General features: G+C 32.9%; 2 protein-coding genes across 2 annotated transcripts; both read right to left on the minus strand.

Annotated features, from left to right (window-relative positions):
• Positions 1 to 29330: 29330 nt before the first annotated feature.
• Positions 29331 to 33790, minus strand: LOC119068651 (achaete-scute complex protein T3-like). Its single transcript, XM_037172327.1, has 2 exons — positions 32697 to 33790; positions 29331 to 30477 (listed from the first exon to the last, which is right to left on the minus strand). The coding sequence occupies exon 1, from the start codon at positions 33426 to 33428 to the stop codon at positions 32706 to 32708; it is 723 nt and encodes a 240-aa protein (XP_037028222.1). The 5' UTR covers positions 33429 to 33790; the 3' UTR covers positions 29331 to 30477; positions 32697 to 32705.
• Positions 33791 to 60698: 26908 nt separating this feature from the next.
• LOC119068936 (glutamate receptor ionotropic, kainate 4-like) lies at positions 60699 to 66154 on the minus strand. Its single transcript, XM_037172800.1, has 6 exons — positions 65947 to 66154; positions 65794 to 65853; positions 62409 to 62471; positions 61833 to 62308; positions 61211 to 61764; positions 60699 to 61155 (listed from the first exon to the last, which is right to left on the minus strand). Exons 1-6 carry the CDS (start codon positions 66152 to 66154, stop codon positions 60699 to 60701), a joined length of 1818 nt encoding a protein of 605 aa, XP_037028695.1.
• Between the last annotated feature and the right edge of the window lie 5935 nt (positions 66155 to 72089).

Genomic DNA, 72089 nt, shown 5'->3' on the forward strand with positions numbered 1-72089 from the left:
TTAAAGTACGTGCTCGTCCAATATAACATGATAATCTGTATCGAACTACTGTTAACATGAGTGCTACAGTTTAGTGGAAGGCATTATTTTACCTCCCAACTAAATGGAATGGCACATTATAACACAGGATCATATAGTATTCCTTTTGCAGATGGCATGCAGTTAATAGAGTTCGAGGGTGTTCTTAGGTTTCGCGAGGGAGTAGAGATTTTCGATGGTGACTGGAGCGGCACAATTGTTATGTAGGCTGTGGTTTTTATCGAAAAGGGAATGTGACAATTGTTTGTGAACGACGGATGAAGAAGAAGAAAAATGTTTGACTAAATCATGGATCACATATCATGTCATCTGTTATCGATGATAACGATAAAGATAAAATCGACGGGGTCCGTTTGGTCTTATATTATGTAAATGTCTGTTGAAACTACTGAAGTAACAGATTTTGTATCAACTACATGGCGATACTTTCAACAAAAAATGTAGCAGACATGACATGACATGACTTGTGGTATGCTTGCGGTGTGTGAGTAATAAAAAATCCGTTATGTGCAGCAAACAAAATGAATGTATTCTAATCTATTGTGAAAATGTTTAATGTTTAGCCTGTTGCAGACGGCAACCATATGATCTTATTATCGGGTCTATTACTTCCATTTATCAAAGTATTTTTAATCGGATGATTTCAAATCTTGTACTTCAATTATTTTAACATACATTTTACTATTCAACGGACCATATTACCCAGAGCTTGTCATTATTTTTGTATTTTTGACATTGAAAAACACCGTCTCTACGTGTCTCTATAGTAGAAATAATTGTGTGGCAATATATCCATCAAAAGAACATTTCACCGTAAACAAAAACAAACTAAAATTCTTCCCATCCCATCAAACCGAATCGGGTCGAGTGTAAATTGCGAAATAAAAATCAAATCTCAAAATATTTTTCTTATAATTACAATTTTATGGATTATCAAAGTTGAACTTTGAAAAATTGTGTACAAAAAGGAGTGAAGTAATTGAAATCGATTGCATCGATAACACATTTTCAAGTTTTCTTTTAATTTCGAAATTACGCTTCGATTCTCTGAGTACAGTCGGTTGTACTTTCAATCGGTTTCCATAAATTGCAATAACACAAAATTGTTCTTAGTAATGCGGTTGGAAATTCCTTTACAAATTGATGCAGAGAACATATATGCATGTGACCTGACCATAGCTCAATCAAATTAAATTATTTAAATAATCTTTATTTTTGCGAATGTAAATAAAAATGATAAAACAAAGAACGCGAAACCAGATTACGATTTTTTTTTGCATTTATTGAAACAATTGATTTCATTCAATCAAAGTCCCTCTCTCTTGGTCTCGGTCATCGATTTATTCAATGGAATGGATTTATTGAAAAATTATATTTGACAATTCATCTTGATATTTCTATGTTTCGTTCTTTTCTGTTAGATGAAATCATATCAAACGACAGCAGAGAAAATAAAAGAAAGGACCCAATTTGATGTTTTATAACAATATATAAGTTGGCAGTGAGAGATGTATTTATATCTTAAGTATGGAAAGAGAAACGATCATCATTTTTCGGTTTTTTAGCGACATTTTTTATTATAATAGGGTGGTCTTACTGAGCAGTAGACTATATGATGCCGAAAAGCGATCGATCAACGTTTTATAATGAGATCTGTCTGATTTGAATTTTATTTGAATATTTTCCAGTTCGGTTTTTTTTTCTGCCTCCTCTTCTTCTCTTTAAAAATCAAAGTCTTTGAAGTTGGGGTGCTCTATTAAATTAAATAATATTAAATGAGATAGTAATATGTAATATTTATGATGACCGAATGATCCGAAAAAAATATGGATCTAAGGCATTTTATTATTCCAACAGAAAAGAAACCTGTTCCTCCAACTGATATGTTAATTTCAAATAATATTCTATAACGATTCGAATGCAAAATAACACACTATTCGTTTATGCGTTTTTATTATAAAAAAAGTTATAATTTCATTAAACGAAAATCATAATAGAACCCATTCATGGAACCTCAATAAACACCTCACTAAAATACCATATAAATTTGGTAAAAAATGTTAATTATTCGATTTTTGTTAAATATTCAAGAAAAAAAAACGCATACAGTGTAGTGTGATGATGGGAAATTATGGCTTAACATTTTTGTTCAGGCGGTTTCTACTTTACGAACTTTTCCATACCCACCTGTTGCAGAGAAGACTATTGTCGATTATAACAATCTTCTGCTGCATAAATATTTTATAGAAATTTGATATGACCTTATGGCTACATTTGACGCTTTTGTGCTGTTTTAATCAGATGGTTTGGTGGAAGCGAATCTTTTGAACCACAGTAATATCATTAAACAGATGAGATGTGCAATTTATTTGAAAACGAGCCATCAGAACAGTCGGAGCGTTTGCTGCGACTGAGCCCCGTACAAACCCGTATATCTATTGCGTACGTGACCCTAGTGCGTCTGTCACCCTACTTTGACCATAAGCCTATGCGCCGGTTAAAGTAGTTAAAGTAAAATTATTATGTAATGTGTACATCTTAGAAATTGCACATAGCGCAATTACGAAGCCCCGTACGACGTTCCTTTCAAATAAAACCAAAATTTCAAATAGCCCTAAAATTTTAATTTATTGAGTATAAATACACATAGGGCCTGGTATCGGCCTCAGTCCGAGGATCCAAATTTATTTTATTTTTCAACTACATTCTATTCGGCCTTTGATTACCTTCCAAATGAAACAAAAATTACGAAAAACGGATGAAATTTGCTCGAGTTATATGTAAAATACACATAGGGCCCTAGTAGCGGCCTTAGTCCGAGGACCCAAATTTAATTTTTTTTCAACAACATTCTATTCGGCCTTTGATTACCTTCCAAATGAAACAAAAATTACGAAAAACGGATGAAATTTGCTCGAGTTATATGTAAAATACACATAGGGCCCTAGTAGCGGCCTTAGTCCGAGGACCCAAATTTTTTTTTTTCAACAACATTCTATTCGGTGTTCGATTATCTTTCAAATGAAACAAAAATTACGAAAAACGGATGAAATTTACTCGAGTTGTATGTAAAATACGCATAGGGCCCTAGTAGCGGCCTTAGTCCGAGGACCCAAATTTTTTTTTTTCAACAACATTCTATTCGGTGTTCGATTATCTTTCAAATGAAACAAAAATTACGAAAAACGGATGAAATTTACTCGAGTTGTATGTAAAATACGCATAGGGCCCTAGTAGCGGCCTTAGTCCAAGGACCCAAATTTAATTTTTTTTTCAACAACATTCTATTCGGTGTTCGATTATCTTTCAAATGAAACAAAAATTACGAAAAACGGATGAAATTTACTCGAGTTATATGTAAAATACGCATAGGGCCCTAGTAGCGGCCTTAGTCCGAGGACCCAAATTTATTTTTTTTTTCAACAACATTCTATTCGGTGTTCGATTATCTTTCAAATGAAACAAAAATTACGAAAAACGGATGAAATTTACTCGAGTTGTATGTAAAATACGCATAGGGCCCTAGTAGCGGCCTTAGTCCGAGGACCCAAATTTATTTTTTTTTCAACAACATTCTATTCGGCCTTTGATTACCTTCCAAATGACACAAAATTTACGAAAAACGAATGAAATTTACTCGAGTTCAATGTAAAATACACATAGGGCCCTAGTAGTGGCCTTAGTCCAAGGACCCAAATTTAATTTTTTTTCAACAACTTTCTATTCGGCGTTCGATTACCTTCCAAATGAAACAAAAATTACGGAAAACGGATTAAATTTACTTGAGTTCTATGTAAAATACACATAGGGCCCTAGCAGCTTTTCACTTCTAAGGCCCTAACTCACGGTCCACTCACCCGATTTTAAAAAACTTTTTTTTCCTGGATTGGTATTAACAATACCTATCATTTGCCGTGTCATTTACATTTCCATCGTTTATTTTGCCATAAATATCACCAAAAGACCTTAAATCACTTAGGTGGCCCTAACTCACGAAGGGCCGACCCGAATATGCCCATCTTCGAACTTAGCCTCACTATTTTGACTATCTTTCAGGTAAAAAAAAATTTTTGAAATCGGATTTGATTTACTCAAGATATCGACGTGACGGACAGACGGACAGACGGACAGACGGACAGACGGCCCAAATTTTTATTGCGGATTCGTCATCTATGAACATAGGCAAACACTTACCGTCTGCTTCGAATTCCATCAATTACACACGGCATCGTAATCCTATAAGCCCCTTCGTACTTCGTACGGGGCTAAAAAAAAAAATGTTTCCACATAACGTTCATTACTCGGCCGAAGAATTTTTCAAATGCTTAAGAGCCATTATATAGGAAATATGATTTGTGGTTTGGTTTAGAGGATGTGTATTACACATCGAACTTAAATAAAAATTTGACAGAAAATCTATGGACGTAGTGTCACATTTTTCGTGTAAACGGAACAAATGACAGTACGACCACACATTTTCTGACAAAATTCTATTTTCTTTCTCTCGATGTATAAGAGTCAAACCACATCGAAATTTTCTGTCGTGAAGTGACAGTTTTGACATTGACATTTTCGACATCTGAAAAATTTCGTCATAACCTCAATTTAAAACGTGAACTGAACTGAACACAAAACTTGTCTTAAAATAATTAATTTTAAATAATATTACAGTATTATCGTAAATATTACAATAAGGATACGATTACACTGTAATATTATTCACAATTAATTGTTTAAAGACAAGTTTTGTGTTCAGTTAACGTTTTCAATTGAGGTTATGACAAAAACTTGCAGATGTCAATAATGACAACGTCAAAAATGTCAATGTCAAAACTGTCACTTCACGACAAAAAGTTTCGATGTGGTTTGACTCTAAACCAGTCGTTGACATCGTTGACATCTAAAACTTTGATATATAAAAATGATCTTGCAAAAATTAACTTACTCTACTCTGCCATTGTGATAAATGCAAACAATTCCTCACCGCGACTAAAATATTTACAGCTGAAGGAACTAAGCGAATTCTCTCTTTGTTGCAAAATCTTTTACTTCAATTGATCTACAAATTCACAAATCTATAACGCTTTTTGCTCATCGCTAATTTTTATAGCAGTCGTCAATAATAGATGAGATTGAGTAACCGATCAACTAAATCATTATTATGTAATTGTCGGTAACTACATTTGTTTTATATATTGCAAATATCCCAATGAAAGAATTTTGACGTTTTCAACACTTTTCATCAAAATTTCTTTAGTCGTAACATGCCACAGGATCATTTCTTTCCTTATTTGTTCAATTTCTAAGCAATTCAATTCAATTTACTACTTCAGTTGAAAAATTCAAGTTCAGGAAAAAAATAACCTCAGGCCATATTATCGAGAATTTTGTCAGGTTTTGACATATTTCGGCAATAATGGGAATCCTATTATATGGCCTTTTGGAAACATTGCACACTAATACAACTTGAATACTTTCATAAAGCGAATTCACAGCTACAGCAATCTACTACCTCAATGTCATAATTTTTTCACTCAAATCAAAGATGACGGTCCCTACAATTTATACAAACTTTCCGAAAAAAGGCGAAATACAATGCCGAAATGATCGACAAATTTGATAAACTATAAATGTTACAAAATTTCCAACAAATTTACCATACCAGCACAAACAATGCAAACGATCGTGTCATTTTTTTTTGACGGACAACATTGTGTTACCACGCCAAATTTAACATAATATTCACACACTTTACATGTTTGAATTTTTTTTTTCTTATTTTTTCTTGTTTGATGTCACTGAAGTATACATTTCAATTTTTGAGTCAAGAGCAATGCGCAGAAGATCCCCCGTCAAACGCTGAAAAATGAAAAAGCACCGACACGCGATGTTTATTATGTTGTTTTAAATTATCTTTTAAACGATATACCCCAATGGTGGAGATATTTTTATTAGCTAGATCCCTGCTGTGTTATCTCTTTTATTCAAGATGAAAAGGATCCATGAACAATCGGCATTATAGGCACAAACAAACAAAAATTTACGTGCGATCGCAATAATTCTTAATAATTCGTATATTTCGCAGGCTCAAGAAATAAAAGAAAAAAAAATAGCGTGGTACGGATTGTTGTTTTTTTCTTATTCATCTGAAATATATTTTCAATTGATATTGATATATTGTTTGGTTAAGGGCGTTCCATTGCATCTCCTTCATTAAGGGCGAATTTGTATCATTTTTTATGGGTTTGACCTATTTGTATCAATAGTATCGGTAAAATTTGTTATACGTTTCTTCAAGTTAAATAATGATTAAGAATAAATAAATTTTGTGAACCTGTCGAATTTGGTAAGGTGCGCATTTTGTTGCTTTTTTTTCTCTATGGAAATAAATTAATCTCAATGATCTGTGTGTATCTTCACTTCACGTTGAAATAAAATATCTCTCACCTAAACGAGGGATGATTCCGAGAAGTGTTAAGCAGGCGATACAAATTTTTAACAAGAATGTTGATAAATTTATGGAGTATCTTTATTATGAGCATTAAAAAATAGAATAGAAAAATGGACGAAATTAAAAAATATATCAAACCGAGTGGGTCAATATATTCATTATAGTTTTAAAGGGTTGTTATAATGTAGTTATTGCTTCGGTCGAATCGTATTTACGGGCTGTAATTTTACAGTTAGTCTTTTTTATATCAAAAGTGGATGCCGATTAGAAAAGATTTTCATGTTATATCATAACAAAGGTTACATAAATTGTAGTGATAATTGGCTCACATTCGAAAAATATGGTTTCGAAATAAACCATTGATTGAATTGTCTATCAAATCGAGCCCTTGCAATCTTAACCTAATAAAAATAAAAAAGCCTTACGAACAAAATCTTATACTACATGAGTTTTAACATTAGTTATTCGTTTACCGAGGGGAGAAAATAGAATATAGGAAATTCAAACAGGGGCGAAATTTCACTCGAGTTTAATATATATGTCACGGTGTGCCTGAACCAAATTTAAACAAAATTTTTTGCACCTATGATCTTTATTCTTATTTCACTTTTTTGTGTCATAACAAACATCTTTTGTTCGAGGGGTAGGGTGGCGCAGCGGGCGCTTTTCGAAAAAATTGGTAAAACGTCATCTGAAGTCCATTATTTGACCATTTCCAGCACTTTTAATAACTGTTGTGGGCTAAATGACTTATTATATAAATTTTGGTAAGTTATCTGATCATTGAAAGTGATCAAGATTAAATCGCCGTACACTTATTGACAAGAGTTGACTATTACATTATGTAGTCGACTTTCGCATTATGTATATTGACTTTCGCTTTGCGTATTCTTTCTTTTCCCCCGCTCAAACACATAACTTGCATTTTTTTTTTAATTTCGAGGGCGAAAGTATTAACTTTCGATGTTGGTATCAAAAAATAGTTATTTGTGTATCTGTTTTGGACAATTGTTTTTAGGCAATTTCGCGAGTTGTAGCCCGAACGGAGTACATGCGAAAGTGCCTAAAATCAATCGTCCAAAACAGATACTCAAAAAATTTTCATGTAAGGGGTCGAAAACCAGAGAAAAATCACAAAACTCCTTCATTTTCGGCCCCGACACATGAAAAATATAGTACACCGGCAACTCTGATCTTCTGATCTTTTATAATGACTACATAGTAGTGTTGCATCCGTAGGTCACTCTTGGAAAATCTGTGCTACTGCTTGCTTCAGATGCTATCCACTTACCCATTCTAAATTCGCTATACAAATTCGTACACAAAGTGTCTGAAAACCAATCCAATTTGTCAAATGTCAGTGGGTATATCACCATCTTAAAAACAAATATGCTGCAGATGACCGATAAAAATGTAATTCCGATGTCTTCATCAAGTTCGAAAAAACCTTGTTTCATTGTATCATAGCACAGACTCGAGACGTCCCAGCGTTTAATAATGTTCTCGTTTAAAGAGTGCACGCGATCGTGTAAAATAAAAGCAGTTAAATTTCACCGAAGAAGTGATGATTTTGCACGTATCCACTTTTAATTACATTTGACTTTGATTCAACATAAAGCGCAGTGTATGCCTACACACATATTGGTTGGCAATGGTTTTTTTTACAATACCGAAAAGAAGTATATTTTCTTCAGGTGATGTTCTTTGCATAATAATCAACACCGATACCTTAACGACGTGAGTAGTATACTATTGATATACCATTTATGTGTACATGAATAAAGATTTAACTTTAGCTTGCTTACGGTTCCACCAAGAGCCTTTTCTGCAAAATCACTCTGCTAAGAAAAAAACAAAAACATTAATTGGGCACTGAAGTTAATTATTTTGAATCTAATTCTTCGTGTTTCGTCCCAATTCAAAATTAATTTACGAAAGAACGTTTCGATATGGCCGGACTGGATATTATTTTTGTTGGCATACCTTTTCTCTTTCATGTGTCGTTTTAAATGAATAAACAAACTATTATTGATGGTGTTAATTGATGTACGACCGTTTACCACGCAACATAATCTCTAACAGTAAATACTGAGAATTAATTTGTTTTCAATTTGGAAATGGCTTAATAAGTGATTGAATGACCAGTGTATTTAATAATCTATTGGCCCATTTCCACACAGCACATTCTTTAATTCTAAATGGAGGATTAAACATTTACAGATGTTAGAAAGACGCCATGAGGTACAATACTTGTCTGAACACATACGCGACTTTATATTAAAAATTTTGTTTTTATACGAACATGGATAATGAAATGGTAATTCCTAAACTCTGTGTGTGGTCCATCGTCCATATATCAACACGAATTTCTATAATCAGATGCATCGGATATGCAATGTTTTTATAGTACATCCACTGCGTGCATATATTGATGGTATCGCATATTGTTTTATTAATTTTACACGAACTAGGTGGATTAATAACTGAAAAATTGATTTACTCGTTTCTTTTCAGTTGAGTTTGTTTCTTCAAAGTTTTTAAAATCTCAAGTGAAATTCAAATTTTATGAACAAAAAAAAAATATCTAGAGGGACCTATCAAGTCAGATATTTTCGTTCTCGTCTTTCATTACTATAAAAAATATTCAAAATTAATTTCCATAAATGTTTCACAACGTCATGATTCACCATATTTTCTTGGCATATTGCATTTTTGACCGATTCGAAATTGAATATTTTTTTAACGCCCCGAAAAACACAAAATGATAATTTTTCAGTTAATTCAAAATTGATGTTCTCACCGTCAATAAAGTGCTGACATAGTTACCTGAATAAATTATATTTAGGGGTAAGAATGATGCTAAAATGTATACAGCATTTGGATCTCAAAGATCTTGTTTTTACATAAATTAGAGCTGTTTCACTAAAACTTAAGTGCCTTTCGTAAAATTCCCTTTATCATCAAAAAAAATTCTTACTTTGTCAATTTTTAATAAATAAATTAAATTGGATAACGTTGAGTCCATGGTCAACATCGACTTTGGTTCCTTTTTTTACTAGGCTTTGTAATTAAAGTTTTCTCAGTCATCATAAGTTAAGATGCTAATTAATATCTAACACTGGTCGTTTCCATTTAGCGAATTATAAGAAAAATGAAATTTCATTGTTTTCACTTCAATTCAAGACTATGTCATATTCATAGCCTATGACGATGTCAGAAGAAAATACATAGTCGTCCTAATGAAACTAAATCAATGAAATTTCATTTTTATTATAATTCACTAATTAGACATGCCCCTAAATTATTCATATGCCTTTCTGCAAGTATAAATATTGGCAACAGAAAACGAAAAACTAGGAAAAACTGAGCGTATATAGTACTACTCACTGGAAACGGAACCTTTTAAAACAAAAATACTGGAAAACATGTGAAGCGGGAAATAAATTATTCATTTTACGGTCCCGGGAAACCGACCTGTTTAACGGAAAGAGACCCATCAAAAATAGTATCTAGGCTTGGAGTATGGTTTCAAATGCAATTAGCTCATAAAATTTCTGAAATATATTGCCCCAGTTCAACATGTTCTTCTGTTGCTCACCTGCTAATTTATTGAAAACTTACATTTCGTGGGACTTTCCCGCGTTTTCCGATGTTATTTCACTGAGACAAGATGTGAAAATTTTGATTAAAAAAATCATCAGCCTCCATGACTGCCCGCTTCAATGATATGTCATAAAAAGGCCAAGATCTTATCTGCCTGTGATATCTCAATATTCTCTGCTATCACATATCGCGTTCAGTCCAAAAGAGCCGTTTGTTTAAGTTAAATTGTCAGCAAAAATATCATGTGCGATCGTATCTGTTATCGAACAATGATATTCACTTTTTTCTTCATTTCTTAGTTGATCCTGCTGTGAAATCTTTACGAAAAATCTTCTGTATTTAATCGTTTGGAAAATAAACAAAATATTGAATAATAGAACGATACCGTTTATTGGCGTACGTACACGGCCGACATGAATGTTTCTATTGAATTTGCACACAGAATAAAGAAATCTGTATTCAAACAATAAATCACAACACCACTGATTAATATTAGCGATATAATTTTCGTCCAACAAAAAAACGGTCCTAAAAATGTTGACACGAAATTGACCGCAGCAAACATCATAAATTCTCTTAACAAACTACAATAGGACCTTAGATTTCTATAAAACTATCCTTACAACATGTATAAATAAATCTGTGCTTGTTAAGCCATTTTATACCGAACAAAAAAAAGCGTTTATTTCACTGAAATTTGATCGATTGTATAGACAAAATCGGCAATATATTTTTCAGTGATTTTGCTTAGATTTCTAGTGAATTGAAAGAACGAAACACTGTTGCAAATTATTTGTTTTCTATTCAATGATTTTCTAAAGATATCTACGAAAAATTCAAATGATTATTTATAGATTTTTGTTTCCCTTTTCCATATCGATATATCCATCCAACGTTTAGCCGGTTGTATTGCTGTGTCTCACTTTCGCAAAATTTCACATGGATCTTAGACACATTTTCAAACTGCACGAATGGACTCAGGTCAGATTTTTTTTTGCTTCTAAATAAATAAATCCGTTTGATGCATACATGTGAAATTTAATATTTTCTTTGAAGATCATTTATATTATGAAAATAAATAAAGGGAAAGTGACCAATGCGTCGATAGGGTGTACCGTCTCATGTTCGGCTAGAAATGTGACGAACATATTGGGATGCATTCAAAAATGAACGAACAGTGGACCGGTCAAATCACCCTGTGCGTGCATACTTTCAAAATGAAAATAAATATTAATTTACTGGATGTGTAATCCACCTTCCCTTACGTACAGCTGCATATAAATAGGATTTCGTACAATATTTTTCTTTTTTTTTTAGAATTCGGTAGAACATGTTAAACGTACGCACATTCATTATTATGATTATTATGATTTTGAATAAACGTTCACACATGTTAAATAATTTTTTTTTCAGATTTACTAATAGCACGCTTCACAGATTATGTTCTCGGGATGATAATGAATTTTTCGGTATTATTCTCAGAATTCAATCAAATGCCAACGTATCTGTTCTGTATACAAGACACAGCTTAGTGTCTCTGAATAATAATTTAATTGATTGTGTCCGAAAGGATAGTGGGTCTGATCGAAATACAGGCAAATTGTTCAAAATCGTGTAAATGTCTTAAACATGACGCATGTAGCAGGTAATGGTGTGATATTACCATAGTAGCTAAGACAATAAAAACATTTGAACAATGTAGAATTAACATCAACAAAATGACCTTTTGGGGTCTGGTTACATTTACCCCATGGTCGTCGAGTTAAAATGATTGCTGGTGAAACTGGTTGCTTTCGATTAGATTATCTGAATAAGACAGCATCTCGAAAAGTCCTCTATCGGGAAAGCATGCATTTCTATCAATGTTGTTGCTAAAGAAAATATGCAAACGAATGTGGATTCTAGAATAGTCCATCCGCTACTCAATTAACATTATACCGACGTGTATCCCAGATTCCTTACTTACTTACTTAACAATCGTTCTTAACCCAAGAGGGTTTTGGCTGACTCCGCACAAAGTTGCCACCTTGGACGATCTTCCGGAATCAGCTTTCCAATTACGGACTCTGAAATCTTTTAGGTCCGGTTCTACGCAGTCTCTTCCATCGATTGTGTTCATGTGAACTTCTTTGGTCACCATCATTGTTTCCCCTGGTCACATGACCAGCACATAGTCTTCTAGACTTAATCACGCTAAAAATTAGCTCGATTCCGACGTTTGTCCTAACTCTACACTAATCTCCTTACTTTAACTTCTCCACAGATTGCTCTATGTCTTTTGCATTTCAAAAAGTTTTCTGGTTTGGGGGTCAAGTCCAGGTTTGGCATGCATGACGGACCTGACTAGTGTCTTATGTAGTCGATATTTCGTTGTGACATTCAGTAATTTGTTTCTGAATAGTTGTTTTAGTGCGTGGAAACTCCTATTGGCTTACGTTGTTCTCGTTTCAAGTTCTTCATCCAGATCGTTCGCAACGTTAATTACAGACCCCAAATACTGTGAAGGATTAAACCATCGAATTTATAGTCGTTCATTGTTATGCTCTGTTCAATCCCCGATCCTTGGATTGTGTCCATCACCAAGTATTTGGTTTTGTCTGTGTTAACACTTAGCCCAAATACGCTAGACGTTTTTGCAAAAAAAAAAAATTAACAGGATAAAGAATCTGAAATGTGGATGTAAACTTATGCTGGTATGTTCTAAATACCAAAAATTCATCGTACGAAGAGAAATATGGATGGAAGAATTTTCGAAAAGAATACCGTACCCAACAATCACTCTTGTTTTTATAAAAATAAAAATTAATTTTTCAATTACTCTAACCGTATTATCGTCGAATGTACATATAATTTACATCTCTTCGATTGACTCTACTTCGAAATTCAAATAATTATACGTGTGGCTCATAAGATATATGGGGGAAGTAAACCGGAATTTAGGTTTTTTTTTATCTTCAAATATTTAAACCTTCGTTTGAATTTTTTTGATATAAACAATAGTTGATTCGACAAGCTGTATAATAATTGATGAGTTTTCTAAAAAAAAATTGACTTCAGTTAAGTAACCATTACGAAAATCATTTTATTTGATTTTATGAGTTTCAATTTCCCTCAATTTCAACCAAACTTTTTTTTTCCTTCACTTTGGTCGGATCCCGGTCAATGCGATGAGGGCAAGCGAAATAATAATAAAAAAAACTACAAGAAATCAAGGAACCACGTATAATAATGCAAATTATATCATCGTTTAATGAATAGGTTTTATTGGTGGTTGGTGTTGTATCAAAGGAGCCGAAAATGAGCAAAGTAATTGCCCTATAATATTATCCAATGTATTAGCTTTCTCGTTTATATGGGTGATGTTGTTTTTATATTGAGTTGATTGGGTTTAGTTAAGTCAACGATATAGATGGGACCCGAATGTATAAAAATTTTGTGGTTTTATTATATTAACATTATAAGTCAAATGTTTCTCTCTTTTATTTCGTGAAAAAGGCATGGGCCAAACGTCATTTGGGTAAGTGTTATTAACAACAAGCAATTTACATAATTTGGAGAGTAATTGATCTAACAGTGACCGTAATGAAATGCGATCCCGGACGGGCAAAGGAATATAGATTCTTTTCCGGTTTTGATCGTTTAAAAATGTTTTTTTTAGTCCAATTGGGTAATTCGTAGAAGGTAGTCGAATAAATTATAATTACAAAAATTCAGGTATAACCAGAGGCATAAATAATTCTCAATTTTTCAGTCTTTTTTGTACCAAAATGTAACATGTACTGTCGTCGTAATTGAACAATAAATAGATCATTGAATGCGAAGAGTAGCTGAAGAATTGGCACTAATAATATTAAGGAAACTATTGTCTTCTTAATATTCCTATCGGTCCTATCTCCCCCATACGGTGTGTATTGATAGATGATGTTTTTCCTTCGGTTGGATATGTTTAAATAAACCAGACACGAGATAGAAATCATGGCAGTTTTTACCATAAATATTTTGACCAAATAAGGGTCATCTGCAAAACAGTCTCCGATCAATATTGATCAGACATACGCAGCCTTTTTCGAACAAAAAAAAAACTGTTTTTTTACGGTACTTGCACCCGAAGATTAAGAAACAGATTATCACACCAGGATAATTGCTCTTTTGTACTTAAATTATCGATGTCATTCGAGACACACATTATTTTGGTTTAGTTATTTAAAGCAGCTTACCTTCAAGGCATTGTTTTCTGCTCAAGAGATTTCAAGTGACGATAAAACAATGTAAATACATTCGATCTAGAAATGAGTTGTTGTTTTGTTCAAAAGCCTATAAGTACCTTTCGTACAGAAAGAGGTTAAAATTCGGAGTATGTTGTTCGGAAATTTAATTACATAATTCGACAAAATGTGTAATCCGATATAACATGGATTACGAATGTAAGCGCATGGGCAAATTACAAAATGCGGATCAATTTCGACGAAATGTTGTATACACAATCGGACTTTTTATCATGTTTTACTACAATTACATATATTCATTGCTTATTAGCCAGTGAAACACGCACGCAGTGTAATGGATTTTTATATAATAAAACCCTAGGGTTGTAAGATATTTTTTGGATTTCGCGTGTAGAATTTCCTATATAACTCGGCCTCGCCTCGGATCAATCATTTTCACAATAAATCTCGACTTTTCAACTTAATAAGTATAACTGACCGTCTGACCGCCCAATCGCTCACTGCGACCAGTTCAGGTCAGATTCTCGTAGACTATAACTACACCACTCAATTACGTGCAAGCCTGGAAAACGCATTTTGTTCGTGCGAGTGTTTCAAATTATTGTCGAATTTCAATAATTCTTTTTCTTTCTACAATAATGGTAGTAAAACTCTAGAAATTGCATATTTGTGGGTGGTGTGCACATACCTCGACGCAGACAGTAACGATACAGTTTAAAGTGTGACTTACATATGCAACAATACAAAATATCTTAACCCCTGTGGATACTTTGTGGTTCTTTCATTGTTCAGTGTTGCTAATACCAAACCAATAGATAATAAATGTTATAAAATGTCCTATGGGCACTGTGGTATAGACGCAAAATAACACAATTATCTGTACAAGTCATTCATTTCTCATTAATACACATTTATGGTTAGATACAGAACTAAAATGCATTTGCAGAGAAAGAAGCAAAAAAATAGTTTGTTTTTTAAGCGAACATTTTCATTCATAAGATAATATTACCGATGTCCTTTATGCAACTAAATTTAGAGTTCATTTATTCGGATTATGCAAAATGTATGAACTCTATGCACAATTTTTGATGCATTTCTTTAAGGTTTTGAATATGAAATTACTGAAAGAATTACAACTAATTGTATTCAAATATGATGTACATACATCTCAGAATGATTGATCATTTTTTTACATAATGTTGCGATTTATTTAAATAAATTTCCTTACCACGAATTGTTATGAATGAGGTTTTGTATAGCTGATCTTTTGTATAGCTGATCATGTAAGATGCTGAACACTGAAGAAACCATTTAAGCGGTACTACTTTACTAAGACAATATAAAACAATTCGTCTTAAAAAATAATAAAATCCTCACATTCTTACTATACGGAAAATATTGTTTCTGCTTCAATTTTTCGTTTCCCTTTTTTTATGTAAAATTTACATCTTTCGAAGAGGTCACTTCCTGTCCGCACACACAACATTAAAGATGCCAAAATAAGATGTTTCTGCAGAAAGACAACAAAACAACGACTGATGGTAATTTCAATGTTCATATTTTTACCATTATGCTCACATGGAAATCCTATTATTATATGGTGACATCTTTGCAATTGAACGCATAATGTTTTCATATTGGATTTTACGGAAATGTCTTAGAAGAATGGAATATAGAATATCAGATTTATCACTGGGTAGAAGAAAGGATTAGCATTGAAAGTAGAAATAATTGTTTGTTTTGACACCATATGAGTGGAAGTTAATGCCCATCAATATTGATATTGTGTCCAGTATGAAAGGAAATTGAATTTTGTAACCCTTCTTAACATATTTCGACAAAGGGTGTGGAGGAAGCAATAGATAATATTATTTTAGAATAGCTCTCCTAACAGTGCCATCATGAGTGAAAAGAGGTGATCTGTAATAACATTTTACACTCTTAATCTTTGCATACCATCTGCGCTCTGCATATTCGCATAGGTTGATGGTATCTTCTGATTACAGTTGATCGTGAATCGTAAATTCATATTCCCTATCAGATTCACTGTAATCAGAAGATACCATCGACCAATGCAAAATTTTATTTTATTGACAACAGACCGTATTGAAATCATTTATCAGCAAACCACCAGGCAGACTATCCAATTTGACGAACCGAATGTTTTAAATAAAAAATTCATACTGTCAGCCAGCACACCATGTCCTTCGATAATAAATCTTCCTTTTCTATCAGTAAGTTGCCAATGTGCAAATCTGTGGGTGGCTTTAAGACGATCACAAAATCAATTTTTTTTAACCAAAGAAAAAACTAATATTTTTATGGGTGTGATCACTGGTAAAGATTTGAGCGCAACAATACAACATTTTTATTCATAGATCGTATTGTTTATGGCAAAAAGTGTGGTCAAAATATTGTGCCTATTTTACACATTGAACACTTAACTCAGGTATACAAAACATCTTACATGTTTTGGTTGAAAAATGTATCAATTTGACATATGAGTGTAAATAGACCGAACAACTCCATTATTTCATAGAATGGGTTCGTTTTTTTTTTGTTTACTTTATATACCGGTCCTGATGAACGTACACACATTATAAATACGTACGCTCACCGATCACTTTCCAAAAATGTAAACAATTTTCGTTTTTGTTCGATAGATTTGAATGAAATTGTATACATCCCCCACACACGTCAATTCAGCATTTTGCATGGCGGGAAGCCTTTGCATTCAATTGATTTGAAAATGGAAAATTCTTATAGAGTCATCGTCGACTCATTTTTATTTTTATTTTCAGTTTACTAACCAGCTATTATGTAAATGGAAATAAATTACTTGAATAAATAAATGAACTTTTTTCGAGCATAGAGTTCATTTGTTCGTATTCGGATGCATGCAGTTTTTCGATTTTATTATTGATTAAAATAACCCAAAGTATTTCAATTATTGTAGATCCTTTATGCATTTGGAAGAAAATATTGAAGCCATAAATTCAAGTTCCATTGAAGGTTCTTTTTTTATTCTAAGTAAGGCATGTTGGTGATGTCTTATTTCTGTCTATTTTCTAAATTGTATGCAACGATTTTTAGGACTTTTTAAGTTGCCAATTTATTTGTCTCATACGACTAACGTTTATGTTTTTGTTTCCTTCCACCTATTTTCTGAATTAACTCCTTAAAGTTTCAGGATTTAATAATTGGCTAAACATAGACATAAAGCAAAAAAAATCTTATGAATCACGTCCTTCGTTTCGATCTGGCCGCAAACTTCACACTCATTAATGCTTGGAATATAAATTACTTAAGTTAAAAAAAACTTCTTTGGGGAATTACTTTCAGATCATTCTAATTATCCGATTTTTTTTACATTTAAGGGCACATTCTGCCAATAATGGTCTGTTTTAAGACTGAAAACTCTAGTTTCAAGAAAAAATCGTAGTTTCAGGCATTAGAATGATCTTTCCTCTATTTCCCCAAAGTGTTAAAACTTTTATCTGAGGTAACTGGTCATACGAAACTATTGCAATTGGCGGATTTCTGCATTTTCAAACCCATATTCACGCTATATCGTCTCCAGCAAGTTTTATTCGCGCACCATAAAGAAACTCAGGCGTCCGCTGATAGACGATTTTACATATTCTGACAATTTACCATCAGCGAACCGCCGAGGACAACCAAAACTTTCAGGGATGGAAAGAGCCAGAAAAGCTCTGGAACAAATCCGTTATTGGCGGAGAAAAAATTTTGATAGCGGAGACAGGCCGAGGCTCTAAAGTATCAATTCAAAAAAATACCCTTAACTCGGTTGATTTATGGACGAATCGTCATGTTTCTCCGCTTCACGACAGAGACAATGTTTTTCCTCACTTTTGCAAAAAAAAATGTTTTTGCGAATTCGAATCCAGAACTTGTCTTGTGCTCGTGCTGGAAACCTCTATTTTTTCGATGAGGGAACAAGGAAGAAACTATTCATAAAGTACCTCCCGTATACTACTCCAATAAGATCCACTTTAATCCTTCGTCGACTTAACCAAGAAAATCGGTCAAAAATTACTCGAGTTATCGTGGGAACATGCGTTACGGACGTTTTTTACATTAACGTTTTATGGACATTTCAAGTGATTTTCAGTCGTAAGACCCTGACTAACAGTCAAGGGATTAATTTTTGAAGATTCAACATTTTGTAAAATTATAAAATCTAAGTTTAACATATTACGTACGCATGGATGGATCTCGTAGCGTATCCGTCACTTGAAAACAGCGTTTGTCACAGCAATGCGTATCCAAGGGTCAATTGATACAAACACGTCCAAAAAGGAGCCGAGCCAAGTTCGAAGGTATTCGAAATCATTTTTTAACGTAGTGTTCTCTAACGAAAGAAAAAAAATCGTTGTCAGAGTGATGTTTGAAATTGTTTCAAAAAATGCTTTATCATTACGTCTTTAAAATTTTTAATTTAATTCTATATCCGAGAAATGTTACCAAAATCCACATGAAAATCTCCAAAAACGCAGACAAATCTAATAAAAACCGAATAAGGGTTAAACTTAATCAAGGGTGGTCTATGATAAAAGTGAAAGGAAAAAAATCTCTATTTTATGTAGCCAGATATATATCAGATATTTATACCTCTCATTTCTCTTTTTCCACAAAATGTAGTAGCTAAATGAAAAAGGATTAAAAAATCCACAACAAAAAATGTTATGCAAGTTACACACTCAGAATGACACTGATCCGAGAAATTAGGGGCCACACACGTGATTGTGATTTGTAAATTTTGATATTTAGCCATTTACATTTGTTAGTTTACGAGTGTTTCATTAATACGGACGACAGAAAGAGATATAGAAAGGAAGAGCGATGATAGCATAAGCAATAAGCATAATGTAGATTTCTTACTACTGTTCTCCACTAATTGAATTAACACAAAAAAATCGTTTAAGAAATTAATTCAGGTTTTCAATCAAAAGTAATTTTAATTTTTATTGACTGATCAAATGAATCGCTTTCAACTTTTGTCGACCAATGTTCGATAATGGATTTATTACCATAATTATGTTATCTTAATTGCGGCAAACAAATTGATCGAAATGTGTTTCAATTATGTTAAAATTCTGATTAGAATATCTAAGTAGCTGATGGACTGGCCGGGTATATTCAATATCTACTCAATTTCTGACTTCGGTTTGTAGAATGAATATTCGTGTGTGGTGCAGGTCAAGAATTTCGGTGAATTTTGATAAAAAATATTTTTTCTCGTTTCTCTATCGGTTTGAGAAATTAAATTTCACTTAAAATAATTGAGACTTTCTTTCATTGACGTAAAGTGAAACTTATCGATTATCACATATTTCTGGTGCTAAGTTCAAAGTCGTGTAGACATGAAAAATCGTAGACAAGAATACCCAATTTAATGAAAAAAAAAAAAATCGTTAATCCGAATCTGTAGGAATAGAAATTTATTGGAAACATTTTTATCTTTATTGAACAGTTATATGGTTTAGTGTGGCACGCATCGCTGCATAAATTCGATTGAAAAATATTCATTCTTTACGCACAGGGTTAAGTATAGGTAGAGAAACGACAGTTTTTTTTTTATGGAAAGAAAAACCGAAAAACGGAAATCAAACAATATGAAATGGAACAGATCATTAGATCATTTCATTTCATTTTTTTTTCTGACCAATCCACAATTGGATGTTATAATATCTTGTCCCATCGATTAAAATTATTGGTGTCGGGGAATCTCGCACACGCGATCATAGTATGCGTCCTTTTACGACATGTAACGAAAAGTCATGACTGTGCGAGATTCACCACTTAGATGTGAATCTCGCACACCATGAATTTGTGTGGTGTGCGAGATTACCCTACCCCAAATTATTTACCTTGAAACAAATCAACAGATTCTGACTCAAGTCAATATGTATCACCCTGTGAATTTGATTTTTTTTAATTCACTTTTAAATCTTCTCAAAACTAAACTTTACCACAAAACCGCGAAGCGTGCTATATCCTTCATTTTTCAAACACTTCACAAAATATAATCAAAAATGTTCATCCATTGAAGCAATGCATGTTGGTTTTTTTTTCTCTATAAATCCAGACTTGCATACATGATGGTTTTGGGAAATTAAAGTTTTTTTTTTTTCTTCATTTCTTCATGTAATCTTTTCTTGTACACTAACCCACTGCCTATGAATAAATGTATTGAAAATGAAACAGAACTTACCATTTGAAAATACAACGACCGGTCGTTCGTACATTATAATGACGATCATAATCAGTGTTCATTTACACGTGAAATTGGTTTAATGTTCAGCTTCTTTGATAAAATTTTTAGTGGGCAGGACATTTAGGAGGACGATATAAATGCATTTTGCGGTGATGAATTACCTTGATTTCTATTTTGAAAAAATTCCAGAATTCTATGAAAGTACAATGGTAAAAAAATAGATTCCTATGAAAAGAATTGCATAACAAAAAAACGTTAGGCTGGACGCTACGGCTTTTAAGGATTTTATTATTCAAACTTTTTTTTTCTTCTTCTCTGTTGTAATCTAATCTATGTGGATGGTGCAGAACATATAAGTTATATGGTCTCATTGTTATTTTATGAATATTGATAGGTTGCCGTTTTTATAAAAATTAATTTAGTCAAGCAATGAATACTTTGTATGAAAGGTAAATGCATCATTATCTGGAGCATTATGTCTAATGTATAAAATGTGGTTTGTACATATTCTATAAAAATGCCGAATAGAATTTACTTTTTGGTTGTTGCTAAAGAACGAACCTTCGTTGTCCCCGTCGTCGTAACTATATATAATAATTACAAGCAACGCTACAACTATACTGAAGGTATTTATCTAAACCATTGTAACGATTGTATTCATATACCTATCAAGTTTGTAATTCCAGTTTTTCAGTGCATTGCAAAAGGGTTGCAACAGCAAGATGTCACTTAATGTGTATTATATTACTTGAATGGATATCCTTGCACATGGCTGAATTTAAAAATAATTCAACCACTTCATCATTCACCCGAACTCATTTCATAACTATTTTCTAGTGAAATGATTTTTTGACAACATTGAAATACATCAGAATAGAGTGCAACAATTTTTATGTTGATTTAACCCTTCATTTAAATATCATATTGCAAGTAGTTAATTTACGCGTGGCGTTCATTGATCGAACGATTTCTGAATGAAGAGAGCGAGAAAAAAAGGGTTCCTTATATTGTGCGTGAATGGAATATTTGGCCCGAACACCAGTCATATTTGATACAAATTCCAATTCATAAAAAACGTTTACGGAAATCAGTCTGCAATGATGAAATGATTGAATTAATGGATTGAACTCTTAAGTTACATTACGTTTTCTTTTTCGCTTAAAAGAAAATTAAGAACTTTACTGGTATGATGGAAGGTAAGTGCGGATTTTTTTCTTCATTCGGTTTCGTTTCAAATTTTAAATTATTTTGCCCATAAAGTAAACCATTGATCGGAAAATGTTAATCGAAAAAAAATCTTATTGGAGTAATGGTACAGTTCCAGCCGTAATGTACAATTAGACACGTTTTACAACTAATTTGTGTAATAATAATGTGAGCATATACCTACCTACCGAAAAAAACAAAACTGTATAGAGCGCAAGCAACAAGCATTTTATGAATTATTAAAATTACACGAGTGCACGCAATTCTTAGCCAAATAATTGAATATTTTTTTTTACAAATGAAATATTCCTTAAGCGCATACATACCAATCTTGTATAAGGATATAGTCATGGTAAAATTATACAAACAATTTTAAAATGTAAGCATTAAGGATAAGGAAGTAGGAGGCACTTGAATATATCATATGTCATTGTAGAGTATGCAAGTAAGATTTCGTAAACCAAATACATGGGGAAGGATATTATAATAATATTAAAAAGAGGACGTAACTACTGGATTTCGACATGTAATTTGATGTGAACTTTTTTTTTGCTTTGCTTTTCTTACAATTTTTAAACATTGTGTTCATCTGCAGTTCATAATAATAAGGAGTTAGAAAAGTAATAACATGCACATGACACGCGCTCGTTTCTTAATGAAAAGAAATGGATAAATGAACGATATTATATGCATTTTTTGACACTTAGTAAAATGTATAAAATATGATGCTACAATATACAATGCAATATGGGGTTTGGCACGAGAACATACTTTTGCATGTATAATTAAAATTCGGTAAAAGAAGTAACACAAGTAGAAGAAGTTAAGGAAAAAAAATCAACAACAAGAAATCGAAGCGGAAATATGTTTCTGGTCGAAGAACTTTTTCTTTTTACCAGAAATGTTTGTAAGATAAAATTACATTTCTCTTCTGGACACAAAAATGTTGTTATTGCAAATAAATGAGTGCCTAGTTTATACAGAACTCTAAACTTTCGTTTACATTACTATCAAAAATTGAACTCCAGATTATTAAATAATCATTTGCTTATAACATACATATAGGTGGGACTCTGTTTGATCGTATTTTTATGAATTGATTGTATTTCAAATATCAACATACACAAAAATTTCTTCATAAAAGTGTGATAAAAATAAAGATTTTGTTTGCCGTTTGTTGACATTAGCGCACGTGCGTTGATTGGTTCTTTGTATCGATGGATACAAAATTTCCGGTATATCGTTGTGAAATTATTTTATTTCTATTTTTTAGTGAGAACAGCACTTACTGTAATGTATAACTTATAATCAATTCATTGATTTAACGTAGAAGTATTTAATAAACGGAAATGATAAATAGATGAATCTTGTTGTGTTTAAAATAAAAATAAAATCAATAAAATTTACCACGATTTTTGGGGCTCTCGTAGGTAAAGAATGAAAAAAAAATTAAGTGTAAATATTGAAATTATTACTAGACCCATAATTTCATCGAAATTAATATCGTTTCTTGTTCGAATTATATTTTTTGTTAAATATACCACTTCCTGTGAATACGATGATCAAGTAAATTCAAAGGTCTGTGTGAAACGTAGGAAGACACAAGACTCGAAAAATAATTCCGTGATTTTTCACGAACCTTATTCTTTTACTCAATATAGAGACTACCAGACGTCGTAGAAAAGATAAATAGATAAACTGTTGTAGTAGATCCTGTAGGAAGCGAAGTTCAGTTGAACAACGGCTAGCCTCATAGACAACTTAGGGCACTACCGATACGATAGTAAACACGACATAATTATACATAATGAGATCGACACCTCGCGAGTGTGGCTCTATGGGACAATTACTATTTACGTTTAACTTCAAATACTACGTGTGATGCGTAGAGTGTACTTTAAGACGTACAATTTACTCATTTAATAACTTATGAGTAATTCTTCTTCCCAGACGCATAGAGGTAATTACCGCTTTTTTGTATACCTTTACCAGCACTAGTTAACATACATGCTAGTAATTCAGTGAATTGTTGAGCTTCTACATCTTTCGGTTTTAATTGCGCTGATGTTATATTTTACCAACAAAATAATATCCTCCCAACAAATAACAACATTCAACTATGCGTCATAGATGTATACAATTCAAACTGTAACAATCATAGCTAGAAAAACTATTATCTGTTCTTGTGGAAACCCCTTTTTTCAATACTAGAAAAACCGGTTCCCAAAAGACCCTAATTGCTCCCGATCAACAAATTTCACACTCGCAGTGTCATTATTATTATTATCTGTAGCACAATTCGTGTTCTGTGTAAAAGTTGTTTGGTGAATTTTTGGCATTGTTGCTTTTCGCTTTTATAACTCATAATCAACGAATTATAGTCGAACCAGCAGTGTGATGTATTTCATTTTTTCGTATCTCTTTTTTCTAGTGCCGGTTTTTGCTTCCGCACATAATGGTGAAGTCTGAAGATCAGCAGAACACTTTGTGTTATTTTTGATATGTTTTCATTGAATCTCCTACTTCTTTCGCTTCGTACTATTAGTTGTAACACATACATTTAGTTACTTATGCCACATTTAGGAAGATCTTTCGCTAATTTAAACCTAATTTAATAAGCCATACTTGTACTGCATTGTATTCCACGCTGAATTAACAAGGAATGATAATAAATATTTTGTTAAAAAAAATTGTCGATTACAGATGACATAGTCGTCCGCTGTCGGTTAAGTAGAAAATCTTTGTCAGACCTTTTTCAAAGACCTACGTAAAATATAACTCTAAAAACGAACGTACTATCCCACGTCATTCAAAATGTGCCAATGTAAGCCATAATTTGCATAGCCCCTTCTAGCGAAAATAAATCCAGAGAGACCACAAGTTTCACCGACCGACTCTTTAAATAAAAAAATTTAATTTAATTTAATTCTGTATGTACATCAAGTGAGAAGTAAAATTTGACACGTTTTCTGATTTGGGAGTTGTTGTGGTGTTTTCTGATTTGGGAATTGTTGTGGTTTGTAATTGATTCCAATAGAATTTCGTTGAACAAATGAAAATCTAGATTTTTATTTTCTAAATTTTTATTAAGCACGGGCAACAATGATGAAATGCTAAAATAAGAAATCTAGTTTTTCGTTTGCTAAGCAAATTTTGTTTGGAATCATTTACAAACCACAACAATTATCATCAGAAAACATGTCTAATTTCACCTTTCTCTCCCTGTAACAATCTGCCTTTATTTTTCAAATACTCGGCTTACCACTCAACAACCAAAACTTACTTTACAAATAAAATTTATTTATTAAAAATATTTTTTTTTCTTTTTTTCAAAATCATAGACTCACAAATCAACCGAAAAATACATCTCAATTACAACGTTTTGCAAGCAGTTGAATGCGCAAATCGCTAGCATCATATAATATTTGAATATTCAATAATTCAACAATAATATACAACTCAATTAAGTTCAATTATTAATGTCAAACAACTGAAATAAATTTGAAAAGTTAAATATGCGCGCTATCGAAAACATCTTATAATAAAGAAACAAATACTCACCATCCAACGCAGCTTAAATAATGTAAAATAACACGGTAAAAGTAATAAAAAAATCGATAAAAATCTTTCCAAGTCCAGTATAATACCAAAACGGTCTAAAGCATTTTCAAATGAGTTACATATTATAAATTTTATTTATATATATGCGGTGGCGGAACAATTCAACCATGAAAATCAGAATGCGCTTCTTATTTTAAGATTATTGATCGTAAAGTATTTTGTAACATCTTTTTGGCTTAAAGTCGATGCATAAATAAAATTATTTAAATCATTTTATACTTTACCCATGTTATAGAGAAATTGATTTGAAGCGTGAGAAAAAAAAACTGAATTGAAAATGGTTCAAATAAGTTCTCTTGAAGATAGCCAGACGTTATACGTAATGTGTGTACCAATGTTTCAACAGTCATTAATTGAACTTGTTGCTGTGGATTCAGTACTCGCAGAATATAGAAAATGTTGTTTGAACCTGAACCTCATATGAACCTGAATCAACCTGGACCCGAAATTTTAATTTCAGATCTGGTAACTTCAGGTCAGGGTCAGGTTGCAAATTTCGGTGCAAATCCTGATCCAAAACAGGTCAAGTGACAGGGCAGACTGGCTACCAAAAGGGGCATAAGCCGAAGATTTTATCAAGAGAGATGCCAATACATGAATTTTAGCTAAAAAATGAATGATGAAATCGGGGAATCGGGCTTGCCCGAATCTTATATTCAGGTGCAGCTCAACGTAAAATAAATGAGGTCGAAATAAATCTGATCAGAGCCTTGTTTAGTAATAGTTCGATCATATTTTGTCGGTTAAAAAGGCGCTAAAATTGAGATTTAGGTCAACGTGAAGTAAAAGATTACGTCAATCAAACATTCGTGACAACGTTAAACAAACGAAGTAACAGATTTGATGATTGAACCGTGATAAGGTTAGTAAATGTTCATTTAAAGGTAATATGAATTCACACAACAATAATTCAAAGTCAATTCAACAAAAAAAAAATCCGCTACAACATCATATTCCTCCTTAAGAAAAATCAAAAAAATTGACCTACCAAAAAAATTGACAAAATCTGAACACTTTGACTTATAATTAGTGGTCGGAGATTCTTACCTGAATAAACGACTTGTACAAATCCTGTTTATGATAGTAAGAATCAATCTAACCATTATTCGCCAATTCACATCGTCAATTGAATGCTTTTGTTGGCGTTAGTTACTGCCAACAATTTGATCAATTAGATCTGAGAACGCAAAAGAAGACGAAGAAAAAAGTTTAATGATAAAAATAGCTCTACTTTTAACATGATTTCGAAACAAAAAAAAAAAAATTTTTATTTAATTTTAATTGCCCATAACCATCACTTTTTAAAATCTTTTAAAAAAAATTATATCGCGTTGTCCACTCGGAAAGATCAAATACAAAATTGCCGACAAATCGGTCTTGTTTCATGATGATTTTATTCCACATAAATAAAATTGCTCCCATTGATATAACACGTTAACCAATATACCCAATCATATACGCAGGTATCATTGGAATAAACTCTTATAAATATAAGAGGCTTCGTATAGTGCGTATCAATATATGTGTAGAATATTTTGAAACTTTATTATCCGGTAAAGCTAATTTATAAATAACTCAAATACCGTATTCGTTTTGTACCACAATTATAATTTTATAAAAAAAAGAACTGATACACACAGGTCTCGAGGGTCCATCCAATTATAGAAAATATTTTAATTTATTTATTGGTTTGGCATATATTGGCATAGTAAATCAATTGAATTTCGTTATTTGTTTACATTCAATTCGACATATTTTCAATCCATTGTATTTTGGAAATGTTTTTTTTTTCTTCAAAATCGTTATTTCGGTGCGGCTGAAGCGTTATCAGTGATTGTATTGCAGATATTCTATTGTCTGCTTACTCTATTACGTGCATCGAAAGTGTAAACATTTTTTTTTACAAAATTGTGCTCAATTTTTCTGTAAAAAACGGAAGTATATTTGAGACATTTCCTGGCAATTTAATGTAAAAAAAAATTCAATCGAAAAAAAGAAGGTTTTTATGACAAAAAAATGATCCAAAAATCGCACTATTAGGATGGAATAACAATTTTTGACACGCAAGGCGGAGATTTAATCATAGGAAAAGAGGAAACAATTTTTCTAATATTATCGAGTAGAAGAAGCTCACCGAAACCTATACCCTACCCATTAGTTCATTGAGATAGGTGGTTGGAATTTCACTTCCATAAATTTAATTTTATTCCAAAAGTAAAACCGCTTCACGGCATGAAGGAATAACATATATCCAATCAACATATTTCGTAGTGGCATGCAACACATTTTAAAAAAAAATTTTGTTTACAATTATTTCCCATAATGTACCTGGCGTGAGAAATAATTCTAAATATTAGAAACACATTCGTAAAATGTACGTTACCAACATTGTCCTTTCGGTTGATTTGGAACATACGTTAAAACAATAATGTTGCGTGACACTCTTTCGATCATTCATGCGATTATTTGGAATAAACAAATTAAATTTCAGATGATGATTAACATGTGCAACGGAAATTCGATTTTGTTAGTGCAGTTATTGATGTTACCTTTCTGTAATTCTGCCTGCAATTGTAAGATCCAGATAATTAAAATGTTCTACTAAGAATTATCGAAACACAGAATCAACTTCATTATTAGAACTAAAAATATAAGATTGGTAACAGAAGGTTAAAATATAGTTGGTGCTGTGTACAAAGAGAGACCATAAAGACTGGAGCAAGTATTTTGTAAAAAAAATCGACCGATTATTCTTTCCCGTTATTGAATTTGTTAACTTTAAAACGGATTTTAATTTAGAAACAGTCAACTGACTTGAGTTTGAAATAACATAGAATTCTAATAAGCAATAAAATTAATGTCTTATACAAACTAGACGTTGTATGTAAGATGCGATGCCAGCTATAGTTGATGATGCTAGTTATAACGAAAAAGTGTCAAGGAATATATCGGAATTTAGTGTATCATGGCTTGAGTTGACTGTCTGTTTACAGGCTTCAGTAAAATATCTTCTATAGTTTTGCAATTGTAGCAGTTGTTGATAGGCTTACGAAAATTCCAATCAGAATTTTTCATATTGAGTAGCTCAATTGCATTTTTTGTTCAATTCAAGTAATAGTTTGTATGAGTTTACGGTCTGAACCACCTCAACGTAATTGTGTTTCTGGTCAGATTTTTGCCATACGAAAATTTCCGTCTAGCTACATCTTTTGCCTGAATGTATGATCATGAAGTGGTTCATAGAGTGATTGTAAAACCAATAGATAGATGTATCACACGCTTTTTGATGTAGGGTAATCGTACCAACCCTCTGACAAGAATGAGGCGTCTGGCACATGTTATTCTCTCATTCATAAGAAAAGTTTATGAATGAATGAACAACCCTACTATGTTAAAGTTCTATGTTACGTTACAATAATAAATAGTTTCGCGAGTAATCAATAATTTCGGGTATTCCACTATTCCACGTATGTGTGGCTGTCGCGATAGTCCGGTTCAGAAAGTCAAATTTTATGTGAAAGTGTTTTTTTAATTCTCAATGATTTTTCCTTCATTCGTTTCAATCTAACACTCACTCATATGTTATTCTAATGGTCCCTTGCCAATTCGTAACGATAAAAACATAGAATGTCCAATTTCGGCTACGCCGCGATCGGCAAATTTCCCACAAGAAGCACCATTACCATCATTTGCCCCATTGGTACGTAAAATGTACTATTAACATACATTTTACTATTTAAGACAAAAGTTACCACACTTTCATCACTTATATTGTCATTCCGCTTCAAAAACAAAGTTTCATGATCCGTATTGTCGTTTGTAAGCAGAAATATCACACTTACGGTTAAATTTCATCGAATATATCAGAAACGGTTCGTTTCTTTGTGTTGTTGTTTGTACATTATGCCGAACCTTTTCCCACTCGAACCGAATGAAACAATTCAAATTTAAATGTTCTTATCTATTTATTCTGCGTATTTTTATTCTGATTACATTCAAAATCATTATAATGTAACATTACGGAGCAACTACAAAATATACAAAATATATTTATGTACAATATTTGAATTTATCGCTAAGACACTGTCGGTAATGAACAAAGTTTACTTATTCGTTTTGTGGACATTGTTTTGTTGGTTTTTATTCACTTTAAAAATTCGTTCCCTTTCTTTTGATCAAACGTTAAGGCACTGGTTGAAGTATATTTGTTTAGATTTGTGTTTATGATCACATGAAATTTGAATCTATGATTAGTGTAATAAAACGATAATACAAATCCGAAAATTTTAATTATTTGACAAAAAATGGAATTTATTGAAAAAATAAATTTAATCATTTTCCCCACCCCCTGAGTTTCCCCATTATTTTCGTTTCATTAAATAACTTATGCAACCGAAACTGATTAAGCTACACGCTGTTCATTGTTCTTTCGTCTTCTACTTCATCATTCATTCATCTCTTAACAATTTACAAGAGGTAATTTATATCTTAGTTAACTAACTATTGACTAGATAACATTTTTTTTTTGTAATATAAATAAAATGGTTTGTCTTCTTTGTTTTAGTACATTTTCAGTTTATTATTTAAACTTTTTTCTCTTAAATTTCTTTTGACACAATCGCTAAGAAATAATGTGTTAACTGGTCAGGACTGGCTAGTATGGCTAGTTTTTCATTTCTTCCTGGTTCTTTTAATTATTCAAATTTTAAACTGATCAGCAAACAGTTATTTACACACAGAGATGTTCAATTACTGTTTGACGACCAATCATTATATAAATTCGTTTATTTAATTCAACTGACCACATAAAACTACTTCCAAATGCAAGTAAATAGCTAAAACACTATTTATTTTATTATCGTGAAGTAATAAGTTAGATTGACACACTCGAAGTAAGTGATTTGTACCTGAATACTAAATTATAACTATTTTACGGGAGATTAAAGATATATAAATTAGAATGTTCGTGTTTGATTTCCATTCATTTATCCAATCATTTGTTTACTGCTGGAATCACTTGTTGTTAGGCCTATGTGCAATATAATTATAGTCTTGTAATGTACAGTTGTTTCTTTTTGTTTTTGTTTGCAAATCTGTAATGAAAAAAAGAAAAAATTATTTTAGATATAAGTTGAACTCATAAATAGTGTTGGTATCAATGGAAAGGAAATAACAAAATTTTTAAATGTTAACATTATCGAAACGAAAGAAAAAAACCTAACAGTTCTTCATTTCAACGTCGATGACAACCCCGAACGATTTATTACCAAGAATTTCATATAACAAGTATGTAATTAACTTTAAATAAATTAAAATACAAAATATTTGCACAGAGATAACAAAATGTAATAAAGCAAAAAATAAAAAAAAAAAAAAAAAAATCACAAAATTTATGTGTGTAAATAAGTTGACAAGAATTAACATTTTGTGATGCATCGATTTTTCAAGTTTAACAACTTTAAAACTAAAACAAAAACCTGATTTTATTTTAATATTAAAAAATGTTGAGGAGATGAAGATGAAGAAGAAGAAAAAAATTGGTTCTTATATGCAATGTAATACTCGCATTAGCGCAAAAGGAACTACATATAAACCGATGCACAACACGGCAGTCAGACAACCACAAAAAACGAATATAAAAATTATTGTATGCACTGTTCTTGTTGATGTTGTTGTTGTCGTTGTTTGATTCGATTCAGATGGAAGAGGGAAAAGAATATAATACGAAAAGAGATCTGTGAAACTATCTCTATAAAAATTGTGTATAGCATGGTCGTGGTATATTCTAGACACAACATCTTCATATCAATGGTCTCGTGGTATAGGTTTTTTTTTTCTTCTCCAGTAATATGCCATTGACGAAGAGGTCTTCGATCACTTTATTCTTTTCTTTTAGTTTTATGTTTTTCTTGTGATTTTGATGTATCATTGGGATAGGGCAGTTATTTTCTCTTTTACATTGATGATTATAACAGACTAATGAAAGAGATATTTAGACAAGAATGTTGAGGTATTAAGACGGGTTATTCAATTGTTGGTTATCTATCAATTTACGAATAATCACGGCGAAGGTAAAAACATGTAGCAATGGAAAAATTTGTTTTGCTGGTGAGTGTGCTGCGCGAGGTATCAATTATGCCTGATTGATGTTCGATTAAAAATAATTATTTTTGATGTCTTCTGGTTTTGTTTTGTTTTTGAAATTGCGTTTAAATATTTCGTTCTGTTACAAGTTCACGTTGACGTTCACTTTAATTCCAAGTAATATTATTCGCTACATTGCAGAAATGACAAAATGTTCCGCACAAACATTATTCCCAATCCGGAGTGAATAGAGAATCTAATGATTTTTTTTTCTGTTATTTATATCTTAGAATCAAATCGTCGTCTTTTGAAAAGATTTTTTTTCCGTCATTCTTTTTTGCTTTTTTGGCTCAACGTCTTAGCATAAAAAATCATCAAAAGATGATGATGTACAGAATATATATATGAATACACACAGCTACGAAAATCTTATAAATGCTTTCATAAGGTCTCTATGATATAATAGACGCAAAATATTTAATGCACAACATAAATTTGAACATATACATAACTCAGAGTTAAAAGAGTAGAAAAAAAAATTCAATTGAATTTGGTCAGGTAAGAAATCCATGATTTCTTTAGGGGATGCCATAACACACTGAGACTTTACGGAACAGAATAAAAATAAATGAAACTAAAGACCCGATATACATAGCAGAGAGAACTGTGGAAAATGAAGAAAAAAGAAGTTTAAATGAAAATACAGAAAAGGAGACTTTTTTAAAGCAAAAAAAATATCACAGGACATTATTAGTCAGGGACAAAGTTGCACAATAGAGATTGAAAATGGAAATGACAAAAAAAAATGTTTAACAAAAGAGATTTATAAAGTGTGCCTTGTTGGAAGATATTTTTTTTCTGTAAGTTTCTCATTACTTTTTATGTAAGAACTGCCTGTGTAATACCTGTCAATATCTTACCTACCTGTGAACCAAATATTGGAAGCATTCATAAGATTTAATGAAATTTCTATTTTTCCTTATAAATCTTGGGTTCTTTAAATCAGAGGAGATGTACAATTCAAACATTTCAGTACATCTCAAAAGTCATTGAGTTTTTAATATCCGATTTTGGCATTTATCGAGTGTTTTCGGTTCGGTTAAAAAAATATTCGAAAAATCTTTGACAAAATATCCTCACAATGCAACAGAATTTCGTTCGAAATTGTCGTTATCTCACATACAATGCAAAACTACACACAGAGTAAGAAGAAAATATGAAAACTCACCATTTAATATCATTGCTGTTGCCACCATGTAATACAATCTAATAACTCTTCGTCCTCTGGATTGTATGTGTCGTAAACTTCATATTTGAATTGGGCTGGCTGCTGTACATAGGAATGACCATTCGAACCATCTGAGATGAATGAGGGTGTAGGTGAAACGGATGCTTCTGAACACGGCGGTGGAGGTATTGAATTTTGTAACGATGGACTATGTTGCATTGGACTAGCGGCATAATATGATGAACTCGACGACTGACTATGCGTACTTGTGCTACCCGTTTCCGAATCGTTTTCATCCAGTAAGTCTTTTAATCGTCGGATATATTCAACAGCCAATTTCAGTGTGTCTACTTTGCTTAACTTTTTACTGGCACCGCGACCGCCATTGGTCAATGCAGTGATAACGTCTGGCGGAATGTGTTGGCGAAGATTGGCAAATCCGTTGTTCACTTGTTTCACACGATTCCGTTCGCGGGCATTCCTTCGCTGTACGGATGCCGGCTGGGTTCCGTATGGGCCCATATGTGTGTAGCTCATTTTCGCTTTTTTGTTCAGATTTTGATCGAGCTGGGCCATAACATGTGAACGTTGTTCCGTTGCCGGTGCAATTGGTCGTTTGCCGTGATGATGCATGATCACCGGTGTTTGTTGATTTGAAACGATAACACAATTGTTCGAAACAATGTGTAAATTTTGTCCTAGTGTCATGTTACGGAGAACCGCTGTTGCCATTAGTCTTACACTTAACGAGTAGTAATATAGTTTTCAATTTGAAAATTTTTCACTTTAACCAAATGTCCTTATCGAAATATTTTATTGTTTTATAAAACAAAATTCTTAATGTCTTTCCGAAAAACAACCTTCGTCTTACAGAATTTGTTTTCAACTAAATTCTTATTTTCAAAATCGTCCAATCGAACCACTTTTTTTACTTTAAACCTTCTTTCTGGTGTATCAAACGAAGAAACAAAAACAGAATGAGAACAAAATGAAATGGAAAAAAAGAACTATTTCTTTTGGTACCACAACTGATATTGAAAAAATAAAAAAATATTCTCTGCACTCGACGGAAGCTACTGTCGTAATGAAACCCTTCGAGTTGAGCCCTTGTATTTTGTACTTTCTACCTGCGATGCTTCTGCATTATACGTTATGTTATGCTTCTTTGAGGTCCCTATCCCCTCCATAAAACAGTGCATGCCAACCTGCGATCCCCTCTCATGCATACATGGTGGATTGTTCTGCGTATATTCTTCGTATACGGCTATGCTATGATATGCTCAAAAATTCTCACACACAGGTACAATTTCAGTGTTTGGTATTAGCGATGTTATACGACTGTGCACCGATGTAGGGTCGTAAACGTGTGACCCGGTACAGCGCGTGCCATCGACGTGAGTCGCATGGCTAAAGGTGTGTATATGCAAGCTGCAATATACTATGGTAGCTTATAAGAGTGAATGAGAAGAAATTTTGTTGGTCTTTATTTTCAATAAGATTTTTGTACGGTGCTGCAGTTGCAGTTGCATTGCAGCTTGCCGAATCGACCTTATACACTATGCACTTGGCACACATGTGGAATAGAGTGGGATGGTTCTAAAGAATGTTTTTTTTACTCTTCATTTATCTTTGGCAGAACATACACACATGTGCACGCAGGACAATATCATATTGTAGATCAAATGTTTGAAGAATATTTTCCCATATAACGTAAGAAGTGGTCATCGTCTGGTTTAGTTGTCCCTTGGATATGCTGATGAATGGATAAAACGAAAGACGATTTTATTGAGAGGGAAAAAACAATTTTCATTTACGTAAATTGCGTTCGAAAAATCGTTGCACCATTTAAACATGAAGTTATGAACATTAATTCGACTGCAGGTGGAGGGTTTTTTTTTATATTAACAAACAAAGAATTTTATTTGTCAATTTTATAATGGGGTGCAATATGCATTCAGTGGAATTATTATATTTTATCTGAATATTGCTAACCACATCGAGTCTGAATAAATTCATTTCCTGAACTCACTTAACCGGAACAACGTTAGGGGTTGATGGAGTTCTTGATTTTATTAATTTCATGTCTGTTAATTTACGATATTCGTCTGTATTTCCTATTCAAATTATACAAATATTGTTATTTAATGGCATATACATACATACTAGCCAGACCGTTCCGTTCCGTAGCCTACAATCGAGGTATACCTCAATCGAATGTAGAAATTGAATCTAGCAAATTTCAAATCTCAACTTTCTTCACTAGTTTTGACCTGTCCTCGTCATCAAGGACGAATTTGCTTTTTTTAGTGATATAGAGATTTAACGATTAATTACAAAAGTTGTGCACTTCTACCGCAGTGCATCTAATTAAAACAATTCAATTTGAACAAAAATGAATGAAAAATACGTACGACAAAAAAAATGAAACGATCGACTTAGTAAGAATATTCTGACTTTCTTCTGTTTGCAACAATGCAACAAATTCCGTTTCTTTTGGCACATAAATTCCGATTCAGAGAAATTGATCGCGAACCCGAATGAACGAAATTAACTTACAAGGTTACATTGAATTGGATATTTTATAGCACACGCGTGTGACTGTTGGCATTTTTTCTTTACCGAAATACCTAAAGTGTTAAGACAAAAACAATTGAAATGCGTTTTTCCTTCATCGAAGACACAGAGAGAACGCACATACCATTATTACACATTTTTTATTATTACTGCAGTTAATAATCTTAAAATAAATGTTTGTTTGTTGTTCGTCTGCAGCCCAAGTACTGTATGTTATACACAATAAATTTCCTTATGATTTGAACTTGCTCAACAAACTTGCAAAGCGCACCCGCATTTTATTATTATGTACGTAAATAAATGTAAACAAATTGTCTAACGCTAAAAATACACATGCTTGTTTAATGTGGTCACGAGTCACGATGTACACAATTTTGTTTTGTTTTTTTTTCCACTTCGTTCAAAAGAAAGATGTAAGTCACGAAAAATCTTTTTGTTGAAAAGTTTTATACGCGACTAATGTGATACACTGACCTACCAACGAACTGAAAACATTGAGCTGTGCGTAAATTAGCGTTAAATAACTTTCTTACATTACTTTTACACTTACTGGTGCATTTTTGTTGTAACATTGCCAGCCGGCTTCTTTTTAATTGTACGAAAATATGTGGCCGAGTGGCTGTACATTTGCAAGATGCAACAGTTTGACGTGGTTAATTTATTTTTGGGAAAATGGTGAGGAAACTGCTTGGATATATTTTTGAAATGTGTCGTGTGTGTTGTTTTAAAGTTTTGAGAACCACAGTGGTAAACATAATATTATTTTCGTTCTTGATAAATCTATTGCATTATATGAGCTGAAACGCGATTTTCGATATATTCTAAAGCAGACTGAGGTTCTCAGAATCTGTAAATTTGCATTCTTTCTTTTTCGTATAACGAAAGTTGCTTGAGAAATAAGTCAGTTGGAAATCTGAAACTGTATATCACTTACACTCATAGGTCCCTGTTAATAGGGAAAATTCTCTAAATAAATTAATTTTGTTCCATTTTAACGTAAGGGCGTGCTTATCATAATTACTTGATTCTATGGTTGATTTTATTTTCGGCTCCAATTAATTACACCTATTTTTGAGAGAAGAAAAGCCGCAGTAAACTAAGCAAAACTAATCATTAAAAAGATTAGGGAAACTAAAATCATGTTTTTTTTACTCGAAAAGAAATCGAAATAATTAATTTTAAATTGGTAAGCCACCAAGCTACTGTCGGCTCCCTTATTTCGACCCCGAGACCAAAATTAACCCTTTTGCATTTCATTCTCAACAATCGAAGCGATATGTTATCAATCAAATTCACAACCCTTTTTGATTAGGAGCCGGCGACCAGTCGATTGAATCGAACGTTTTTTTTTTTGTTTCTTTTTTCTCTTGATACGTTTGCGCTACCCTTGAAATCTGTATACTCTTCAGAAGGTATTATTAAATTAATTTCAATTTAAATTAAATAGATCACATACCATAGTAAATTAGAAGAAAGTTTTTTTTTCTCTTCATTTCGATCTAAAACAAGAAGAATTTTTTTTGTAATGTTTCGGATGATCATTGGACTCACATTAAATATATGAACGATCGATTTTTCTACTCATACAATCAAAGGGCAGTAAATCAATGATTTAGTTTACGCCAGACTCGAAAAAAACTCAAGGGATGGTTTTTTACAAAGAAAATAAAAAAGGTAAAAGTCAGAGTTGTATCGTTATGCAGGTAGAGAAAATAACTTAAGGACATGAGCATTGATAATAATAAAAAAAAACGAAATTCCGAATCTGATAAGAAGTTGCCTATTTTTCCAATAAGGGTTGATGGAATGCGAAAAAATCGAGTCATTACGGACAATTCAAGCATTGGCAATTCTAATTTTAATTTCAAATTAGATACGTTGTTTCTAATAGTATTTTTTACACTATTAGATTAAACAGAGAGAAGCAAAAAGACAGACCAAAAATATTTTGTGCCCAACTCAGTCTCAAATGCTAAGAACAGAGAGGGTCTGTTCGTTCACCTACCAATATTTTACACCGACATTTGTCACAATATACTGGCACATTATTACTAAAAATTAGTTTAGACCTTCAAATACGATATATTGATGGATCAATTCGAGAATTGTGATTTTTTTTTACCTTTCCAGTTTATTCATCTATTATCGGCAACGATGACCAGGATAATCGTTGTGCTCTGGCTAACGCGGCCTTACATATCAAAATGCACGTTAAAAATAATGAAGTAAGAGATTTGTTTATGTTGAAATTATTTGCATCAAAAGAAACAATAGATTGTGTAGACTCATTTGGGGTGTATTTAGTTATGTTGTGTGATAAACTACTGTTTATCTCACTTAAAAATATATTAGTTCATCTTCCCCCAACCATATAAGGTATAAAAAGGTATCATACCAAATACAGTGAATAACAATTGTAGCAACAAAATTGTATTTAGGTAAGTATACACTCAAAAATGTCAGATTAAATGTTGATAAATATAAACAAAACCCTTTGAATGGCGTATCCGAATATTTGAGGTAGCTATGCATGCTCATAAATAAGAAAAGTTTTTTTTTGAAAGAGTTGAACCAAAAATAAAAGGACTCGAGAGTAGAAAAAAAACATTGTACTTATGCATCCATCTGAAAATTAATATTTATTCATATTTTTATGTGAATAGATTTAAACATTATCGTCGGACTCAAACACCGAAATCGCTGTTAAGGAGTAAAAGTATTCGAGTTCGTTTCAATAGTTTTACATTCAACTGGTTCCATTAATTGAGTGGGGAAAATCGTTTGTGGACGAAAATTTCGCCACGAAATACAAGATATAGAAATTTTATAGCTGATGATTCCACGAGCATATAGGGGCGGGTTCTAAATTTACTGTAGACGGTGTTTACTTACTGATTGCAGATTTTGTATAAAGAATTAATCGACGCTGCCAATAATTCAGTGGAAATTTCTTAACTAAACTCAAAACTAACCAAATGTTTCAATTATATTTTGCAAAGAAAATTGGATTATGATCGGATTTGAATAATATTTCAGTGAAAAACCGACACTATCGGTAAGTTTTCAATGCAAAATCTGCAATTTATACCCGAGTAAAGAAGTTTGTGCTTTTTATCTTTTGAGCTTGGGAATAGACAATTTTTTGTTAGGTTAGACATGGCCTATATTGTCTAAAAAACTTTTTCTAAATGTTTTTAGAATTTATTTATAGAAAATTGTAGAAATATTTCTGCAAAATTCAGCAATTTCTAACAATTTCTCCAAAAATGTACTAAAATGTGCTTTAAACTTGTAAAAATTTTTTAGAATAATTTCTAGGAAATTCAAAAAACTTTTACAAAATTCCAAAAATTTCAACAAGTTTCTAAAAATTTCAAAAATTTTCAAAGTTTGGAGAATTTTTTAGAAATTGCAGAATTTTGTAATATTTCTAGAAAATTCTATCTTTTCTCAAAATTTCTATAAAGTTTCAGCTAAAAACATATGTTTATGTCTCGTCAATAGCAAAATGTAAGTTAACCAAGACCCGATCTATTGCAAACAAAAATTTAGTTTTAAGTCATCATTTCGTTATTTCAACATCATAATGTTAGAATCAACTCATTTTTTTCGCCCAGTCATCAAATAGGATATGTGATCCTGACAAAAATGTTATTATAAAAATACGACAAGAGAAAAAGTCGGTTATTTTGAAAATTCAAATAAAAAAATCAAAGTAAAAGTAAAAAGTTTATTGTTGTACAAAAGTAGAAGAAAGTTATTTATATTTTTATCAAAATTTTTATAATGAACAATGACAATGAACCAAATGTGTATCCCTACATATATGTTAAGACTTATGCATATTATTTATTCAGATTATTTTTTTTGTCACTTAGTTTATATTCAAAGAAGGATTTTTTTTTCTATGTTTGTAACAAACATGAATATATACAGACGAGCCATTATAAATGTTCAAATTTCTATCTTAAGCCGATCCATTATTGCTATAATTCGATTTTTTGCACAAATAACATTTTTGACACTTTCAGTTTTTTTTCTGTTTCGTTTGATTGTTATGAAGACTGCAGTGCAGTTATATGTTATTACTTTTTTCATGAGAACATTTTTTTTTATTTCTGTTTTCTTTCTGAATAATATTTAATATATAAAATAATGTTCGAATTCAATTATTTCAGTTTTTCTCGTCTGTATACATTATATCATTACACACTCGAATTTGACCGATTGATAGATGTCTTTATATATTGTAAATTATTACTTCTGGTCATGAAAAGTGTTTGAAAAAAACATGTTTCATAAATAAAATTTATTTTTACGCAATATTTATGACTGTACATTGTTATAACGTTCTGCATTGCGGTAAACCAGAGGCTTTTCGATAGTGCGTTGGTTGTTTTTTTTTCGTTCGTAAATATTTTATTTATTTTTCATATTTTTTTAGATGATTTAATTTTCTCTCGGTCTCATGGTTGATTCATATTTTTTGTGTGTTTCTCGAGAACCAATCGATTTTGAGTAATTTAAAGAAAAATCTGGTTGACAAATACTTCCTGAAAACTTAATTTACATTAGGTTTGAAGTATTTGTTCTCTACAGTAATTGTCTATCCACTGTATATTTAAGACAGATTTCATATTAATGCGCCATTCGTCGTATACGACCTTTGTCATGATGTTTTTTTTAATAATATCTGTTGCTCCAAAAACGAAGGCGAGACCGAAGAAGTCAGTTCTATCCTTTGCCCAACTGAAATGTGAGGTATTTTACTTAGAATCGAGGGGTAAGGTTTTGCTGCCTCGAATAAAATTGAAGTCGATAGGAGTCGTATTGGCAAAATATGATTAGAGTTGATGAAACGTGGGTAGTGAAATAGATAGATAACAGTCATCTGATATCGAAAGCAGCAATAAAAATAAGAGTTGAGGTATAGATAACGTAGTCTTATAACAGCAAAATGATTGTTGAAACTAATGAAGTAAAAGATTTGAACTCAATTTGATGTAAATATTTAGATAGGAAGTAATAGATTCGATAAAACTGGTGAGCGTCTCAAAAATGTATTAAAAATGGACTCCTAAGTGAAAGGTCGCCTTGCTTAAATTGCATTTTAAAGCAGTTGCGAAAGTTGTTGACAAAAATCCAAAGAAAAAATTTCAACTACATAAGGCTAAATATGCTGATATTTGCTAAAAAAAACTACGGAAATTTAACAAAAGATTTTCAAAAAAATATAAAAAACTGTTTTGATAAATTTCGGAAAATCTGAGCAAATTTTGCCCAGAGCACGATACTTTGTTTAGGAAAAAAAATTGTTATTAAATGATCTTTGTTTACAATGACCGATGTCTGCAGAGTACGAATTAATTAAACGACCAACTTTTGCGGTAGTGTTTGAGAGAACTCCAAAGCGTTTTTAATTGGACCTCAAACGAAAAATGAGCTGCCACGATGTACTGTTACGTCACTGTTGACTTTAGTCTGAGTCAATTTATCAATCCATGCGACCGACACGTTATGCCATTTTTTTTCCGAAGTCATATTAATAAATTTAATTTATCAAGCATTTTTCATTTCCAATTATCGCTTAAAATTTCATTTAATTTATTTGTCCAAAAAAAATGAGTTTAAAATCGAAATAAAAAGTCATTACGGAATCAAGTTTTTTCCCCTGTGCTCTCTCATCGACGCAAAAAAAAGTGAAACATATCAATCATTATATTGGTCGCGTTCCATCATCATCGGCGATCATATATTTATATACAACAACCAAGTAAAAATAAAATTAATGAACAACACCAAAATGTTGTCCTGGGTATCAATAATACCTCTGGGCAATGGTCTCTGCATATATAATATTGTGTATTAACATTTAATGCACTTCAGTCACATCGATTTTAATGAGTGAAATTCATTATTCATTCCTAAGAAAAAATGATATTAACGCGTGCAATTTTTATCTTTCACTAAATTATCGTCATGAATGGAATGGTAACATAATAAAAAAGGTATTTTTACTACTGTTGGATCCGACCCGAACCTTACAATACACTCTATCGGTGTGCGTATGAATATGCATAATGCATATCGATGTGTAATATGCACCGAATGCACTTGAGATGATGATTTATTTTAGCTGCTTCTTGTTCTTGTTGTTTCTTAATTGCAGTCGCGCGCATTTTTTATGTTTGACGGTGAATGGTGAATAATACAATAAAATCTCTTTTATGTGATTTTTATGATCATTCCGAGAGAATGGCAAAAATCATAATATTTAACAAATAAAAAGAATATCAACATTTACACATACCGGTGAAGACAGCCAACAACAACAACAAAAAATGGCACATTAATGTATGTTAATGATCAATGTTTATTTACAGGTTCATGTTGTTAAAAAAAAATTAAAATTAAAATAAAATTTAGGGCAAGTTTTAACACGCACACACACAGACCATCCATATCATAACGATTTATTGCATTTCCATTTGAAAATTGAAAAACCAAATGCATTTTTTTTGTTACCACAGTTCAGCAACATTGTCCGCTTTGCAATTGAATTTTATCGTTTAATTAGTTAATTTTTATATTATCGCGTATTGTATATCACTGGCGAAAGAAGAGTCGTACGTATGCATAAATGTCGCACAAGACTAAAAAAAATGATATAAAAGTTTTCACAAAGAACACATCCGACACATATCTACATTTTATTTAGTTTTACAACTTCATGGCATTATGTATGTTGAGAAGCAACTGTAACCGTAAGGATAAGATCATAAAGGTTTTATCTTATGTTTTCTGTAACAAGACGATTTATTTATATATTTCATTTAGAGTTGATCCATAAACATTCGATCATTTGTTTTTATACAACAACAACAACAACAAAAAGTGTTTTATGTTTTTAGTATGAAAATGTATTTTTATTATAAAAGTCGTTTCGTTCTACACTTCCTTCAACAAAATTTTTACATTGATTTATCCGTGTGTTAACCATATCTTTCCCATATATTGATAATTAGTTTTTATTTTTATATGATACGTTATGTTGATCCAACAAAATATCGAAAACGATTTACAATCTTGTGAATTTCCAATTATATTATGTTCAAATTGATATGTGCAAGATTTGTGGTCTTGTTTTAATGGGTTGATGTTGCTGGAAATGGAAACATTGAAATGAACATACCATGGCCCATACATACTATGAAACTCGAATTAAAAAATTGATTTAAATGAAATCGATGGAGCGTCAATGGTCTCTCCTCATTCACGTTTTTTTTTCTTAAATATTTTGTTCTTAAACAATTTAAAAGTCTTTGACATAGGGCCATCTACACCAAAGGGACGAAACACAGAACGTCTCAAAACTTCTTCTAAATACCTTCACGAACACCAAACGTACAAAAAATCACTTAGCCTCAACCAACAGACTCGGTGACAGATCCTTGAAGGATTTAGGATGGTCTAAAGAATGGCGCTGCATTGAACTCGGCACATTCCGTTATCAATACCGACGACAAAAATATGCGTTCAAGCTCGGACTAATGTGAGTTTTTGTAACTAAATACATGATTTAAAAAATGAAGTAAAAAATTATGAAATCAATCTTCTGAAACTTGTTGAATCAAAAGAAGTAACAGACCCGGTAATATCAATGCTGCTCAGCTTGATGTCTTTGATCCCGAATGTTTACCTCAGGTGGTTTACAAACTGTAACAGCCAAAAATTCAAGCACTACATGTCAATCTATTACATAATATGAAAGAGACCTCAACAGACCTGATAATTTGATTACACTAGCATGAATAAGAGTGCAGTCACTTTAAATCAAAATAGAAAGCATTTTCGGAATTTCTGAATTTTTAGCAACGCTGCTGCAATGTATTGCCGATAAATATGTTAACCTGTTTCCACTCGGTAAAAGTACAAACGTTTGTCCTGCATAATGGTGCCACTCAACATTTCGATCATGTCAGATGTAGCTTGAATGAAAGAAAAACGTTCAGCTTTGTGTCAAGACTGTTTTGTGGCTGACTACGCTGTAAGCATTACTAATCATTAACTCGAAAAAGAAACAGAGATAAAAAGTGGAATGGAATGGAATGCATAAAATTTTGTCATTGTTGTAATTTGATATAAGATCTCGTCTTTTACACACAAAACATTATTTGGCACGGGGCCTGATACTAAATGGCAGATGTACTACATTTTGATAACCATATATTACAAAGCGATTTTTGAATGAACTTTTATGATGTTTGTGCTAGAAAGCTGAGGGTTTAATAATGGAAACTGTGTAATAAATTCGTCATTCACGATAATCTTTACGTTATTCATTTTCAAACGAAAAAAAAGAGTTACGAATATCGAGCCATGCACACAGGTATAAATAAATTTTATTCAGTGCCATGGCAAAATCATCTAAAGTGTAACGAAAGGTGTTTTTTTTCGGAATAAACCTTTTTCCTCTGTGGTTCTATATGGTTTGTTGTGTTTGATTTAAGAATTTTGTACCAAATATAACAGAATAGAATACAGATGCATCGTTTTCTTTCATTAAAATACAAAAAAAAAAGAAAGAAAAGAAATATTGATGATCATGTGTGCAGTTTAAACAAATTCATCTTTTGTATGTCACAATGGGGTAGGTGGTTTGCAAATACAGAAAATATGGCAAATAACAATATTCTCAATAAAATATTTTAAAAGGGTGAAATCTTTGACTATTTTTTGTCCGAAGTGGTGTGAAATTCGTATATTCTGCATTTGTGGAAAAAGGTGCTCGACATTATACATACGGAATAATATTATTTTTGCTTACATCTGCGCTATGGAATCGATTACACATTTAACAAAGTAAATAGAACTTCAAAGGTCACTTTATTTAATTTAAAAATAATACAAATATCCTATGACTGTGCCAAAATTAATGCATCAGGAGCGTGATAAATCGGGGGACGGTGATGCATCGCAAAAGTTTGATGAAATGGTCTGCCGAAAACGCAACAACATTTTATAATCTGTCGAGATGGCACCGTTTTTATTGGTATTCAATTGAACCGTGAACAGATATTTTCATTAGATGTAACATCTAGAAAGCGTTCGTTCGGCTGGCGGAAAAGTTCACTTTCTTTAAAATTAAGATTTTTGCCCGAGACGTCTCATTTATTTTTATTCTTTTACTTTCATTAATTATCTCGAGGAAACTAGACCACATGAATTTGTTGTCTATTTACCTTTCATACCTTTCTGCCAGTTTCCTACTTTTATGCCACTCAGCATCATAATATGCAAAATTTGCAAACTTAAAACGTTGTATGCAACTCGATGCAAAGTACTTTATTAGGCTCACGATGTGTATTATGACACACGGTCTGCGGCCTCGGGTCATAGTTATACATCTAGAGCCTAATAAAGTACTTTGCATCTCGACTGCATAAATAACTATTTTCTACCTGGTGCACAGAAGGGATTTTAGGGATTATCAGTACGCGATCGAATCTTCCTTGGAATTAAAATTTCCCTTCGAAATAACTTCAGTTAACATCAGATGCTAGCAGGATTACATTTCAATCTTTCGAGACCTTAGCTCAAAATCAAAATGTTATAGATGTGGGAGGTGTAACAGGGAAAGCGTCTTTTCAATCAGAAATATTAAAAAAAAAAAATTGCCTGGCAAGATTTGAAACATGGACCTCCAGTATACTCCATTGGATGATCTTGCCACTGCTACGATTCGTTTTTAATCCTAGTTTAGCTTATTTTGAAAAGTTATTACAATGAAATTAATTCCTCGTGGGATTAAAAATGGGATTAAAATAAGAATTACAAGAGGTAAAGATCTAAGTCGAATCTAACTATTTTGTCCCAGTTCAAATCCACGGGACTGACACTATTCACGCTATTCTCTTCATTTTTTAAATACTGCTATTCATAGAGTGTCCAGCCCGTGTTTAAATCTGGAATTAAAAATATGATCCAAATTGACCCCAAAAAATTTAATTTAATTTTTTTTAAATCTAAACGTTCAAACAAAATTTTAAATCATAAATCCTAAAATAGGCACTGGTTCGAGCTATTTATTTTATTTATTCTTGTTTATAGACCAATTAACAGGCCAGGCCCAATAATGAATGTCTATGTTTTAACATATCATGTCTAAGTTGACTGGTCCAAGAAATTTAAAATAGGATGCAATTTGTAATGGTCCTGGCTGACCCCTCTCGTCCCCCCCTTTTCAATTTTTTCAATCTGTGTACCTAAGATAATTTCTCTAAATCGTCTCATCAATAAACATTGTAAATTATACCGTGAAATAATCAAGAATATGCAATTTAAAACAAAACGTTTAGACGGACATTCAGCCAATATTACCAGGGGCCACACCCGAATCTAATTTTCCATAAGACACTAAGCATAAAATATTATAAATGTTGAAATGGGAGCTCATATAAATTATAGTCTAAGACAAGTAAACAAAATCAAACAAACGAAGAAAAAAAACGAAATGAAAAACCAAAATATTTTATGCATTTGCTCCATATTGCTCACCCACATATCATAAATTTAATAAAAATTATACGAAAAGCAATTTAACGAAAAAAAAGAAACAAAAAAAAATTGCAATATGATTTTGCGCTATACCAACAGCTCAATCTGTGCAAAATGCACTCTGGGGTGTATGTTAAAAATGTTATATATATACTGAGTACCAAGTACATCACACTAAATCCCACCAATATTTTCCACTAAAAACAAATCTTTGGGTAACTTGAGGCGAACAATTCGTTACATTACATTACAACAAAACAAATAAAGACATTGGCGCAGATAAATTGTATTTTCAGCGCTATTTTAAATGAAATAAGAAAGTAATCATCAGTTCGTGATCAATAAAACATATTAATTTCATTGTGAATTTATGGGATTTTATTTTATTCGCATTGTAACATCAGTTAAATGAAGATATATCCATATAATGCACACACACACAATGCGGCAAAATATATATTTTATAAAATAAATTTAAAAACCAACAAGTGCCATAGGGTGTGATGTCCGCGGTAATGTTTGTATTTGTTTTTTTTTTTTATTTACGTATTCAGACGTGTTACAATTTGAAGAATGTTTTTTTTTCGCTGAGATTTTTTTTATTATTATTTTCTTTAATAAATAAATCCGTTCTCACATCGACCACACCGTATTTATCCAGTCCATACATAAAAACAATATATATGAAGCAAAGAAAATAAAAGTTAAAATTTGAGAATTATGTTAATAAATCGTTACCCATCTGAATGGATTCAAATTATCTCGAACTAAGTCTGGAACGTTTATGCATACCATAATGGGAATTGAAAGTGAATTTTCTGATAACAAAAAAAAATTCAATCAAAATCAACAATCAAAGCCAATAAATAATAAAGCAATAAAATTGAAAATTATCAACGAAATTTTATTGAAATTTGTTGTCCTCGTTCATCGATTTACCCAGGAACAGAAAATTAATTTTATTACTCCACCATTTCTGGTTTTATTATTATCAAATAATAAATTTTCCATAATAATTTTGGTATCTTTATCGTTGTGCTTAACGCAAAACATTTATTTATAAATAAAAACAAATCCGATCCTCTTAAACAGAAAGAAATTGTTACATCTCATTTGTTTGTTAAATCTTTTTAAATGTTCAATGGCATAAACACGGGGTAGACCATCATGATCGTTTGTTGTTGTTGCTTTTTTTTCGTACCGACATTTCATATACAATTTTTCTCCCAATGCGAATTTGTTGCTCATTTAACGCGGCATTCGAGTACACAACACACACAGTATTATATATAGGGCTATCTTCGTTCGATGCAAAATTAGCAATAAAATCATTGCCCCGACTTTTATCCAAGATCGTTATTGCGTCGATATTAAAACAATTTGAAACTTTCATACAATTTTTGCCTTCTTTTTTCCACATTAAATCCATTTTATTTTGTTGCGTGCATAAGTATTTTATATACAAAAGTATGAAGAAGAGAAGACTTCTTAAATATTATACCAATCTACTGGTTGTGGATATAAGTAAACGGAGAAACGTTGTTGCAATAAAGAATATTATTACTTTATAAAGAATTCTGTTTCAAGAATGTCTTCATTTAAAAACAAATTATTAATGGAAAATTATGGGATCAATACTGGCTTGTTGACATTTTATGTCCGAACGAGTTTGTTGCCTAACCTAAAACCTATACGTTTAATTTCCATTTTATTAGTTTACGGTTTGTAATATAATGTCCAATAGCACTGATAAACTCTGCCGAACCACACAAGCAATAATAAAAGGAAAATTATTGGACATTTTTGTTGTTGTTGCTTGGTGATATGGATGAGATGCGTTCGGAATAAAATCGACTTTCTGTATTGCCTTTGCCGAAATGGCTGTTTTTTACTGCATCGATAACATTTTCGATTTTATTTCGGTGATAATTGCAATTGCTACATTGTGTGAACAATCAATCCTAAAAAGTTTAATCCGCACAAATTGATTTCAATGTTCCGTTTTATTACTTAAATCGACTACAGGATCGTTAATGTTAGTTTTATTGTTGCTCTTTTTGTAGTCGCTAAAGTTAAAGGATACGTGTTGCGAGCCATCTGGTTAAATAAAAATCATTCTTAGAGTAACGAGACACGATATTTACAAGGACTCATTGTCATTTCTCAGACAACAACGACAGTTATTCTTCAGCAGCCATGAACACTGGGTTCTCAAATATTGGAAATTGATGAAGTAAAAGGTTTTGTGTCAAACGGTGGGCATTTTTAAAACAAACGAAGTAACAGATTTAGTGGTTGAATTGTAAGCTACCCTCAATATCACTTATTTATTTAAGGGCACAAAATTTGAACATACTCATTCAATGTATGGACCAGCGTATACTATCAAACAGGCCCAGACTGGTCATATGGCGCGATTTTTTACATGCAACTCGGGCCGGAAGAAAAAATTCCGGCACTGGCACTGCTATCATACCATTCGTATTTTAATTCGGCTATCATTTGGTTATGAGATCATGTAAGGCGCAGCAAGTCCAGGACCGTACTGGCTTCCAAATTACTAAATCTTTGCATTGCTCATATAAGCTATAAAAAGGCTCCAATATAGGAATTGCAAGAAAAGTTTGAATGGTGCATCGGGCAATGTAGGTAAATATAGATCTATCTCGCTCGCTGCCAAAATCTTTAGAGGTGTTGATCTCGTATTTTTTGTTCGATATCCACCCACCGTTGATCTATAAGTTCTGTGGCAACATATATTAAAGAAATTTATCCTGTGGACATTATCGTTTCTTTCCCATAATATCAGTAAATGTGAATCCGTTGATGCTTCGGGAAATCTAATATTTTGGAGAATATAAAAAATTATTATGAACCAAAAAACCAAAATTTTCGCTAGTCATTTCCATTAATTTGAAGTGGCAATTAGAAATAACTTTCATGTCGCCTAATGACCCGTGCCACTCGTCAAACATTCAGATTATTGAACTTTTTATGGTAATAATCCGAAAGGATGCAAAACAAAAACATTTTCATATTGACAAAGGGCATAATATTATAAACAATAAAGGAAATTAATTCTTCTGCAGCGATATTCAAACATTGATCCGAACGGGTTCTTCTTAACAAATATCAAACTTTGTCGATATATTTATTTAAATGTGCGTCTAACATCCATACATTGTATATTATAAAGGACCCGTAGCCAAGGAAAGGAATTTAAATATTTTATTCGATTAAAGATTGTCACAAAAAAAAATGATGGTGGTCCAACCGATCTTTTTCATCAGTCATAAATTGTAAAACACTAAAATATATTTTTATACACCCAAAAGATATAATAACTACTGAATGGATAAAACGCATAAAAAACAAATAAAATATAATTTTGCTCCTGAAAATAAAGAGATTTCCAAGAGAATCCGATTTCGTATAACGTAAGGTTGTTTTTTTTATTTCTTCTCGTATATGAATTTCTGATGGCATTAGTCAAATGAGGATGTCACAAAAATATTGTAATATTTTGGTATGCATGTGATTGACTTCATCAAATTCATATTTATGGAAATTTTGAAAGTTCAGATATTATACACACAAAACGTATGCCGAACGGAGATATGTTTTCGCATTATTTATGCATCCGTTCATTGATTAAGACGTTTGTTATATTCGAATGATTGGATGAAAACCGTGGAATTATGATGACATTATTTCTTTGCCATTATTAAGCGTACATGAATAAGAGTTGCAACGCAATATGATTGTTAAATGCAAAAATATTAACATTTAACGTCATGTAATTGAGAAATATTTTCCCGATGACCACTTTATTATATTTTTTTGATTTAATGAATGGAGACAGTTAGGATATTTTATTGACTGGTGTGGGAAATACGCTAAGGAATTGTATGCAATGAATCCGATCATGGCATTTCAATTTTTAAATTAATTACATTTTGGTGTAGGGGCTGTTCACATATTACGTCACGTTTTTTTACGGAATTTTCGACATTTTCCACTCCCCCTCGTCATACAAAAAGAGTTAAAATTGACCCAAATCTGTTAGAGCTGTCAAGTTTTGCTGTAAGCCCCCTTCCCCCTGCGAGCGTGACGTCAAATGTGAATAGTACCTTATCCTCAAATTCTGATACCTTTCTCTGGATCCAGTCAGTCTCTAACCACAGGCAAAATCTATCCGTATCTGCACCGAATACCGAATACTCCATTCACACCAGTGACCAATCGAACAGAGAAGAGCCAAAATAGAGAAAAAAAAGTGTTCGTTATCGAAAAGTACCGCTATGGATATAGTGCCCTCAATAGTTATCTACTCCTCGTCTATCCAGACCTTACCAATATTGTTGTATTTCGCAATTGGAAAACGTTTTTTCTACGCGTTCTACGGCATATGTTTCTAACTTCTAAGAGGGTGCATTATAGGGTCCTTTTTCAACTCAGTGATGAAAAATCACACGCAAAAGAGCGTTGGTCCAAAAACGTCACATTCTGTCATCAGATATATAGCCAAAACGAAAATTCCTACTTTTCCTTCCCACTTTTTCATCGCACTTGTGTCTTTTTTGGTTTGGAATGTGACTCTTTGATACGCCTAAATATATATTGTAGTCGGAACGAAAAGGTGTAATTTTTGACCATGGTGGTCTAGACATCCGAGGATGGAGCAAAGCGTAGCGCAACTGGGTCAAAAATACACCTTTTTGGTCCTAATGACATAGACTCGGTGACACAAATAACTAATTTTCAATTCTGTGACGAAGAGTTTTTTTAAGGAAAATCATTGCTTGCAACGATGCAACTATGTGATAAATGGTCGGCGTTGGGTGGTACATAAATGATATGTAATCCAAATCGTCAAAACAAACATTTTGGTCAGAGATGCATACACTATTTTATCTGTCGAAAATAGATATATCGAGATAAACCGTTTTGCACTAGAGAGATAAATGCGATATTATTGTTCTAGACAGATAATATATATTACACACTTTTCACGAAGAAGTCGAGGATTGCCGAGACAGATAGTGACAAGTGTGTACTCTATTTTATCACATAAGCGAAAACGAGACAACAACATAGAACAACTGAATTATTCTTCTAGTTAAGTAATTTTGACATTCGACCCCGCGCGTATGTGATAATAGTACATTACCGCTATAAGGCTGTATATAAGAGACGTGTACGTATACGAGCGCTTGCGCAAGTATTAGGACGAATCTCTTATATACAGCCTTATATCAGTGAGGTATTTTATCGCAGTAGGCAAACATCTCTTTTTCTAGTGATATAATTTTGCTTGCAAAACCATTAGCTCTCTAGGGTAAATTTGTATGCGATAAAAATAATTATCTTAAGAATATGTACCCAACCAAAAGATTGTAAGACAGTGTAATTCACTTCAATCACTAATCGAGCAAAAAAAATCGACGAAAAAGTATATGAAAGTATATGACTATTTCCTTGTAAACTGTGAAATATTTGGATACCCTTTTTCGATTTTTTCCCATACAAAACCAGTATATGGAAGTATATGAAAATTCAGTATACCGTCATGCACTTTCATATACTTATTTAGCATATCACCCCATATACTTTTATATACTCATGACGCTCTGGTGACATTTGTGAGAAAGTTGAAATTCTCCACAAAACTCCATAGACTTTAAAGGATGAGAAAATCATTGAAACAAAAATTTTCTTAACAGTTGCACATATTTCTGCTAATATCCGTTGTCGCCAGACAGTCCCTAATACCTAACGAGACAAAGCCCTACACATATTCGAAACAAGAGAAAGCCCTACAGGTACGCCTAACAAGAAAAACGACAACGGAATTAACAGTATAATGTGAACTGATAAGAAAATGTTTCATGAACTTTCTTATTTTTGAACATTGGTTTTACATGTCACCTCACAAGGATGTTGCCCCGACGAAAATTCATGGCAGACTGACTTTTAGTATGCAAGAGTATACATAAGGGTACGAGTAAATACTGTTCAGTAAATACTAGTATTTAATTATACCCTTATATATACTCCTGGAACAGCAGTATATAAAAGTTTATGATCATATACTTAAAAACAAGTATATGCATATACTTTTTGGCTCATTTTTTTGCTCGGGTAATCGAGCAGTTTAAATAAAAATTTGGTTGATTTTACTGAAACACAATTTTTTCCTCTTATTTTTTGCTAACATACAACAACGCCTGTCCTTTTAAATGAAATCAAAAATTTAATATTTACTCAAGAAACCTAAGGTTTTGTTTTACTTATATCTGGTTAAAAGCTATTGTTTACGTACCTTTATTGTTATTTAAATATTTACCAGAAAACCTACATATAATAAAAGGTAAAACAATAATAATACAAAAAAACTCGCTCACAATAACCAAACACAAACCTAAAATATCCTTTTTAAAGTAGCTCAAGTTTACCCTTCTTTGATTTCTTTCTTTCTTTTTGTACTTTACTTTGCTATTTACTCAATATTCTGTTGCGACATCCTTTCAGAGGCAATACTGAAAACAATCAACCACAAGCCGGAAGGAAGGCCCATTTATTATGAAAAAATTATAAATTTTAATTTTTTTCGTCTTTTTTTGAAATTTACATTCTATATAAACCATGCAATGGTTTATAGTAATATGCTGATAAATTGAACAAAAAAAAACATTTAATTTCAAAAGATCATATCGGCGTTATATGAAAATTAATAAAGTAATTGCAATGCTCTAAATGTAAATGCTAACAAATTATACAATTTCCAGTCGGCGGTTGTTGGATTGATGTTGAGTTCATCATTAAAATGTGCATTGATTTATGTGTGATATGCAAAAAAGACCAATGGATGGAAAAGAATTATCATCCTTCTGGATTGTACGTGCCATGTTATTGTCTACCTGATGAGCGTAGCCGATTTTTTATTCTGAATTTTTTTATTCGTGATTTTAATAAAATATTAGGGATTAAAGTTGAATATCTTTAGCCATTCACATGTAAAATGGTTGTTGTTTATGGTTGGCGTTGCATAATATTAATTTCACGTGCCATATTCGTATCGAACAGAAAGAATGGTAGCATAGTGCGCCATGGCGATGGGAAACATTTTATGCGAAGGAAATATGGAAACCATACAATGATTTGGCGCTCCGTTGAGATGTAGACTTTTTACCAATTTAAAATCATTTATCCTGCGATCTGTTTGTCTGTCTTATTAAATTTCCTTTTTAAACATTTGCATAGCTCAATTTATCTGTTATTCACTGAAAGCAATGACAACATTTTTATCAACTATTTCCCGAGACTCTCTTATTTCATTGATCTCATTTGTCGGCATTTGTCTATTTGTTCAATTACAATAGACCGACCACAATAAGATCTTCATCTTATTGATCGAACAATGAAAACAAATTTGCGGACAACAATGAACTCAAAAATTGGATTTCGGACTATTTGCAAAGATCTCTTCACAAATTTTACGTAAGATGTCCGGAAAATTTGAAATATAAAAAAAAATTATCGAGAGAAACGGTTTTTGTTTAGGATGATCCCAATGTAATCCGGGTGTTATGGTACCTTTGAACAATAGTGTAATTACGTATTATAGTTACGTCGGACTATCAACGTGCATCGAATATGCAATTTCTGTTGATTTCTGGTCACTAAATGTTGCGGTAGATATTTATCTTTATTTACGTTGCAGGTGTGTGTGATTGTTGGTTGGTAATTTGCTATTACCGCAATATGTTGCAATTTTTTGGTTCGACTACCGTATAAGTTGAAATTATATTTAAAAAAATCTTGTTGTGAACATGATGTGTGGTACCTAATATTGACCATAGATAATTTGATATTTTTGACTGATGTTATTGAACTTTCGCTTCAAATTTGTCAAAGTAGAATCACCTTTTAGAAACCGCTATAGTCAGTCTACAACTACAACTGTAATCGACAACTACAACTGTTATAATAATCTACAACTGTTATAAAGAACTACAACTGTAATCGACAACTGCAACTAGGACAAAAATAAACCTTAGGCTCTGGTTGGTATATAGCAAGGCGAATTTTGGAATTAATGCAATAACGGATTTTTGTTGTAAACACTGAAAAGTTTTCTGAACAAAAGAAGTAACAGATTATATTGCCTGTGCCATGCAAAAGTTTGTCCCTGCGAAAATCATCCACTACATAAAGAATTCTTTTTGTGAAAGTCAATTCTTTTTGATAGCCAACTTTCGATAGTCAACGAAATCGACATTCCTCCGAAGGATCTGAACCAAATTTTTTTAACGTGAGTAGGGCTAATGAGCAGGCAATAAACTAGAACACATCGGATACTGCGTAATTAGTCAAGAAACAGCAAGATTTTTTATATTTTTAATCGATGCAGCTCATAATTCTAAACGCAAAATTGTTCTCCGCTGCCTTCCCGATGCATTTTTTTGCATTTTCCTGAAATATAATTTTTAATCTGTAGACATGCTCATTCTAACTAAGAAATTGTTCTACAACAGTACTCGAAAAGTTAACGATTTTTTTATAAAACAAATTGAAGATGAGGAAAATTAAAGATATTGGACCTTTACATCATCCTCTAATAATAACAGTACATTTTCAAGACATGCCGTAGAACAATTTTTTGCTCACAACGATTAGGGTGGGTCGTATTTTCATTTTGTTTTTATTTTAAAAGGCTAGGCCCCAGGCTTCACTTAGAATTGACCAAAGAATCCGAAACAGCAAAAAAAATTCAAAAATTAATTTTTTCCTTACCCGCTAGGCTGATTTTGATTATTTGATTTTCGGGGTAGTAGCATGATATCTCGGGCATTTGGAAACAGAAGGCATTATTGCTAGCTATAGTTAATAGCTGAGGAGTCCAGCTATGAAATGCCATAAGAACGTTGTTGACCTTCGCCTTCACTCGGACAGAGTAACTCTGTCAGTGTTCCCGACTAAGACTTTTCGACAAAAAATTTCAACTTTATTCAACTAAAATCGACAAATCATGCCATAATATGTCGTGTGAGGTATGTCTGAACAGGTAATCTCATAGAGAATCCATTGCAGAGGATTTTGTTGAAAACGAGTTGAAAAAACTTGCAGGAGCTCTGTTTTCAGATTCAATAATTCATTAATTCGGAAAAATGTTCGCAGCATCTAATGTAGTCTGTATTGTGCGGTTTGGTTGAGAGATAAATTACGCGATTTTTTCCTCTTTTGTTGTTTTGATACTTTATTGAGTGAAATACCTTTCAAAATAAAAATCACATCTGGATAAAAAGTTGAAACGTCGAGTTTTGTTCGTTTAATGACCTCGGCTTCGCCTCGGATCAACAATATTATAAATAAATACCTATTACCGCCTTTTATTTTAACTTATACAACGAAAAGTTGTCATCTATCTTCACTAAAGAAACATTGGGCAGTTCATCAGTGATTATAGCCTCCGAATATTTTCTTTGTGAATGCTAGGACCAGTGCTATGGTTAAACCAATATAATAAAGATACAAAAATTGTTTTTTTTTTCATTTTTACAATAAAATGTCAGAATTACTCAGAGGATTTTAAGTTGTTAATTACTGGATTCCGATTCGTTAACTGTGAAAGAAGTATAAATTTACAAGAGTCTCGTTATTGTTTAAAAAGGATATTCCACTATACATGTTTTATCACTCAGATTACAACATACTGATAACGTATGTGTATAATTTATTACTCTTTAAAAGTAAAAGGAAACGTCTGTCATAAACATAAAGTCAATCTGTGTATGAATCGTATCCCTTAAAATTAAAGGATATTTTGATTTGATGATGGAATAAATTTTATTTTTAATCATAAAACTCGATGAAGATGACGTTGCGTTTTGTTGTTGTCGATCAAATCTTTATGAATGTAATGGGAAATAAATACGTCTAATTAGCCGTCTATTTTTAATATACCCGGCTCGTTCAAGGGTTGGTCGTTGCTGGAAACATATTATTTTCAAATTTTTTAAATATTTTTCATTTGTTATAATGTTCACATGTTGTATTATTGCGTTACAGTTCTCTTGACGAAAATTTGTAATTGTAATTCCGATTTCATTCGACGTTTTCGAATATATACGAAAAAAAAATCCACCACACGATCATATTTGTTCAAATAGAGGCCCCGATTCATTGTTTTCATGTAATTTTTAACACCCGCTAGCAAGGAAGTGGTTCTGTAAAATTAATCATGATCGATCGGTATAAACGTTAATAAAAAGTTATATCCTGCCTCACGGCGCTTAAGTTGTTATGTATATTCCGTACCATATCTCACACACTATCGATTTATGCGTATTGTTAATGTTCGAAACGGAATAAAAGTTTCCCATAAATATTGTTCCCATATTTTTCATCTTCTACTTTTGGATTTTGTTTTGTAAGTTTTTTTTGAACATCGAAAAACCTCTGTTTAATGACCATATGTCAATTAGCGTTCACAATTTACAGTGCTCGGTGGATAAGCTCTAAAATATTACAGAAACATTTACAACAGAAATGTTTTTGGTGGAGCAGATTATGGTTCTGCGAACGTAAAAAATGATATTCAGCAAATTTCGACATTCACCATAACCGAACGGCTAATCAATGACTAGAAATCATTTGTTGTCAATAATGACGACAAAAATATACTTCGAGTTCTCGCTTTGGATTAAATAAAAGAGGTAATAGATTTAGACTTGAATGTTATTTATATAATACCGTCGCAAAATGTTCATTGTTTCATGCATTATGTCAATGGTAATCGTCAATACGCTAAAAAAGGTATGAAAATCTTATTGCAGCCTCGAGGAACGTTAAAACTGACAACTGTCAAATACTCTTGACGGCAATTAAGCTACTCTCTTTCTGATAAGTGTTGAGTGGTTGCATTGACTGAGTGGGACTGTGTTTCCTTCCCACACGCCAAAGTAAAAATATGGAAACCGATACATAATGTTTGCAATTATTTCTGTCTGTCTTATAGTGACAATCAATTATGATGGTCGTTTCTTTATACCTCTGCACCGGAGGGAACAATACTTTATTCAATCGTCTTATGACAGTTCCAAGTAGCTTTCACAAAATCTGTAATAAAAATGGAAGTGTAGTTAGTTGCACAAAATGTTTCTTTTTACAGAGGAGAGAAAAAAGAATTATAAATTATCAATTTTCATACGAAACTACCCATTAGGACGGCATTTCTGAGATATATATACGTATTGGGCGGGGTGAATTGTCATTTACAATTTCTGCACAATCTCAAATTTATCAGCCGCGAGGTGATATAATATGAATTTGTACTCATTTTTCACTGAACTTAACTTATATCTTTACAATTTCGTGTGTAGATTTTATATACGGTCATCCTCCCCAGTACATTAAATTCGCTTATACATCGGCAATTATCATTAAAGTCCGCTGATTCTCGTAGTCGGTTTTTATTTTTATTTATTTTTCTTTTCATTTAATTCAATTAGACCATCGTGAACCGCAATTTTGAAAAATGGAACGTAAAATCGATTCTAGCGTGACGTTTAATATCGGCGTTAATTGATACTTTACAACAATGTTGTGTATTTTTTGATCGTTTGAAAAATTGTGCTCACTTACATTCGTAAAAGTAATATTTGCTTGGAGGGTATAGTTCAACGCCAACGCTATTGGCGAAATAAATTTCTGAACGGTTAGCGTACAAAAGCCTGTAGTTAAAGCAATATTATCAAGGACTATACGAGAGTCGTTAGAATTGTTATATTATATGTCACGGGGCTTAAGACTTGGTATAAGAGACTGATGGGATAACATTTTTTTGTTTTACCTAAACCAGATGAAATGGACATGTGGAATTTTTGCTAAAAGAAATGTGTCATTGGTGTTTTGGACCACCAGGGAGAATGCAGAAACTGTTACATTGTAACGAAGTGATCCTCAGGGGAACAGATATTGCAAAATCGTCTCAATTTGAGACGATTTGCCGATGTCTGTTTGGAAATTAGAACGTTTGACCCATTCACGAATTATGGCTGTAAATAAATGAATATTCTCGCTGCACAGCAGGGTTTACTATTCGGAACTTTTTTTAAAGAATTTTTATAATAATTTAATAGAATTTTGGGGATTTTCAGAAATTATTCTTAAAAATTCTTAAATTCTTAGGAAAGTTTAGGAATTTTTAAGAATCATTAAAGAATTTTAGAATAAATATTCCGAATAATAGGCCCTGCTCCACAAGTGCATACTTAAATGACTTAATTTTTACATAAAAATCGAAACGAAATAGAATTTTCTTTTAAGAATGCCGAACCAATAGAAATATTTTGCAAAACCCTTTTGCTAGGTTTCGTTTACGTTTTTAGCGATCAACAGCCAGCACAAACTCGTAAATCATTAAATTTTAATTGACGAAATTTTGACATTTTAGCCAAAAATGCTACAATGATTTTTCCAATGATACGATAATGTCGTCATCAATAATCCTGATGGAATTCTTGATCTAATAGCCAATTAATTTGTTATCTTTCTCGAAAACACTATAAAATATCAAAGAATTCTTAAGCAAAAACACTGCACAAACCAGACACCCAATGTTTCCATAAAATTGATTTTTTTTCGGGTTTGGCGCATTATCATCCAGTGATTGAAAACAGACTTTTTCTTACGGAATAATATGTTGTTTCGGTTTCTATTAAATATGTATCGCCGAGTAGACATCTGATCTGATCTAATACGATCAGTCAGTCAATGAAGCAAAATACGTTTGGAACACAATAGTAGCTAATGCCAAAAAATATATGTTGGCGTATAGATGTTATGTTCACATAGAAGTAGAATTTTCTTTTCTTTTTTTTTCTGCTGTCGTATATGCGTGCGCTGATTGTGAGGCCATGCATCTTTTAACCGTGAAATGGAATAAATTTGTGACTTTGATGAATATTTCAGAGCACGAACAGTTAAAACATGTCTATTCGGTTGTTCAGTTTTTCTTTTGTTTTCGATGCGATCTCTATGTTGTTGTTCAATTTAATTTATGATTTTCGGTATTGAGAATTTTTGGCTGATGAGAGAGGAGAACTATACAATATGCGCCACAGAAACGTCCACTGTGTAAGGATACTTGGGTGGTGTTTGTGACATAAGGGGTCATTCATAAATGACGTCCACTACTTTTGGTCAGTTTTAGACCCCCCCTCCCCCCTCGTCACGCAAAAGTGGTCAAATTTGACCCAATTTTGTATGAAGTGTCCGAAATCGTAGACCCCCCTCCCCCCTCAGTACCGAACGTCATTTATGAATGACCCCTAATAGTATTTAGTTCGATTGTTAATTACCATTTTAATGACGGTCCAACACAGGTGGATTGACGTTGCAACAGTAATTAGTTTTAGCAAAAAATAAAACGAAAACATAAAATTTACACATTCGAATATTTTGGCTAATTATTTGATCGTATTCTCGTTGATTGACAATTAGTTTCTGGAACGATTCAAAGGTAGGAAAAAAACGTTTTGCAATTTGCAACAGAGGAAAAAAAAACAGAGCAAAGGGATCATTTGATTCGCCGATTCTACGTAAACATTTTTTTATTACTTCAGTGCACATATTGCGCAGTCTACATGGAATAGTGTATTATATTACAAGGGCCAAAATAGAATATAGTTTTGACTTAGGTCATAGGGCAGAGAGCATCGAGGACTTTTCAAACATCTTCGGTTTTTGGTTCGCTCATATTGAATGTAAAAAGCGATTTTATGGTTGATTATCGTAGGTGTGTCGGCCACGAACTCGAATCGCAATGTTGTCAAGCTGGTCTGGGCCAGGGAGCCGCCGTTAGCTAAAACTTCTTTCGGCTCTATAAAATTGAATTTTGATCCGAATTGAGTGGGAAAAAATTTTGTGTTCCTTGAACCTTTCTGCATACGATAGTGATTGAAAAAGTATGCATGTGGCGCTGTAATTCAAGATGGCGCCCATCAATACAAAAACGTGTGCAAATCTGGAAAATCCGAGGAATGCTTAAAGTAATTAATGTTTTTTTTATTTTTAACATAAAATAGACACCATTAGGAATATTGTCGCCTATGGAACCATGTCAAAAATATTTCATTTTAAATTTTTAAATAAATTTTCAAAAATCAAAATTTCATAGAGCGAAAAGAAGTGTTGGGCAACGTCGGCTCCCTAGACCAAACCAAGCCGATCCCAGCTTGCCAACATCGCGATTCGAGCTACTGGTCGATTCATCTACGATAATCAACCATAAAATCGCTTTTCACTTCAATTTGAGCAAAACGGCTTTTTTGGACAACTCGCACCCGACTATTTGCCCAGATGGTCGAAAAAACTCAGTTTTAGAACAAAACCTCACCTGTGGAAGTGTGTAGAGTAAGCAGATTGTTGACTATTCATGAGATGAAATTTGATGCAAGGCCGCTGTAGCTAGTTCTTTTGCTCAGGGTTGGGATCAGTTCTCGGATGTCCTTTATTTGGTGAAAGAAAAATTAGTTAGTAGCTACAGCCCCGCAATTTGGTGAGGAGTGAAGGTGAATCGGTACAGTGTAGGTGATGTAGTGTCCTATACTGCGTGGCGACAAATACACATACAGTCGACGTCAGTGAATTTTAAGTAAACGAATGAACCAAAAAGTATATTTTAACGCGTACATACGAATATAGCGATTTAACGAAGCGTCAATTATATCTTCACACTTTCCATTCTGAATTTCGAGCGCACTTATGACGTAAATTTAAAATCTGTGGCATATTTACGGAATGAAAGCCTCTACAGCACAAGTCAATTGCATAAAACTCAAAGTTAAGATTAAAAATGCATTTCAGCTAAATGGTCTGCGCAACATTGGCATGTCTTACCGAATAGTCACATAGTAATTCTAAAATAAAAACGACAGTCGACAAGATCAACAGACCCAACCATATTTGCACCAGGCCAAGTATCTGCGACATATTCAATTTCCGTTGAATACTTTTATCGACGTTGTTAACTAGCGCGGCCTCTTTAAATGGTCTATCCCAATCGGATGTTAAGCCGAATTCATTCATTTCAGTGATTTTCTCGTCCATTGTGTCCTTCAAGTAAAAACGCTGCGGTAACATGATGACGTGGGCAGTTGAAATTATTCTGATAGTTTTTGGTTTGGGTAAGTTGAGCCGTTGTTCAGAACTTTTCCGAAGCGTTTCAGAAACGAGGCGCGTTTCTAGCAAGGCGTAGGCATCTGATTCAGCAACGAAATCATAATCGGTGCCGGTGTCGGCACTCATATTATAAAAGTTTAGCCTAAAATTACGAAAGTTTGTATCGTTTCCCGGTGAAAACAATAGACAAAACTCACAGCTTTGCCAGTCGATGGTCGAATTTAAAAAATTGACCGTAGCCATCCTCGTCCAGTGTTATTGTAATTCTTCTGTTTATCAATTCGTCAATGTTTGCAGCACTCGGCACCGTTTTGTTCATGTTGATAAAAGTGAACAATTGCCCCAGATACATGGTTCGAACGACCATGGAAGTGAGAATCCATACCATGAGCAGAAATCTAGCCAAAGTTCCATTCGGTACGTAGAATGCATTGCCATTTAGTAACGCAGAAAATAAATTGAAATACGGATTCGGATTTCTTGTCCCGACAATGAATTTGTAGTACAGTTTTCTGTTGCATTCAAGCAATTTTATGGTTGCAGTCCCGATAATAAGCGTTATTGCTATGAGGATCCAGGCCGTAAAGTTAAACGGAAAGAACAGAGTTTCGAATGCGCTGTATGGAGTGGGATTCGGTAAAACCAATACAACGTTATCGTATGAAAACGGTTTGGTGAAGCTTAATATTTTCCTAGGAAGAGGTGTTGCAACTAATCCTGCTGATCCCATATCGTATTTTCTTTCTGAAACCTGTTGGTAACATATTTATGTACAATATCCACTAAGTGTCCCCCCTCACTGATGGATTATAAACTCACCAACTTCCACAGTCCGGTGCTAGTTCCATTGTCATGTATAATTCCGAGTGGTCCGGGATAAAACGAAAAGTTGTGTTGAAAATTCATTCTTTGCGACAGTTCATGCAACACGTTGTATTCGATTCCATAGACGTGAATTCCATTCGAACCATTTTTCGTTACACTTATGTAAGGTCGGTAGGGCATCACAAGAATTGATAGTGGACATTGGAATAAGTCGTTAGTCTTGAATGGAAACAGTTGCTTTTCGTTTTGCACGAAATGGTCACTTTTAAAGCTATCCCAAATGACTGGCACAATTTTGCGACAATGAGAAGCAGCGAAAGGAAAATATGTGTGCAACGAAAGGGATTGTTTGTCGTCGTCGGAATATGCCAAGATGTTTGTATTGACAATCATACTTTGCCAAAAGTCGTTAAAAATTTTGTTGAGTTCACTTTTCAGATCCTCGTGTTGGTAGACTTTCGTAAGCGCTACTGTGTAATATCCAAAATGAAAAAGAGATGTTGTCGTTATGCTCTTCCAAATTGACCTTGAATTGGTGATCAGTTAAAATAATTAATTTGTTGTATATACCGTGTCGGGGAATGGTTTCACGCTGGACTCCGCCATTCAAACTCACACCTAATTCAGTCAGTTCTAAAACATTGATTGAATGAAGTGAAAATATGAGCGAATAGAGTGTTTTGTTTCAGGTCGAACAGTTAGCACAGTTCTGAACTTCATCTAACCAAAGCCTATGTTAGAAATCTGGTCTAGGCGGTACTACACAATGAAATGATAGAACTCCTCTCATTTCACGGAGGCTATGCTCTGCTACAATCTTTCTCATGGGGAGCACAATATTATTCCCACCTTCGGGGACAACTGCTCGGCGCCACTAAATCTAGTTAGATGTTACCTTCTGGCTTTAAGCAAAATGTGGCAGCAATTGGAACGAATGCATTAGACACACTTTACACAAAAGCAAGGATGATGAGAAAAACTAGTTCGTTCATTACAACAAAGCATTGATCCAATAATATCTGTGCCTTCTGCAACACTTCACTCTGTTCTTTAGTCGAGAAAAATTCATCAAGAGAAACGATAAAGTTACCCACGAGTCACTAAATAGAGAAAAACTGAAATGTAGCTGTGTGGGATATACAGCACGAGTCAATTCAATTACCGAAATGATTCGTAGGAGTCAATCAAAACTATATTGGCCATGCGGTCAGTGTTACCATCCAAATAATCACTGTCGTGCAGAATCCATGTTATCGCAACATTTCTATCCAACGCACCGAACATTTGCTGTAAAATTGCATTGTGCGCTGGATCCACCCTATTTCCATACACGAAAACGTTGTTGCACTGTTTCACATAAAACTTCTCGATGGTAAAGGTTAGTAGTACTGCAATGAACTCTTCACTTTGACCGATCGGTTGTATATTTCTCAGCAATAAAACGAAATCAAGTGTAGTCACACACAAGATGATTGCCAGCAAGATTTTCATTGTGAGCTTCTCGATTGATCAAATTCGGAAAAATTGGAGTTGTACCCTTACACTGGCAGCGGACAAAGAAGTGTGAATACTGTCACCAACCAAATAAATAAAATTGTGTCATTTAAGATACATTTGGATTTATAGATTGAAATAGGGCTGAACAAAAATATCAAAAACGGAAACAAATAAGGTTCGTTGCTTATACTTGTTTGTACGGGTGAAATAGTTACATACACACGTTTTATGGAGGTGATGTCGAGGAATCCGTCTCTACTTTACAAATATTGTTTTTCGGACGCTGGCAACAAATTTAATTGCACTCAAGCGTTTGGATACCCCTTCTATTGCAGGTCAAGCAAATGATTTTTATTATAACTCTATTGCCCATGCATAAAATATCACAGTAAATATAATTAATCGGTTGATTGAAATATCGAATCGTTTTAGAACATTAGATGGAGATACTATCTCTATAAGGTTTGGTTACTGGCTCATGAATTCGGATAAAAATATCCAAATAAAATTTTATTATTTTTCCGTTAATCAATGCTATTGGTTTTCGAAACGAATGAGCTGAGCTGTATCCTAGTGTAACAGGACATCGCAACAAGTAAGTGATTAAAAAAAATTCTCTTGATTAGAAGATTCTTTCTAAGAGACGAAATATGCTGGGCTGGCACTGCATAAGTGCATATATTACGACAACAGTGACGACTCAATTTTTACATGCTTGCATGTCAACCTTACCATGAACTAGTAATAAACTTCACATAACAAATATACCAAAATGTGATAGCAATGAAAAGGATTCGTATACAGTGTAAGTGGAAGAGTAGGTGGTGCAGTCTTTCATACAATGGAGGAAGCGGCGTAGCAATAAATGAGTTACGTTACATTTCTGCTGAGTTGACAACAACAATCTAGCCAGATAGAATCTCTAAAGTCACGTTTAGAGTATTATTACGTCTGTGGTTCTAAATTCGACCCGACGGAGATTGCGGTATTTCCATTCGTCTTAATAAAAGTTTAGAGCCACGTACGTACTGTGCTTTACGTGATTAGGCGATGTAAAGGCATATTAGGCGATGTAAAGGCATTAACATCACGACAAATAAAAATTATAACGAATCGTGCACACCCCTCCTCAACAAAAAAGAAGTTTTTCCGAAATGCACCCAAAAACTAATAACGGGTATCGACTCGGGGACCTCAGAACAGCATTCAGTACAATCGGACCAGCTCCTCCCCCATACAAAATTTTTCATTTCATGAAATTTCATACACGCCTCTGAAATCGTTTTTGAAATCGTTCGGTGAGTGGACATATTTTGATCGAAGTTAATTTTTATCTTATAGTCATACCTTTCTAACGATACCCCACTCAATGTATTTCATGTGAGAAAAATCATTTTGTTGACTCGAAAACTGTCGTGAAGTCGTCTACTCAAAAATAGAGCAAACGGAGTAATCAAAGAAAGTAAAGTATCATTTTCATAAATTTATCTTTAAAAAACGTTTTATTTACGTTCCTTCTATCAAAATCAAATAAAATATGAAAATATGAAAATATGAGTCAATATGAGTGTCTTAACTATTTAGCCTGTTTTCGAGTTGGCGACTTCATGACAATTTTCAAGTCAACGAAGTGATTTTTCTCACATGAAATACATTGAGTGGGGTATCGCTAGAAAGGTATGACCTCTGACTATAAGAGAAAAATTAACTTCGATCAAAATATGTCCACTCACCGAACTTTTGTGACAAAACGATTTCAGAGGCGTGTATGAAATTTCATGAAATGAAAAATTTTGTATGGGGAAGGAGCTGGTCCGATTTTACTGAATGCTGTTCTGAGCTCCCAAAAGGTCCCCGAACCGATACCCGTTATTAGTTTTTGGGTGCATTTCGGAAAAACTTCTTTTTTGTTGAGGAGGAGTATGCGTGACCGCAGTATACTTCTAATAAATTCCTCCAGAATCTTTACTTTTATTGAAAATAAAAAGAAATTTCAGCTCAAAGCGAAAAAAAAGACTGCTCGCATACGGCGCAGTCAATAAAAAAACGATCTTTTCAATCAACAAATATTACAATAAATAAAAATCATCCGCTCTATTACTTCCTAAAGTTCCAAGAATACATGCCGCATTGCCTCTTTGTATAGCAATAGAAATTTTCTGCAACAGATAATCTTTGGAACGTGGCTCCCCTGATGCTCTCTTCATCAACGATCCCAACTTGTCAATAAATTTCCTTGTTTCTGGACCCATGCAACCTAATGATTCAAAGGCAAGGGGGGTAAATAAATATTTTTCTTTAAAACGTATATAATGATTATGCTTAAATCTCTCCGCTTTATCTGCAATAGACCCTGCTTTCTTAGAGGATTCACTGATGTATGAAGGAGCCAAAGTATCACGTATTGTTACATCCCATAAAAGTGATTTTCCATGACTCCACGGAACTACTGTCATACCATCAGGTCTTTTACCGTCGTCTCTAGAAATACCAGGTGGTTGCAAAATATTGGGAAATCCTGCAGAGGAAAATGCATGACCAAAAACATTATTGACAGAATCGTGTTTAGCAATAATCCCTATCTTTAATTTGCACGATAAACCATGCAAACCGTCCTTCTTAACCACAGCACCACAATTACACTTGTACTCTTCACACAACTGGGATCCTAAACGAAGACCAACAGCAATTCTCGCTGCATTGTTATCTAATAGTAAACCTAGTTGACTCGATGGGACAACCTGCAGCCACTTTGAAGATTCTTTTGTAGATGACGCAAGTAGTCTAGCACGAGTAACAGGTTCACTAGAATCTAACATCTCGCTAAAACTGCTCCTAATCACCGTAAAAAATTTAAATTCTTTAAATTCTTCGTAAATTTTTCTCAATGGAATTCAAAAGAACCTTCAAGTTGTCAAAATTAACACGAGCAATATTGTTTCAGTACACGGGCGTTTTTAAGCTTTTTGAGTTTTTACACACTTTTTTTCTATCAATTCCTAGACTCTTACTTTCCGAAAAAGTGTGTATAATACCTTTTTGCAATTACACACTTTTTCATTTTTTAGAGTAAAATGTGTAATGATTACACACTCGTAGACTGAAGAGTGTATAATTATTACACATTTAACGCAGCTCCAAATTTACTCCTTACTATATATGTACTTGAAATCACAAATTCAGCGTCGAACGTGGCTTCGCTTTTATCTTTCGTTGCTTTTCACAAAAGGAGCACTCACACAATGCGCTAAGAATCTCTTTGCGAATTGGAACGGCTTGTTCCACTTTTTCGTCTTCGGACGATGATGATTTCTTCGATGTATTGAGCGTCTGGATACTTTTTTACTCTTAGCTCTACCCAATTGTTCAATTTTCTCTTTATTCTTTCGAAAAGACTTGCAGTAATGTACAGAAAATATTAAAAGAACGAAGTAAGGTTCGAGTGTCTCATTTGAAATTAAAAAATATTAATTATCAGTTAAATGGATTAAGCTCATAAAGCTTCGTTTGGAATGAAGCCTCAGTTTTTTTGGCAATAAGTCGATTTTTTACATTTTTTATTAGGCATAGTGTGTAATTTTACACACTTTTACTACGAACAAAAAAGTGTGTAAAATACACACTTTCAAAAAGTTTTTACACACAATGTGTAAAATACACGCTTAAAAAAGCCCGTGTTTCAGTACTTACTCAGTTGAGTTAATGAGATTTACAATTATTTCCCTTGAAGCTATAACACTGAATTTCAGAATAAAGAAATTTCTTGCGAACAACGAAAAAGGCCATTTCATTAGCCTGTGTACAGAGCTTTCGTGCGGCAGTAAAATGTACCATCCGTATGAGTGCTACACATGACCCATATCTTTACGTCACAAATTACATGCAATCAAACTCAAATATAATGATGATCAAACTGGAACACACACACACACCCGACTCTCATACCATATTGATATGTGAGTTATCAATGAACAACCCAATGCAAAATTGTAATTTTATTTTGTTACGATCTTATAATAACAAACCAATTGGTCAATCGACGCGGATTTATATACCTCAACGCACATCTATACGGATCCATTGCCTCTGAACCAATTAATTTAATTTTGGGTTACCGGGTTAGCTCTCCGTTACCACAGAGTGAAGAGTTATTTGTTATATATCTATATGTATAAAAATCAAATCGCTTCAATAAAATATAAATCATCTTAAAACATAATTACTCATTTCCCATAAAATAAATATAATTTTTTACTTCCACAAAAAAAAGAGAATATTATGTGTTCGAATCCCTTTCAGCACATGCCCCGCGTTTAAAACACCGAATGCGCAGTCAAGCTCACCGCACACGCTTAAGCTTTCAGTACAAATTACACATTTTAATGTTTATTTCTGAAAAATTACAATGTGAATTTAATTTTCGTCATAATTTTTTCGTTTTAAAACATTTTTTTGTTTTGCTTACTTAAAAAAGAAACAAAAAAACGGAAAGAAAAACATTTGCATCACCTTAACTTCGGTCAATATGCGTGTAACGAAAGTAATATTGTATGAATTCTTGGTGAGTATAATCACTTGCAGCTATGTAATGCGCAATTATTTGGGGTAATTTGGAGAAAATGAACCAGAATCGTTGGAAATATGACTTTTTTTTAAACTGCTGAAATATCACAAGTGATACTGCAACGTAAAAAAAAGAAATAATTCTTTTCATTGATGCCGTATTATATACCAAACCATCGAATGAATGGATCAAGAAAGTTGTCAAAATAACTTAAAGTGTGCAATTTATGCTCGAAGAAATATTTCGAAAAGACTAATTGCTCAGTCGCATGACAGATATTATCATTATCAGCGTAAAGCACCGAATATGCAGTTAAAATTAATAGTACGTGTTTTCGGTGTTGTATATAGTATATTATACACATTCTTTGAGACAACGACAGTTTTCGCTTTTATTTTTAGCGATGTGTACAATTAAAGTTTTTTTTTTCTTCTGGTTTTTTCGTTTGTGGATCATGAATTTCGGTTTCATTTTCATCAAAATTGGCTACTCAGAGACTGCAGTTAATTGTTTATCAATTTAATGACAAAAAATTCATATTGACAACATAATGTCGCCCGTTGAGTGATTGTTGTCGGAGAGAAGAGTTAAATTGTATTTTAATCGGCTGGTGATATTTACCGTACCATACCTATATAATACACATATTCGGTATTGCGTTGCCATATGTTTTGTAATTCGAGAAGGTATAATTACATGTCTTCAAGCTTTTAATATTGAAAATATGAGATATGATTTTGATGACATAAAAAATTAAAAGGTTTATCAGACACATTTTATCTTTTTATGCAAATTATTTGTAAATAAGTTTAAATTATTAAACCAAAAATCAGCTGCTTAATTGCGGGTCCTGGTCCATGCAATTTTTCATAACCTTGTATAATAGCAAATAATGGACCAGCCACGTAATTGTAGCGACAATGTATGAGCAAATAATGGACCTACCGACTGTGTGCCAAGTATTTGCAGCTGCTACGTGTCTGTCTTGCCTTCACTGTATCTATCCCCATGTGTTCATGAAAACTCAAGTTCCTTTCTATGAACACTTTCTTTGCCAACTCATCTCATTTGAAGACGGGATGGCATGGCTACGTACTAGTCGTTCACCAAAATCCGGATCAGACAATTCCACATGGAATTTTTCTATTCGATCTATTGCATTTGTGACGGCCTAAAGTTCAATCAAGCTTTATAATTTGGGTACTTGCATTGTGTTTGGTGGATACAACGATGTATACTCTGAATGACACTCGTATGACGTAACCCGAATACGATTACTAAGTGTGCATATGTCTACCCTAGATTTAGTCGAGATATGAGACCCAACTCTCCTAAGAGCGTGTTTACAATGAAATACATCGAGCCGTGGTTCGATAGTCACGTAAGCCGTTGGCTCTTCAGTGACAAACAATAGTTTAAAATCTCTCCTGTTGCAGGTAACTTTGTCTTCAGGTAATCTGTTACAGCTGTATCTTTTGTGAGTGCAGCTCCAGCTGTTGCAGCTATTTTAGGTTGTCTAGAGACAGAGTTACCTGCAACAGGGTAGATTTTTGTCAGTGTTGTTATTGGCCGTTAAACGTTGTTCGACACGTACAAACAAATCGAATCAAATACGACCAACCAAGCAAGCCTCAGAGATTGTGATTTTTTCTTACGTTTCACATTCAAAATCTTTTCTAAAAACGATTTTATTTAATGAAAAGATGAGAGCGTTTCTAGACAAACAACGAGATTTTTTGGATGCGCTACACATTGATTGATTTATGTTTGGTATGTGCATTGATACTTCATACTCTTGTCTAATATAGGCGATTTGATGCAGGACTGGTGCCCGCTCAGGGGTGGACATGGCAACAGTTCGCTTTCTTTTCTTTGATGATTAGTGTCAAAAGCCAGGATCAAAATGTGGAATTGGTTGTATTGTCAGCAGGACTATAAATGAACCCGAATACTAAGGCTAACACTAAGATAAACGTAACCACTGGCTATTTCATATGTGAATTCTAATTCAGAAAATGGTTCTGTTGTGCGTTAAATAAACATAGCACCAAGTCCAAATAAGCAACATGTTTGTTGTTGGGAGGTAAATCTTTCTGAAAGGGGTGCAACAAACTACCAATTGTGTAATTTTACAGACGTTATCACTGGTTTGAAGACCATATTGAGGTTTACATGTCATTAAAGTGATGGGGAATGGGGTAAATTTGTAAAGATTTCAGTCATACAAAATTATTGTAATGATTATGTTGCTGAGCCTGCAATACGAAAGATTCCTAAAATTACGGAAATTTCCACTTTAATAAAAAAGATCCTAATAATAGGCGCTGTAACTCCCTAACTACAATGTTCGGATTGTGATTACCTCGTCTCGAAATAACTTCGCGTTTACGATGGGTCATGTAGCTTGAATGGCTTCTTCCTTATTTACCCGTGTAATTAATAGAGTTAATTAATTGAATACAAAAACTTTTGATTTCGTTACATTTGCTTCAATTTAATATTAATGTATTAGTTAAATGTAACTGGTTATGGAAATTGATACGCTGCTGCTATAAACAAACATCATCTTAAGTAATTTACCACGTCTCTCATATCATCAAATTGAAAAATTTACATAAAAATTGAATTATCTATATATACAAAGTTATATTATATGTCATCAACAAGTACGAACTACCTAATAATCCTCATTTCTATATATTCATGGTATCCAGTATGCTGTAAACAAATTAATGACTTTAAGCACACGTTCACATTGGTTATAATTTCGATGGTAGAGTATTCCACTTACGCATGCGCGTGTACATAGGCAGGTGCCATATACAGACATTATTCTTTTTTTATTTTTTTTTTTAAATTTGTTATATAGAAATGAGTCCTTTCTCATTTGTATTTATCGTAGAATATTTTTTTCTTGTGTTTTTCGATTATTTTTTTTTGTACAAAAGAAAAACCTTGAAAAGAAAGATAGAAAGCCCTGCGGACATACATCACTACAATTAATGAATTTACTTTAATTTGTAATGGTGACAAGCAAAGTTTGGTCTAAAATAATGTGTACAGGTTTCCTTCAAATTAACCACTTTACATCTACGAAGAGGAGAAAATCTCTAAATTTTTCCTGCCCGGTGCAACTAGTTGCTTTTCGTGTGCAGCTCGCTGTCAGGGTTTTTCCTCGGTCTACATGTTGCACGAAAAAATCAGACGAGTTTTCTATAATGGCAATAAAGCGAAAAAGCTAAAACCAATCAATTTTAAGAGTCCCCTTCTCATCCACCCATTTTCCATTTTTACCCGTAGCTCCGAGATTAGAGCTTTGAAAGGCTCCTTTTTGAGAAGCATAAGCCCAGATCAAAAATATTTGACACAATAGAGACTAACTTGTATCATGAAAATTTCGCGGCTTCACAAGGAAATCATTGAGCTGCTTCCCATTTAAAAATGACAGATCTTGTGAGTTCATAATTCCCGAAAGCGGAAAAGTGAGTAATATGTGATTTATAAGGATGAGTAGCTGAGGCACCAATGACTAAAACCAAAATTTATTGATCAGTTCAAATTCTAAGTGACGATGTTTGTAATTGCGTCGGCTTACTTAAGTACACAATAAACCCAAAGAATAAATATCCCGTGCACTACTAACAATGTAGCATTTCTCCGGGCTTAGAACACAGCAGAGTAAAATAAAATAGGCAGGAGCGCTTGATTTGACTAGGGACCTGGATCAGCCGTATATTTTGTGAATAAAATTAACTTATGTCAGTGTTCATTTGAGTTTATTGTCAAATTATGTCCCTTATTTGACTTTTCAAAAATCAACCGCTACTGCCTGGCTTATTTTACTCTCCCGTGGTTTGGAAGTGTGTATTGTTACAAAATGTTAAATGTTGGTTACAATACTGTTGTCCACGAGTACCTTAAATTAATCACCTATTAAAGAATTTCAAACCCCACACTTGTATGCCGTGATTTATGTTTTTTTTCATTACTGAATTTTTTACAGCCATGCACATTTAGAATTACCGTCATGTTACAAATTACTTACTTCTCTTACTACTCTCGTTTCTCCATATACTCGTTATGGAGAAATGAGAAAAGTTGGAGAAATCAGAAATTTATAACTCTTTGCACTTTTCTTAGAGCAACGCACTTCAAGCATAAATGGCACTCTGAATAGAGAACTAAAACGG

The sequence above is a fragment of the Bradysia coprophila genome (assembly GCF_014529535.1).
Source record: "Bradysia coprophila strain Holo2 chromosome X unlocalized genomic scaffold, BU_Bcop_v1 contig_20, whole genome shotgun sequence".
NCBI lineage: Eukaryota > Metazoa > Arthropoda > Insecta > Diptera > Sciaridae > Bradysia > Bradysia coprophila.

Coding starts and splice junctions, on each gene's coding strand:
- LOC119068936 (XM_037172800.1), bottom strand. CDS start 66,154: ATGTTAGATTCTAGTGAACCTGTTACTCGTGCTAGACTACTTGCGTCA. Junction 61,765..61,832: donor GCACCGGACTGTGGAAGTTG/GTGAGTTTATAA, acceptor TGTTACCAACAG/GTTTCAGAAAGAAAATACGA. Junction 61,156..61,210: donor GACCATCGACTGGCAAAGCT/GTGAGTTTTGTC, acceptor TCGTAATTTTAG/GCTAAACTTTTATAATATGA.
- LOC119068651 (XM_037172327.1), bottom strand. CDS start 33,428: ATGGCAACAGCGGTTCTCCGTAACATGACACTAGGACAAAATTTACAC.